Source organism: Microcaecilia unicolor, chromosome 6, assembly GCF_901765095.1.
Source record: "Microcaecilia unicolor chromosome 6, aMicUni1.1, whole genome shotgun sequence".
NCBI classification, from domain to species: Eukaryota; Metazoa; Chordata; class Amphibia; order Gymnophiona; family Siphonopidae; genus Microcaecilia; species Microcaecilia unicolor.
Genome location: NC_044036.1, coordinates 343,286,002 through 343,357,447, shown reverse-complemented (window position 1 = coordinate 343,357,447; position 71,446 = coordinate 343,286,002). Strand labels below are relative to the sequence as shown.

The 71,446-nt window shown below is 46.6% G+C and overlaps 2 protein-coding genes across 5 annotated transcripts; both read right to left on the bottom strand.

Moving 5' to 3' along the window:
- Nucleotides 1–6,028: 6,028 nt before the first annotated feature.
- LOC115473561 (soluble calcium-activated nucleotidase 1-like) lies at nt 6,029–9,090 on the bottom strand. The gene is made up of 3 exons (XM_030208626.1): nt 8,347–9,090; nt 7,495–7,698; nt 6,029–6,501 (listed from the first exon to the last, which is right to left on the bottom strand). The coding sequence occupies exons 1-3, from the start codon at nt 8,969–8,971 to the stop codon at nt 6,131–6,133; spliced, it is 1,200 nt and encodes a 399-aa protein (XP_030064486.1). The 5' UTR covers nt 8,972–9,090; the 3' UTR covers nt 6,029–6,130.
- An 18,348-nt stretch (nt 9,091–27,438) lies between these two features.
- LOC115473560 (soluble calcium-activated nucleotidase 1-like) lies at nt 27,439–61,618 on the bottom strand. Of its 4 annotated transcripts, XM_030208622.1 has the most exons (6): nt 61,542–61,580; nt 53,475–53,572; nt 45,468–45,587; nt 29,772–30,417; nt 29,104–29,307; nt 27,439–27,911 (listed from the first exon to the last, which is right to left on the bottom strand). In XM_030208622.1, the coding sequence occupies exons 4-6, from the start codon at nt 30,397–30,399 to the stop codon at nt 27,541–27,543; spliced, it is 1,203 nt and encodes a 400-aa protein (XP_030064482.1). In that variant the 5' UTR covers nt 30,400–30,417; nt 45,468–45,587; nt 53,475–53,572; nt 61,542–61,580; the 3' UTR covers nt 27,439–27,540. The 4 variants fall into 4 exon arrangements, with proteins under 4 accessions (XP_030064482.1, XP_030064481.1, XP_030064484.1 ...); XM_030208621.1 differs by lacking the exon at nt 53,475–53,572 and having other exon boundaries at nt 61,542–61,618; XM_030208624.1 differs by lacking the exon at nt 53,475–53,572 and having other exon boundaries at nt 45,523–45,587; nt 61,542–61,618.
- Between the last annotated feature and the right edge of the window lie 9,828 nt (nt 61,619–71,446).

The following is a 71,446-nucleotide window of genomic DNA, read 5'->3' as shown; positions in this document are numbered from 1 at the left end:
CTTTTTGAAGGAATTCACTCAAGGTGGTGTACAGTAAGAATAAATAGCAGCCAGGAAGAGAAGGGAGGCAGGAGGCAGACTACCCTCCCTCCTCCAACCCACAAGGTAGGGGGAGGGGAGCGCAGGGGGATAGGAGCAGACACCAGGGACCTCCTGCTGGGGGATAGGACCAGATACCAGGGACCTCTTGCTGGGGGACCAGGGGGGCTGGAAACCCACCGGATCTCCAGCCCCCCTGAACCTGGGTGGGGGGCAGCTGTCCAGCGGACCTCCAGCCCCCCCCCTGTCGCTGGGGGGGGGGGGGGGCACGCTTGGTGGCCCAGGGACTGGTTGCACTGCACATGTTAGGGAGAGCTGGAGACCCACCGGATCTCCAGCCCTCCCTGATCCTGTCACTGGGTGGGGACGACCTCCCGCCCCCCTGTTGCTGGGGGGAGGGCTTGGTCGCCCACTGGCCCTCCCCTCCTCTCCCCGTATGTTCCCACCCGTAACCTCCGCTCTCAGGACAAATCACTCCTATCTGTACCATCTGTACCCTTCTCCACCACCGCTAACTCCAGACTCCGCCCCTTCTGCCTCGCAGCACCTTATGCCTGGAACAGACTTCCTGAGCCCTTATGCCATGCGCCCTCCCTGCCCATCTTCAAGTCCTTACTCAAGGCCCATCTCTTCTCCCTTGCTTTTGGCGCCTAACCACCTTCCCCATTCCTGTTACCTACACTGACTACGTAGTCTGTTACCGTTAGATTGTAAGCTCTCTTGAGCAGGGACTGTCCCTCCCCGTGTTTAAACTTGTACAGCGCTGCGTAACCCTAGCAGCGCTATAGAAATGCTAAGTAGTGGTAGTAGTAATAAATCAAGCATGAGCAACAGACAATTAAAGCAGTAAAAATATTCAAATAACAATACAAAGTACGGCATAGTTACTACTTACAATGTCAACACAATAGGTAATAGTTCTTGGGCTTCAATTTATAGACTGAAAATGTATTTTTATATATTTTTAACAAGCACACGAGCCATTATTGGTGAACACTGATTTCTGTAAATATAGAGGCCCGTTTCCGAAATAAATGAAACGGGCGCTAGCAAGGTTCCACACCCCCCCTCCCTACCTCCCTCCCTCCCTCTCACTCTCGCCTCTGAGTTCCAGCCCCCCTCCCTTCTGATTTCCATGCCCCCCTACCTCCCTCCCTCCCCTTCGAGTTCCAGGACCCCCTCCCTTCCCTCCCCTTCGAGTTCCAGGATGCCCCTACCTCCCTCTCCCTCTCCTCCGAGTTCCAAGCACCCCTCCCCTTCGAGTTCCAGGACCCCCTGCCCCCTCCCCTTTGAGTTCCAGGACTCCCTCCCTCTCTGAGTTCCAGGACTACCTCCCTTCCCTCCCCTTCAAGTTCCAGGACACCCCTCCCCTTCGAGTTCCAGGACGCCCCTCCTCTCTCCTCCGAGTTACAGACCCCCATGCCTCTCTCCCTCTCTGTCCCCTCCGAGTGCAAGCACGACCCGTCCTCCGGCAGCCCCTCACCTTCCTGCGTGCCTAATGTAATTTAAAAATTCTTACCTCGGGGTCCGGCATCAGCAGTGAAGGTGAGCAACGCTTCAGACTGCCTTCCCATGTGTCTCAGCTCTGCCTCTGGTCCCGGCCTTCCAGAAACAGGAAATGAGGGTGGGACCAGAGGCAGAGCTGAGACACATGGGAAGGCAGTCTGAAGCTCCGCTCGCCTTCACTGCAGACACCGGACCCCGAGGTAAGAATTTTTAAATTACAGTCGGCACGCAGGAAGGCGAGGGGCTGCTGGAGGACAGGTCGTGCTTGCAGTCGGAGGGGAGAGAGAGAGAGGGAGGGGAGGCGCGGGGCCGTGGAACTCGGAGGGGAGGGGGGCCTGTAACTCGGAGGGGAGGAGAGGGAGGGAGGGAGGTAGGGGGCATGGAACTCGGAGGGGGCTGGAACTCGGAGGAGAGGAGGAGGAGTGGGGGGGGGCTGCAACTCGGAGGGAGGGGGGCGATTCTCTACTCACCTCCGCTGGCTGGTGCTGGGTTCCCTTCCCTCTCACTGATCCGCCCTCTGATGTCATCGCCAGGGCGGACCAATGGGAAGTGTGTTACAAACCCAGGCATCCAGACGGAGGTGCAAATTATTATATAGGATCCATATTTAAGTCTATGCCTTTCCCAAGTTTAGCCCTGTGTCTCCAACCCCTCCCCCCCTTGCCCCTAGAAAGTGAGCAGGCTACGCCTGTGTCCCCTTGCCTGCATGCACACTCCATGCCTTCCCTCACATATCCTAACTACTGTTCCCTGTCATCTGCCCAATGCATCCACTTCACTCTCCTGGCATCAGTGGAAAGGAGATTGTGTGGTTCACACTTGGGGGGAGAAGGAAGAAGTGAGTGAGAGGGAATGAGTCGAGAACAAGACAAGCAGAAGTCAAGAACAGAATAAGGGAAGAAAGAAAAAAAAAAAAAGAGAGGAAGCAGACAGACAAACAGAATGTCACAGAGAAAGGAGAATGGGAGACATTTGGCAGGGGTGACCTGCTGAAGTCATGGTGCACTGGAGATTCCCATCTATAACGGTACATTGGGATACCAGCCATTCTAATAATAATGCAAAGAGTTTGTGATCCTTCCAGCAGGCAGTATCTGGGTAGTAGTACCACATGTTGCTTGAATGGAACTGTTTTGGTACAGTAACTCCCTCCAAGACTGACCACAATGCGTAGCCCAGGAGGAGATACTAGGCAGTGTATGAGGGGGGAAAAAAAGGGGGAAGTGCCTCCTGAAAAGTGCAGATCCGGGGAGTCGTCCTCTAGACTTGGACAGGTGAGGAAGTTGCCCACCTATATCTGGTGTCCTATTACAGAACAGCATCTCTGGTTGTGCATCTCACCCTTCATTTACTAAAGCTATTTCTAGATGTGACCAACCTGGAGAGTGGAAGAAAAGAAAGGAGAAAGATACCAAATCAGTGCTCGGTTCAAGAGTCTGCCAAAGTCCATGAGGAAGAGGGGAAAAAAGTGCACAAAATTCAAGGAAGAGTATCCAGCACCAGAGGTGTCTGAAGAATCAAGGAACCCAGTGAAGATCCCCCAAGGAGTCCAAAGTGCTCAGGAAGGGAAGGCAGATGTCCCAGAAGCATTTTGGAAATCAGCATTGGAATCTATTTCCACTGACTGTTTACTTTCTAGCAAAATTTGTTTTGGAACACCTTACCTTGTCCAGAGCACCTCCTCCAACTTTCAGAATATACCTTAGCCCTTGGTCTTCACTCCCAGTTCTCAGAGAGCCACCAACTGCTCAGGTTCTCAAGATATTTCTAATGACTATGCTTGAGAGAGTTGCCTACACTGGGAAGTGTTAGGCATGCAAATCTCTCTCAATGCGTATTCATTAGGGATATCCTGAAAACCTGACCCATTGTCAGCTCTTGAGGACTGAAGACCAAGGCCTTAAGCCACAGGCAGCCTGTCCCATTACTGGCCCTGTGCTTGGCAGTAGAGGAATTGAGTGGGAAAGGAAAAACAATGGCCATACCTCCCAAAGGGGGAGGGGGAGGAGCAATGGCATCGTTGGCCATGAGGACAGAGGAGGAGCTGACAGTGACTTGACTGGGGGGGGGGGGGGGAGGGGGGGAGACAGCCTACTTCTATCAGTCTTACAGTAATGTCTTCTATGCAGGCTGTCCAAAAGGTCTTTTGAGGAAGATTCAGACTATTCAGAATACGGCTGCGTGGTTATTTTTTTCTGCATATAAATATGACAGTGCATCTCCTTTGTTACGGGACCTCCACTGGTTGGTTACCAGTGGAGGCTCAAATTCAATTTAAGGTTTGCAGAACAGTTCATAAGATCCTTTATTGGCTAACCCCAGTATATTTGCTTAGTTGTCTCCAAATGGCTATCAAAGACAGAGGCTTCTGAGATAATTTACTTCTCCATTATCCTAATCCTAGTAGACTAAAAACAAGAACCACTTTTTCTGCTAGTCTTATGTATCCGGCCCCTCTGTTATGGAATTCACTTCCTTTACAACTGAGATGGTTATCAATAGAAATCAAACAAAATAAAACATGGAAAAGAAAATAAGATGATACCTTTTTTATTGGACATAACTTAATACATTTCTTGATTAGCTTTCAAAGGTTGCCCTTCTTCGTCAGGTCGGAAATAAGCAAATGTGTTAGCAGATAGTATATATAAGAGAAACATCAAAGCATTACTTTGACTGTCTGACAGCGTGGGAGGGTGGGGGTGGGTAGGAGGTATGCATGGGGACATCAAAGCATTTCATTGATATTCTAACAGGATGGGTGTTGGTAGGTGAGAGGAGGGTAATAAACAGAGAAATAAACAGAGAAATACAGCTTTATGGTTTGTAATGGGTTAGAAAACCCAGATCCTTATTAAGTCCTGTTTGTTGGGTGTCAAAATATTCAATCATTCTTATTTCAAAGGTCTTACGTTCCTGTATTGTTTTAAAATTACCTTTCAGTATTCTTACTGTGAAATCACTGGTGCAGTGTTCTGGTCTTGTAAAGTGTTGGCCCACAGGGGTGGGGGCTTGACTGGCACCGGCTATTTTCATGTGATGTCTGTGCAGATTGAATCTTGTCTTAAGCATCTGGCCTGTTTCTCCAATATAGCATCCTCCGTTACATTTTTTACACTGAATGATATATACCACATTGGAAGATGAGCATGTAAAATAGTCCTTTATGTTGAATATTTTTCCTTTGTGAATGACCGGGCAACCTTCGAAAGCTAATCAAGAAATGTATTAAGTTATGTCCAATAAAAAAGGTATCATCTTATTTTCTTTTCCATGTTTTATTTTGTTTGATTTCTATTGATAACCTTTAAGAGTGGACTAACACGGCTACCACACCTCTCTACTTTACAACTGAGAAAAATTCAGAATTTTCCTTATTTTACTACTACTACTACTTAGCATTTCTATAGCGCTGCCAGGGTTACGCAGCGCTGTACAAGTTTAAACATGGGGAAGGACAGTCCCTGCTCAAGAGAGCTTACAATCTAAGGTAACAAACTATGAGTGGAGGAGTGGCCTAGTGGTTAGGGTGGTGGACTTTGGTCCTGGGGAACTGAGGAACTGAGTTCGATTCCCAGCACAGGCAGCTCCTTGTGACTCTGGGCAAGTCACTTAACCCTCCATTGCCCCATGTAAGCTGCATTGAGCCTGCCATGAGTGGGAAAGCGCGGGGTACAAATGTAACAAAAAATAAAATGTAGTCAGTGTAGGTAACATGAATGGGGAAGGTGGTTAGGCGCAAAAAGCAAGGGAGACGAGATGGGCTTTGAGTAAGGACTTGAAAATGGGCAGGGAGGGCGCATGGCATATGGGCTCGGGAAGTCTGTTCCAGGCATAAGGTGATGCGAGGCAGAAGGGGGCGGAGTCTGGAGTTAGCGGTGGTGGAGAAGGGTACAGATAGGAGTGATTTGTCCTGAGAGCGGAGGTTACGGGTGGGAACATACGGGGAGAGGAGGGTAGAGAGGTAATGGGGGGCTGCAGATTGAGTGCACTTGAAGGTCAGTAGGAGAAGCTTGAACTGTATACGGTAGCGGATCGGGAGCCAGTGAAGTGACTTGAGGAGAGAGGTGATATGAGAGTATCGGTTCACACGGTAGAAAGCATTAAAACCTTTTCTTTGTAAGAAGCTTTTATAATAATAGAAAGTGTTGTTAAATTTCCTTCTATATTATTTAATATTAGTTTAATGGATGTTAATTTACAGGGTTTTTCTGTCTGCACTGGATAGCTGTGGAATATAAGAAGGAATGCAATGAAAGGAGCACCCGAGGAGTGATGGTGGGAGTTTGGATGAGGATGAAGAAATGACGGCAGCGGGTCATGAGGTCCTGGATGAGGTAAGTAATGGTAGTGGCCTGGGCTGGAATAGGGAGATGATAGTTACAGCTGTCACATCTCCTGCACCCCTGCCCCGGCAGCCTGAAAACACAGTGTCCACACCAAGCAACATATTAAAAGTCTAGTCAGGGGCCAGAGCAAAAGGTGAAAGAAAATAAAACCTATTTATTTCATAAAACCCTGCTGTCTGACACCTTCAACATTTTACATTCATTCTGCTTGAAATAAGATTTGTTTTTTGTCCGTTTTAAATAAATTCTATTCCTTCATATTTTACGTTGCCAATCTTAGTTTCCTGTAGCAGAAAACGTCCGTCCAGTGTAAACACCATAATGTACGTGGCCACATTCCCACTAGCCTCCTCTGATTTCAGTGCCACAATAATCTGATCGTCCGTGTTGGGGATAAACTTGAAGGAAGAGAAGCCGTGGGTGGGGTTCACGTCGCCAATGTGGCTGACGGATATGTCTGTGAAATCCTGTGTGCATTGGAGGAGGAGGTTTGTCCCTCTCCGCTCATCATCCTTATCATTGTAGATCTCGTGGCTGGCACGGCGAGGCAGGAAGAACCATCTTTGCAGGATGTCGCTCCAGGCCGCAGATTCATGGACCAGATAACCTGGAAAAGAGCGCACACGACAGTCTTTATTCTCTGAGCAATAAATTATATTTCCGTATCTTCCTGCCATGTATATACTGCTATTCAAGAATGCACTTAACCACCCCGTCCCCGGAGCAACTTTTCCCAGCCACATTTCTAAGATCTTTAGTAATAGAGACCAGCTGATGGTGAAAATCTCCTTTATCTAGGAGGTTAGAAAGACAGCTACAGTCACCCCCTCCTCTAATTCACTGCCCCAAGTGCTTGATTCAGTGTTGCTGTGATTAATAACATGAAAATATACTGAAACCCCAAATGAGAATCTCCACGTCCTCAGGGGACATGAGAAGGAAGAATGTTAAATGGACTGAGGTGAGAGACTCTCTTTCCCTTCCTTGCTTTGCCTGTTTTGGCAAAGGACACCTATTGGCTCATAAATGAATATCCCCACTTGAGCTGGGGGGCGGGGAGGGCAGCTCAGGTCATGCAGGGAATGTCAGTGTGTGATGCAGGAGACCTGTTCCCTGTGTCCCTTCTTGCCACTGCTGAGTGCCAAAGGTGAGCGGAATTTCTGTATCTTTAGTTCACCCCAAAAACTATGATCCTTTCCAGGGACCCCCCCCCCCCCCTCCTTATGAACCCAGGACCCTGCTCTCTTTGGCACAATGCAGGTGCTGAGGTGAGTAGAAGAGACTGACATTTCCCACCCATCCTGGCACAGGGCTCAACTTCCAAACTCATTTGGAAACATGACCTTGACTGAAACAGAGTTGAAACTGTTTCATTAGTTTTAGCTTTAATCTCCTGATTCAATTTTCTACCTCCTAATGGCACTAATCAGTCCCCAAACTAAGTTTACGTTTAAGCAGTGCTTTCTGTACTAATGCCTCTCCTCCACACAGACCTGGTGCACAGTCTCTCTCCTTCAAGGTGTTTCATGACAAGGTAGCGTTGTTAAAAAGCTCCCAGACTCACTAACCCCACGCTCCTGCCCCTCCATGTGCAGCTTACCTGGGGGTTCGATTGATGCAGCAGATCTTAATGCATTGTAGTTGGATACCCAGCTCTTATGGTACACGTCACCCTTTGGGCCGATCACTTTTACCCACTTTGGGTTCTGATTCAGCACTTCTCCAGTTGTGCTGGTCCAGTCCTTGCCCCACCCACCCACGTAGAGCTGCTCATCTTTCACAGCTAGCCACTCAGCTTTAAAACCTGCAGGAAGAAAGGGCATGATGGTTCCTCTTAAGCTGAACTGGGGCAATACCCCCCCCCCCCCCCCCATTCATGCATTAGTGAGCAGAGATTACTGCCTCTTCCATTTACATGTAGTCCCCATAAAGGGATAAGGGCAATACCCTCTCCCTTCATTACATACTGCCAGGAAGCAAAAATCTCCCCCCCCCCCCCCCTCCGTTATGTATAATAGTGGGTGCTCAAATATTACCCTATGCTTATTAATTAAATCCAAAATTAAAATCCAACCAGACTTATCCCTGAGCTCCAAATGCTTCCCCTCTCTCATTCGGAGTCACAGGTTTGCCTGTTCCCCCCCCCCCCCCCATCCATCTTGGCATCACAGGCTCACTTGCACTCCTCCCTTGGTTCATCTCAGTGTCTGCTCCCCATCTCCCTTGGAGTCAAAGGCTTGCCTATTCCCCCTCTCTCCCTTCTCGTTCTCCCTCGGAGTCACAGGCTTGCCCTGCTCCCCTTGCTGTCCTTCTCCGTGTCTCAGGTTCACCTTGTACCCCTCTTGCTGGGGGTCACAGGCTAATGCCACCTGACTTGTACGTAACTTCTCTAGCTGTTTGGATCTGGACTGATTTTACCATAATGTGAATAAAGCATGGATTGAAAGCTCACCTTTAGCCACCGTGCCATCACCATCAGTCAGAGTTACCCAAGGGATGACTCTATTCCTCTCTATCTGATAAACAATCCCTGTCCGGTCATCCACAGTGTACAGTTTGCCATTGAAGACTGCCAACTCTGAAAGCTCCATTCCTCTGTCCTTCTCAGACAAGTGAGACTCCAGCACAATGTCATCTTCGTCCCACTCCACAGTCACCCGGTCCTGGCTATCTGACAACGTCAGGTACCCCATCTTCAAATAACTGAACCATGTATTCTTTTTGGAGCTCCTGGAGTCCTTATCTAGGTCTGCAATCACTGCGATTCGATACTGCACCCCCGCAGTGGTTTTCTGCACAGGGGAGAGCGGGTAAGTGTCATTGTATTGCTCCCCAGAGAGACTGCGCTTCAAGCTGTGGGCATTTGGCTGCACGAGACTTGCTGTAGAAGATCGGTGGAAACAGTAAAGAATGAGCACCAGAGCACTGCACATGAGGGACATGAGAATAGCCTTCCATTGGGGGGAGAAGCGGGGGTCAGCAGCTTTGGCCATGGATGCTAACACAGGAAGACCACCAACCCTGATGCGAAGGGGATGCATAGAATCAACACATTCCAGCAGCTGGGAAGACTCCATAGGGCAGAAGAGAAGAACCTGGCAGAAGAGAACAATTGAGATTCAGATACACTGTAACCGGGCTGCAAAGGAGGCAGAGAAACAAAGTAGCACCACACAAGAGACAAATTAGTTACAGAGAGAGGATCTGTAACTAGTGGCACAGAAGCTACCTACAACATATTATATCAGTGTGAAGCAGGATGTCAACAGGGAACTCACTTGCAGGGTGAATGCACCCGTAGGCAGAATAGGGCGTTCTAGCACAGCAAGAGCTTGAGGGCAGAGCTAGAAATTGCCCCTTCAACCAAAAAGCTGTTCCACTGCTCCAGCCAAGCACAAATATTTTATTTATTGCATTTGTATCCCACATTTTCCCACCTCTTTGCAGGCTCAATGTGGCTTACATTACATCATGAATAGTGAAAATACATTAGAAAATAGATATTTAGTATTGCATAAGGATCTTGGGTAACATGATAATGATAAAGCATGATAGTCATATAACAAGCAAATATTGTAAGGCTATTCTGGATATATGTGGGGGAGTTCACATTTGTTGATCTTTGTGGTATACCTTGTCAAAGAGATGGGTCTTCAGTAGTTTGCGGAAGTTAGTTAGTTCGAAGATCGTTTTTAAGTTGCACGGCAATGCGTTCCATAACTGTGTGCTCAAGTAGGCGAAGTTTGATGCATGCATTAGTTTGTATTTTAGACCTTTGCAGTTGGGGAAGTGCAAGTTAAGGAATGTGCGGGATGATCTTTTAGCATTCCTGGGTAGTAAGTCTATCAGGTCTGACATGTAGGCTGGGGCATCTCCGTGAATGATTTTGTGAACTAGGGGACATATTTTGAACGTGATGCGTTCTTTAAGTGGGAGCCAGTGTAGCTTTTCTCGTAGGGGTTTAGCACTTTCATATTTTGTTTTACCGAATATGAGTCTAGCTGCTGTGTTCTTGGCCGTCTGAAGTTTCTTGGTTATTTGCTCTTTGCAGCTAGCATAGAGTGCGTTGCAATAGTCTAGATGGCTGAATACCATTGATTGTACCAGGTTACAGAAGACGGTCCTTGGGAAGAAAGGTCTTACTCTTTTTAATTTCCACATTGAGTGGAACATCTTCTTGGTTGTGTTTTTCGCGTGATTCTCAAGTGGGAACAAGGGTGCTAGCAAGAAAGTCCAGGAAGGAGTCTATACGGTACTGAGTGTGTTCAAGCACCTACTGCATCCACAAGGTTGCAACCCATGAGCACTAATGCTCCAAAAGGAAAATATAGCTGGACAATATAACATGTTTCAGGTTTTTTTTCTCAGCCATTAAGAAAGACTAGTGCAAGAACTGCTGAAACAGCACGTTGGACAGAATGCCAGACAGTTGCCGAGCTGTAATTTCCCTTTCTCTAATGGAGGGAGAGGGAACAATCTCTTTTTGTTACCTCTAATATCACCAGCGTCTTCTGAAACTTTTCTCACAGAACAGAGAAGTAGATAAAGACCATAAGAGTTGTCCAATTTTCTCATATCAACTACTTACACTCAGTTCTGGGATCACTCTCACCACCGGGGTCCACCGCCCCCACTCTCTCCCCGTTTGCCCTTCTTTATACCCCTCTTCCCCTTCCATGCCCCAACCCCTTTTAGCTCCCTTATTGCAAAGAGCAGTCCACATATCAATTCGGATCAAGAAAAGGCTGTTACAACTTCTTGCATCCAACAACTGAACCAAGAGACTTAACCCAAGCTACACACAACCTTTGACCAGAAATATTGCTTTTTGCCCCAACTACTTTCCTGATCAGCAGAGTGGCATATTTCTTCTCCAACACCATGTAGATGATTTCCTTAGCCCTACCCTGGACAGCAAGGCCCTATGTGCCAGCATGGACCTCCATGCCTGTTAATTCGGGTCACCTGCCCCAATAATGAAATTTCTGGCTCATCCTCAATGAGCCTGAGTCCTTGTAACTTGAGTTACCGCCCACTGTGACAAAGGCCTCCAGTTCCCTAACTGGTCACCAGACTAATAGCCTACTCATCTCTGGGAGGGGAGGGGGGAAGCTGCCTCCAAGAAACAGGAAAAGCCCTGCGCCTTGGAGGGGCTCCCTTTGAATAACCTTCCCCTTCTCTCCCAGGATCCTATATCCCCTCCAGCCAATCACAACCTGCCTTGCTTGGCTTACCATTGAATGGACTAATGGTAAGCCAACAACTGGGAGTCCTTGCTGTATCTACCCTTCCCTCTTACAAATGGATCCTATATCCCCTCCAGCCAATCACAACCTGCCTTGCCTGGCTTACCATTGAATGGACTAATGGTAAGCCAACAACTGGGAGTCCTTGCTGAATCTACCCTTCCCTCTTACAAATCTGTTCCTATCCACTTGTCAGCTTCCTCCACCTCACAACTTGCCCTAGTTGAACAGGCCACAGCCTTCCATTAAAGGCTACCCTCAAGACAAGCTCTCGGGCTCATCACTAATCCCTACTATCCCTCTCTCTCCCTCAGAGATCCTCTGTGGTTGTCTTAAGCTTTCTTGAATTTAGATTAGAGAGCTGCACAGGAATGGGGATAGCAGAAATCCAGCAGGGATCCTGCGGGGATGAACTCGGGAGCTGCGTGGATCCCACGGAAGTGTAGGTAAGTCTAGTCTTGTCTCCCCTCCCCTCCCTACTAGCCCTGGGTGCCTTCTCTGAACATACCTTAGTACATCCTAGTGATCTGGTGGCCTCTTACGGACAGGAAAGACCCCCACTCTTTCCTGCCCGCTGCCACTGTTTCTTTAAAATGGCTGCCAAGACTTCAAGTGAAAGTGTTGTGAGGCCACTGCTTGCAGCCATTTTACAGAAACAGTGGCAGTGAAAGGTATGTTTGGGGAGGGCACCCAGGGCTGAAGGGGAGATGGATGGCTGGTAGTCATGCATGGGGGAGGGGGGTTATGGGTGGGAGGGAGCAAGGAGGCTGTAAAAAGGGAGGGAGGTAGAGAGGGAGGGGGGCTGGAAAAATGTTTGGTAAGGGGATGTATATGGAGAGGGGGGAAGGGAAAAGGGAAGATAGAGCACATGGGATAGAAGGGGATGGAGAGGAGAGGGTCATGCTGCTCATGGATGTTTGCTTTTTTGGAATTTGCATCTTTTTAATTTTTTTATTTTGCAAAGTATGGAAGAAAATATACTTATGTTACGTTTACCGGTATTTATAGAATCTAGCTTTCTTGGAGGGGGGGGGGGGGGTCAAGGTGATTGTGTGGTGAGGTGTAATGCAGTGTGGCAGGGGTGGGCCAGAAGTGGGAATGGAGGAGGTTAGTTGTGGCAGGGATGGGCGGAGACAGATTAGATTCCCACGGAGATGGTTGAGATTTTCTGTCCCCGTGCAACTCTAATTTAGACACAGTCTGTGTCTCCACCACCTCCACCTGGAGGCCAATCAATGGATTCATCACCCTTTCCATTGAGAAGCATTTCCTTAGGTAATTCCTCTAGTTTCTCATCTATCTCAATCCTCTTTCAGACTCTCGGGGGGGGGGGGGGGGGGGCTGGTCTTGAGATTATAGTAAGACGGAACAGAAGTCTCTCCAGAACTGTAAGACTTACCATAAACTTACACCATCAGCTCCAGAGTAGGAGCATTTTGCCCCCTGACCTGATTCACCTTTTCACCTAATTTGATGCTACAACCACTACTGGACTTAACTACAGTAAACAAGATCCAAGTTGAAGAAAACTTAATTTGCAAAGTCAGTGTTCCTGGTACCAATAGAAAGGCCCCAGGCAGTACAACCTCTGAAACAGGCTAAGTGCACTGCAGCCTCTGTCCTGCAACTAATGAAACCATGGGTGGATATGAAGCTCTTCTTCAGTCAGGGTCCTCAAATTGCAAGAAAGCACTGGTTTGGCCTTTTGTTGCTATTAAAGTGGGGAGGGGGAGGGGGAAAGGTTCGGGTCACTCACTGCCTGTCGGGCTCTGGCATGTTAAGGGTCAGTCAGCTCTGGCTGCTTCAGTTTCTTGATGTTCTCCATCTGAGGTTGTAGCTCAGTTGAACAAATTACAAATGGATTTGTCCTTCTGTTGTGAATGAGATGTTTAAAATCAGCTCACAGGAAGATCATGTGATGTGCTGAGAACCATAAGTACATAAGTAATGCCATACTGGGAAAAGACCAAGGGTCCATCGAGCCCAGCATCCTGTCCACGACAGCGGCCAATCCAGGCCAAGGGCACCTGGCAAGCCCCCCAAACGCACAAACACTCTACACGTTATTCCTGGAACTGTGGACTTTTCCCAAGTCCATTCAGTAGCGGTTTATGGACTTGTCCTTTAGGAAACCGTCCAATCTCTTTTTAAACTCTGCTAAGCTAACCGCCTTCACCACTTTGTCCAGCAACGAATTCCAGAGTTTAATTATACGTTGGGTGAAGAAAGATTTTCTCCAATTTGTTTTAAATTTACTACACTGTAGTTTCATCGCATGCCCCCTAGTCCTAGTATGCCTCCTAGTCCTAGACATCGTTCTGTGCTGCTCCGGGGCCCCCATGCTTTATTGGCCCCTTTAATTGTTTTCTGGACTATGATTTTGGGCAGTAGCGCATTTATTAACAGTAGGAGAGTTGAATGGACAGATTTCTGACAAAATCCAGAGCAGCTATGTTTGTAAAGGGCTTAAAAAAAAAAAAAAAGAGACAAGACCCCCGGCAGTGAAGAAAAAATGGCGGAGCTCGTGACTTCTGTAGTTCCCGCATTCACAGAGCTGCCAGCAGTGGTAGGCGAAGCAATCGAGCCGCGTCTGGAGAGATTGTCGGGACAAATTGCTAATTTGGAATCTTTGCTAGCTGAGATGACGAGGAGAACCAGAGACTTAAAGCAGAGGGTCTCTGCTCTGGATGACACAGCAGTGTGGTCTGGCAATGACGGAGTTGGAGCAGAAGGTGAAAGAGCATGTTGAGAAGCTTGGCGACTTGGCGAATCGCTTCCAGAGGGGGAATCTGCATCTTCAGTCTGTACCCTCCCTGTTGGAGCGCTGGCTGTCCACCGAGTTTGCCCTATTGAACAGTGTGGGCCTGCTCTATAGAGAGAGAGTGGGCTGCATTCATGATGGTCGTCGGAGGCCACGTGTAGTGGTCCTTAAAATTCACAATTATACTCACAAAGTGGATATTCTGCGTGGATACAAACAATACAGTACGATGGGGTGCCTGTTAAAAATCTTCCAAGATTATTCAGTAGCTTTGCAGGAGAGGAGGTGGCGTTTCAGTTCCATTTGTTCTGCGCTGTACAAGAAAAATATTTGCTTTATGCTTCTGTATCCTGCCATCCTTAAAGTGCATTTTAATGGTAATTAGGTGTCTTATGACACAGTCAGTGCTGACCAGGATTGCTTACACAAGTTCCACGAGTCCTCAGGGGATGGCGTGTAAATAAGAGACTGCTTCAATGACTGTCTGTGAGATGTTTTATGTTTAAGATTATTACTTCTCTGTTAGTATTACTATGTATAATAAAAACCCTGTTGAATCCTGCTCAGGGATATTCCCCCCGTTACCTATCTGTATTTTAGAGCCTTACATCTCTCCATGTGATTCAGACTGTGTGAGAGGGAGCCGGTGGGGAACAGGGACCCCATGCGTCTATACAGATCGTCTCACTACTGTGCAGTTGTGTGGTGGTACGGTATCGGATATGCAGGTGAGTTTCTGGAGATGGGATAGGGGAGCGTGAGGGGAGTAGGATTGGGTAGGGAAGGGAGAATGATAGTTTTGGGGGTCATAAGTACATTAGTACATAAGTGTTGCCATACTGGGACAGGCCGAAGGTCCATCAAGCCCAGCATCCCATTTCCAGCAACGGCCAATCCAGTTCACAAGTACTTGGCAAGATCCCAAAACAGTAAATGCTGGCAGTGTTGGTATTTGGGGAGGGGATGTGTTTTGGGGTCAGCAACTGAAGCAGGAATCGTTTTATCTGATGGACCAACCTATGAGAGGTTGTGTAGTCGATTTAGATTGGGAACTGGGGTCAGGGCTGGGCACCTCGGTTTTGGCTTAGAGCTATCTGCATTCTTGTTTTTCCAGAGGCAAGGATGAGTGTTAACCATATTCATTTGACACCTTGGAACCTTGGTGGCATCACATCCCCGGTAAAAAGTTTGTAAAATTCTTTCCATGTTGAAGCATCAGAGGGCCAATGTCGCCTGCTTGCAGGAGACCCAGCTCACTGATGACGAGGAACATGAAAAACTAAGGCCAGTGGCGTAGGAAGGGGGGGCGGGAGGGGCGGTCCGCTCCAGGTGCACACGCTCGGGGGGTGCCGGCCCCGCTGATTCCCTGCTTCCTCTGCCCCGGAACAGGTTACTTACTGTTCCGGGGCAGAGAGAGCAGGGAACCAGCGGGGTCGACGCAGCTCCGAGTGATGTGCACTCGGGGCGGATCGGCCCTCCCGCAGGTAAGAATGCAGTCCAGGGGGGGAGGGGTTGCAGTCTGGAGGGGGCGTGCGCCGCAGAGGGGGGGGGGTCGCGCCGTGCTGCACCCGGGGGGGGGGGGTGCGCAGCGGCGACCCGCCCCGGGTGCCATTAGCCCTCGCTACGGCACTGACTAAGGCTATCTTGGATGGAGGATGTCTATTAGATATCTCCTTGGTCTCGGGGTGGGGGGAAGAGGGGTTGCAGTGCTTCTTTGTAAGTTTCCTCTGTATAAAGTGGAAGCATTAATGAAAGATGGTGCAGGTACTTAGGTTGTGGTTGCAGGGGCACATCCTAGTGGTGGTCTATGGTTCTACCCCTGAAGAATCCAAATTTTATAGGGATTTATTGAAAGTCTGTCTGCCTTATCAAAATGAGACTTTGTGGTGGGTGATACGAACACTGTGATGGATCGGTCCACTCCACGCAGAGGTGGTATGCGAATAAGAAACAGTGATTGCCATACATTTTCTCAATACAGTTGATGTGTGGCAACGGCTTCATCTGATGGAACGGGATTATACAGTGATACCTCGGTTTTCGTTGATAATCCGTCCGAAAACAATCAATGAAAACCGAAGCAGATGAAAACCAAGGCAATTATTTCCATATGAATCAATGCAATCCAATGAGCAGGAGAACGCGTGGGTTGCCCTTTGTTTTCGCAAAATTAGCAGCGAAAACCGAGGCAACCGAAATCCGAGACAAATTTTTCACTGAAAAAAATCAACGAAAACCGAGGTTTCACTGTACTCACCTCTCCAGGGCTCATGGTACTATGTCTCTATTAGATTATATTTTTTGTGTGGCAGTCCAGTTTTTCTCTGATTCAGTCGGCAATGGTGGGCCCTGGAGAGATGTCTGACTACTCCTGGTTTGGGTGGATGTGACTGTATCTTCTTATGGTCCTTCTTCCCAGGGCTGGCGTTTTCTTACATATCTGGCCCACAATCAGGAGTTTGTTCAATATTTACAGCGTGCTTGGGAGGATTTTGCTGCCACCAATGAGAAACATGTTGCACAGCCTCTGCTATACTGGGACGTGGCTAAGGCAGTTCTGCAGGGTGCTATTATCACATTTATGAGCAGTAGAAATTGCAGACTGGTGGCTGGGGATCGTTAACTTGGTGTTCCAGCTCAAAAAAGCAAGGACGGCCTATATTATGAAATCCTCTATGAAGTACTTTATTGGCTACGCAAACACACCTCTAAATACTAAATACGCTAATGCATGAGCAAACAACTGGAGAGCTTTTACATCAGAAATTATATATGGCAATATGACAGGAAAATTGTTAGCTTACAGTGGGGGAAATAAGTATTTGATCCCTTGCTGTTTTTGTAAGTTTGCCCACTGACAAAGACATGAGCAGCCCATAATTGAAGGGTAGGTTATTGGTAACAGTGAGAGATAGCACATCACAAATTAAATCCGGAAAATCACATTGTGGAAAGTATATGAATTTATTTGCATTCTGCAGAGGGAAATAAGTATTTAATCCCTCTGGCAAACAAGACCTAATACTTGGTGGCAAAACCCTTGTTGGCAAGCACAGCGGTCAGACGTCTTCTGTAGTTGATGATGAGGTTTGCACACATGTCAGGAGGAATTTTGGTCCACTCCTCTTTGCAGATCATCTCTAAATCATTAAGAGTTCTGGGCTGTCGCTTGGCAACTCGCAGCTTCAGCTCCCTCCATAAGTTTTCAATGGGATTAAGGTCTGGTGACTGGCTAGGCCACTCCATGACCCTAATGTGCTTCTTCCTGAGCCACTCCTTTGTTGCCTTGGCTGTATGTTTTGGGTCATTGTCGTGCTGGAAGACCCAGCCACGACCCATTTTTAAGGCCCTGGCGGAGGGAAGGAGGTTGTCACTCAGAATTGTACGGTACATGGCCCCATCCATTCTCCCATTGATGCGGTGAAGTAGTCCTGTGCCCTTAGCAGAGAAACACCCCCAAAACATAACATTTCCACCTCCATGCTTGACAGTGGGGACAGTGTTCTTTGGGTCATAGGCAGCATTTCTCTTCCTCCAAACACGGCGAGTTGAGTTCATGCCAAAGAGCTCAATTTTTGTCTCATCTGACCACAGCACCTTCTCCCAATCACTCTCGGCATCATCCAGGTGTTCACTGGCAAACTTCAGACGGGCCGTCACATGTGCCTTCCGGAGCAGGGGGACCTTGCGGGCACTGCAGGATTGCAATCCGTTATGTCGTAATGTGTTACCAATGGTTTTCGTGGTGACAGTGGTCCCAGCTGCCTTGAGATCATTGACAAGTTCCCCCCTTGTAGTTGTAGGCTGATTTCTAACCTTCCTCATGATCAAGGATACCCCACGAGGTGAGATTTTGCGTGGAGCCCCAGATCTTTGTCGATTGACAGTCATTTTGTACTTCTTCCATTTTCTTACTATGGCACCAACAGTTGTCTCCTTCTCGCCCAGCGTCTTACTGATGGTTTTGTAGCCCATTCCAGCCTTGTGCAGGTGTATGATCTTGTCCCTGACATCCTTAGACAGCTCCTTGCTCTTGGCCATTTTGTAGAGGTTAGAGTCTGACTGATTCACTGAGTCTGTGGACAGGTGTCTTTCATACAGGTGACCATTGCCGACAGCTGTCTGTCATGCAGGTAACGAGTTGATTTGGAGCATCTACCTGGTCTGTAGGGGCCAGATCTCTTACTGGTTGGTGGGGGATCAAATACTTATTTCCCTCTGCAGAATGCAAATAAATTCATATACTTTCCACAATGTGATTTTCCGGATTTAATTTGTGATGTGCTATCTCTCACTGTTACCAATAACCTACCCTTCAATTATGGGCTGCTCATGTCTTTGTCAGTGGGCAAACTTACAAAATCAGCAAGGGATCAAATACTTATTTCCCCCACTGTAAGTACTTAAGACCTGGGGGGGGGGGGGGGGGGAGTGGCTTCCGCACAGTATTAGCTTTAGTAAATGGGTAAGGACGGGTAACCAATTGGGTTGAGGAAATAGTAGCAATTTGTTTTTTCAGATCATTTGTATGCTAAAGGAGATGGAGCAAGCAAGAAGGAGATCTGGAACTCTTTGGAGTGCTCTGGGATGTCACAGTTTCCACCTGGGGCTGCAGACATATTAAACAGGCCTTTAACGATGAGAGAGCTACAAAAATTGGTAAAGTCTTTGAAGTCGCTTACGGAACCCGGGCCTAATGGACACTCGGGGGAATTTTATAAGTTGTTACAAGCCCAAGTGTTAGGGCACTTACTTGCTTATTATGCAGCTGTGGAGGGTCAGGGGTCTTTCCATGCCCCGCTAACACTGCTCTCATTGTGCTTTTACCTAAGCCCAAAAGACCTCGGACATTGTCCGATTCTTGTTGGCCAAGTTCCCTGATAAATGTGGACATCAAAATTTTATCCCAGGTGCTACTACTACTACTACTACTATTTATCATTTCTATAGCGCTACAAGGCATACGCAGCGCTGCACAAACATAGAAGAAAGACAGTCCCTGCTCAAAGAGCTTACAATCTACTAGAAAAAAAAAAAAAGTAATCAAATCAATTAATGTGTACAGGAAGGAGGAGAGGAGGGTAGGTGGAGGCGAGTGGTTACAAGTGGTTACGAGTCAAAAGCAATGTTAAAGAGGTGGGCTTTCAGATTTAAAGGTGGCCAAGGATGGGGCAAGACGTAGGGGCTCAGGAATTTTATTCCAGGCATAGGGTGCAGCGAGACAGAAGGCGCGAAGTCTGGAGTTGGCAGTAGTGGAGAAGGGAAACAGATAAGAAGGATTTATCCATGGAGCGGAGTGCACGGGAAGAGGTGTAGGGAAGGACGAGTGTGGAGAGATACTGGGGAGTAGCAGAGTGAATACATTTATAGGTTAGTTGAAGAAGTTTGAACAGGATGCGAAAACGGATAGGGAGCCAGTGAAGGGTCTTGAGGAGAGGGGTAGTATGAGTAAAGCGACCCTGGCGGAAGATGAGACAGGCAGCAGAGTTTTGAACCGACTGGAGAGGGGAGAGGTGACTAAGTGGGAGGCCAGCAAGAAGCAGATTGCAGTAGTCTAAACGAGAGGTGACAAGGGTGTGGATGAGGGTTTTGGTAGAGTGCTCGGAAAGAAAGGGGCGGATTTTACAGATGTTGTAAAGAAAGAAACGACAGGTCTTGGCAATCTGCTGGCAGATAGGCTCTCAAACTATTTGGTACATGTGGTGGAATTGGAACAAGTAGCTTTTGTGAAGAACTGGCAGTCGGTGACCAATGTGAGACAGATACTGCAGACTATGTGTCAGCAGACTAACGAACCCTCCCTGTTGGTCAGTCTGGATGCAGAGAAAGCCTTTGGCAAGATTCGTTGGCCTTTTCTGTTTTCAGTCTTGGAATATCTGAGCATCTAGGGTTGGTTTTTGCATGCTATTCAGGCCCAATATGAGAAGCCCAGGGCACAGTTGCTGGTGAATGGGGTGCGCCCCGAGGGGCATACAGCAGAGGTATTCGCTTTCTCCATTGCTGTTTGTCTCTGGCCACAGGGGTGGCCCAATGCAATCTGCCGCCGGAGACAGGGATGAGATAGCGCCCTGCCCCCCCCCCCCCCAGTTCCAACAGTGTAGAACTGCCATCCCCCCTTCCTTCCTCCCTCAACCAACTAGAAACACATCCGAATCATCGCGAACGTACCTAACTCTGCACTACCCAAGCTGCAAAGGACTCAAATACAAGTCAACGTACGCATCCAGTTTTTCCTACATAAGCATACAACTGTGGAACGCATTAACAAAAGCCCTGAAAACTACGTATGAGCACCTACACTTCCGGAGAACACTAAAAACTTACCTGTTTAAAAAGGCATACCCTACTAATTCAACATAAATGCCTAATCTCTGCAACACGAGAAAACTAAAATACGTAATGGACATAACACAACTCTTCCGCTGTACGATTCCCTAGTGTGGCTGTGCCACATGAACTTTATCTTACCACAACATTACTTTGTATTTGTTCACACCGGAGTCTGCAAACGCCTCTCCAGCACTATGTAAGCCACATTGAGCCTACAAATAGGTGGGAAAATGTGGGATACAAATAAATAAACTCCCCTCACCAAGCCTGCCTTTCTGTTTTGCTGTTATTTTCAAAAGTCGTCGGGGGGCAGTAATTCCCATACATTGTCCAGCTGCCAGCACTGGTGTCTCCTCTGTACTGCGGCCGCATCCAAGGAAACAACATCAGAGAGGTGGCCTGCAGTACAGAGGAGATGCTGGTGCTGACGGCAGGGTAGCATATGGGGAGGGGAGTTGAGGAAGGAAGGAGGGGAAAGATGCTGCTCCATAAAGAGTGCCTCCTGAGGCCCCCCCCCCCCCCCGTCTCAGTTGGCCTAATGGTAGGGCCACCACTGTTTGGCCACACCACAGGGTGTGTCTATGCAGGGGCAGTAGGTAAAGGTCCTGGCTTATGCTGATGATTTGATGGCAATATTAGCAGACCCGCAGGCTGCACTACTCCACCTGTTGGAGCTCATCTCATAATCTGGCCAGCTGTCTGGGCTTGTACTGAATCTGGCTAAGTCTAGCGCACTTCCTGTTGTGCGGAGCCAGTGGTGGGGTCACTTCACTGGCTTCCGATCAGATACCACATACAGTTCAAGCTTCTCCTTCTTATCTACAAATGCACTCAGTCTGCAGCACCTCATTACCTCTCTACCCTCATCTCCCCTTATGTTCCCGCCCGAAACCTCCGCTCACAGGACAATTCCAGGCTCCGCCCATTCTGCCTCACATCACCTTACGCATGGAATAAACTTCCTGAACCCCTACGCCAAGCCCCCTCCTTACCCATCTTCAAATCATCGCTCAAAGCCCACCTCTTCAATATTGCTTTCGGCATCTAACCTTTATACCTTTCATGTAATCGAGAATGCCCCAAATGGACTACCCCTACTTGACTGACTCTACATTTGTCCATTAGATTGTAAGCTCTTTGAGCAGGGATTGTCCTTCTGTGTTAAAATTGTACAGCGCTGCGTAACCCTGGTAGCACTTTAGAAATGTTAAGTAGTGGTAAGTAGTAGTGCCCCCCTTGTCCTGAGTCACTGATTATATCAGATATTTGGGGGTCTGGATCACAGACGATTTGTCCCAGTTATATGGGACAAAGTGCAGCCCTTGTACAAACAAAACTGTCTGGAGGCCTACCTTCTGTCATTAATAGGACATAATTCACTTGTTTAATATGATTCTGGCTCTACAATTGTTGTATTTGTTTCCAGACTTCGCGCCTTCTGTCTCACTGCACCCTACACCTGGAATAAACTTCCTGAGCCCCTACGTCTTGCCCCATCCTTGGCCACCTTTAAATCTAGACTGAAAGCCCACCTCTTTAACATTGCTTTTGACTCGTAACCACTGGCCTCCACCTACCCTCCTCTCTTCCTTCCCGTTCACATTAATTGATTTGATTTGCTTACTTTATTTATTTTTTGTCTATTAGATTGTAAGCTCTTTGAGCAGGGACTGTCTTTCTTCTATGTTTGTGCAGCGTTGCATACGCCTTGTAGCGCTATAGAAATGCTAAATAGTAGTAGTAGTAGTGTTTCAAATGTTACCACTTTATTTACACAGATGAGATGAACAGTCTTTGCATGAGTGTCTGCAACAGTATTTGTTGACTGGTACATGGGCACACTTGCCCATTTCGATCTTGTAGACATCTGTGCAAAAGGGGGGTTTGGGAATTGTCTAAAATACGGTACTTGTCTATAGCTTGTAGGATGAGACACATTCACGATTGGTTTCGGGGCACTCACTAGTTTACTATAACTGATTTGGAGATTGGACAATTATATCCAGCCCATATCAGTCTTACTTGCATTCACTGGGAAACGTGGATTCCCAAGTCTTGCGAAATAATTGTATTTTGACAACTGGTGAAGAGCAACATGGAAGGGGGGGTATGTCGTAGGCACCAATTCTACACCAAGTACGTTCCTGTACTCGCGCTGCCGAACGCCTCTGGCTGAAATCCCGTACCCTTGCCGACTTCGTTCATTTCAAATTCATGCTGACCTCCTTCCGATCTGCCCTTTCACTTGCCAAACAGGACTACTACATCCAGCTGACCAACTCTCTTGGCTCTAACCCTCGCCTTCTCTTTGCCATGCTGAACTCCCTCCTTAAAGTGCCTTCGCCTCCTACTCCCCCTTCGCTTTCTCCTCAGACTCTAGCCGAGTACTTTCATGACAAGGTTCAAAAGATTAACCTTGAATTTTCAATCAAACCACCTCCGCCCTCCCCTCCCCTAGTCCATTCCCCCAACCCTCCAACCCCTCCCTCCTTTTCCACCTTCTCTGATGTCACTGATGAGGAAACTGCACATCTTCTTTCCTCGTCCAAACGTACCACCTGCCCCTCTGATCCCATTCCCACTCACCTACTTAACACTATCTCCTCCACTGTCATCCCTTTTATCCATCATATCCTCAATCTTTCGCTTTCCACTTCGATTGTTCCTGATGCCTTCAAACATGCTGTAGTCACACCGCTCCTTAAAAAACCTTCACTGGACCCTACCTGCCCCTCTAGCTATCGGCCCATCTCCCTCCTCCCTTTCCTCTCCAAGATACTTGAACGTGCTGTTCACTGCCGCTGCCTCGACTTCCTTTCATCTCGAGCTATTCTTGACCCGCTCCAATCTGGCTTTCGCTCTCTTCACTCGACTGAAACGGCACTTGCCAAAGTCTCCAATGACCTGTTACTGGCCAAATCTAAAGGTCTCTACTCTATTCTCATCCTCCTTGACATATCTGCTGCTTTTGATACTATTGATCACACCTTACTCCTTGATACATTATCCTCTCTTGGATTCCGGGGCCCTGTTCTTTCCTGGTTCTCTTCCTATCTCTCCCGACGTACTCTTAGCGTACACTCTGGTGGTTCCTCCTCCACATCTATCCCGCTAACAGTTGGTGTACCCCAAGGATCTGTCCTAGGACCTCTCCTCTTCTCCGTCTATACCTCTTCCCTTGGTGCTCTGATCTCATCCCATGGCTTTCAATACCACCTTTACGCTGATGATACCCAGATCTACCTCTCCGCACCGGATATCTCAGCTGAAATCCAGACCAAAGTATCGGCCTGCCTGTCTGACATCGCTGCCTGGATGTCTCGCCGCCACCTGAAACTAAACATGACCAAAACCGAGCTTCTCCTCTTTCCCCCTAAACCTGCCTCTCCTCCCCCCCTGTTCTCTATTTCAGTAGATAACACTCTCATCCTCCCTGTCCCGTCTGCGCGCAACCTTGGAGTCATCTTTGACTCCGTTCTCTCCTTCTCTGCTCATATTCAGCAGATTGCCAAAATCTGTCGTTTCTTTCTCTATAATATTAACAAAATTCGCCCTTTCCTCTCCGAGGATGCTACCAAAACCCTTACCCACACCCTTATCATCTCTCGCCTAGACTACTGCAATTTGCTTCTCGCTGGTCTCCCGCTCAGCCATCTATCTCCCCTTCAATCTGCCCAAAACTCTGCTGCGTGTCTTATATTCCGCCAGTCGCTATACTCACGTTAGCCCTCTCCTCAAGTCGTTTCACTGGCTCCCTATCCGCTTCCGCATACGGTTCAAACTTCTTTTGACCTACAAGTGCATCCACTCCGCAGCTCCTCAGTACCTTTCCGCTCTCATCTCTCCCTACACTCCTCCCCGTGAACTCCGTTCGCTGGGTAAATGTCTCCTGTCGTCCCCCTTTTCCCCCACTGCTAACTCCCGGCTCCATTCCTTCTATCTCGCTGCTCCCTATGCCTGGAATAGACTCCCTGAGCCAGTACGTCAGGCTCAGTCTCTGGCTGTCTTCAAGTCTAGGCTTAAAGCCCACCTCTTTGCTACTGCTTTTGACTCCTAACCATGACTCTCTTACTCAACACCCTCACTTATCACCCCTACCACTGCAATTTCCCCACCCCTAGCTGTCTGTTCATCTGTCCAATTTAGATTGTAAGCTCTGTTGAGCAGGGACTGTCTTTTCATGTTCATTTGTACAGCGCTGTGTAAGTCTAGTAGCGTTACAGAAATGTTTAATAGTAGTAGTACTGTTTGGACTACGTGTAGGGTTAGCTTCTTGGTTCGTTGTTTGGACTATGCGTAGGGTTATTTTACCTCTACGTTTGAGTTTGGTTTGGTGTACTTTGGAGGTCTTAATGGCAGCATAGTATGACATGTGCCAAAGTTAAAATGCCTCTACCTTTTCATAATAAATGTTTACATGATACTCAGAGATGAAATATAATAAATTTGCAACCACAACTGTACTTTTTCAAGTACACTATTGAAGGCGTTTGTGCTGGGTATAAGGAAAGGCCCTATGAATGCTCTTTCTTGGGAGTTACAATACAAATTTGTCCTACACTTATTTGTATCTCCTTAGAGGGTGCATCTTGTGGGCTTTGCAGCTTCAGATTCTTAGGTTCTAAGTATTCAGTCCATAATGCATTTCTTGGGCACATGTTTTCGTCTTATCCAACTGTCCATTCTTTTCTGGAAGCAGCTGTTTGCACGGATTTTGACATACGGTTTCAGGGGTTGCTGACTCCATTGGGTGGGATTTTAGTTTTGTACAAAGGTGAGTGTTATGATTCTCTGCGGTGACCAGGGTGGATGTTCTGATGTTTAGAATTTTGGTTTTATACCGTTACTGCTCTTGATGTCTTTTTTCATGACTTTGTGGGTACTGTCGAAATCAGCTCGCAATGCTCTATTTGAGAAGATGAGTCTGTTTTCTACAGTATAATTGTGGATGAGACAACAGATGTTACCACAAAGAAGCAAGTTTCACATTGCTTTTGCATTGCCAAAGAGGATAGGTCTACAAAGGCATTTTTAATGACCTTTATGAAACTGATGCTTATGTAATATCACAAAGAGGATACTAAACATAGTAACATATGTAAGAAGGTACCACAGTTCTGACTTCATTCCTCACACTGTTTGCTTCGATGAATCTGATGCCATCATTTGAACATACTCAATACAACCTCATCAATCAGATCTTATTGGGACATTCACCAAGAAGAATACAACATTCCAGTCAAACACCATCATGAAAGCAAGAGCCTTAGTATTCAGAAAGGCCCACCCTTGCTAGGTGCAGAGTCTCCTTGACACAGGGGATGCTGGGTCCAGTCTTGTCACGCTCCTGAAGAATTCTACAGGAAAAACTTTTACTATGCAATCAATGATACACAAGTGGTTTTCCTTCCATGCTGCCGACAGATAAGCAGTACGGAAAACTTTGCCAGTGGAGTAACTGAAGGTACATCAGTTGCAGTGACATGGATTCATCTCAATTACAGCTTAGCTGTCAAATGCTGTTGGTTAACAGGAGGAAGCAGACAGCTCAGCTCTTCAGGATGGGAATTTAGCTTCTGAGAAGAGCAAAGGGAGGTATCTCCAGCAGCTAGTACCAGCGTTCCTGTTTCACCATTCACATCCAAAAGTTGCTCTGGTGCTATCATGACATAAGACCTTTCTGCAGATAAGCATGGGTTAAGCCAAGTGTACTTAGACAACTGTGAGTTTAGGAGACACATTTTAACATTATAGCAAAATGAATTCATGCAGGTTGTTCGAAACACAGAAAACACATCAGAATGGGAGAATTCTGGTATTGGAGACTGACTGCATTTCTTCTCACTGCAGATCCCTGGTATTTAGCTTGTCCGTGTATATTCTGGATCTTGGGCCTTCAATTTATGGAGTGAAAATGTTTTTTTATATATATATTTTTAACAAGCACATGAGCCATTATTGGTGAACAGTGATTTCTATAAATATAGATAATACGTATTTAAGTCTGTGCCTTTCCAAAGTTTAACCCTGTATCTCCAACCCCCCCCTTTCCCCGTGCCCCCCCCTTTTAATAGCAACAAAAGTTCTTCAAGATATTTCTAATGACTATGCATGACAGATTTGCATACACTGGGAGGTGTTAGGCATGCAAATCCCTCATGCATATTCATTAGGGATATCTTGAAAACCTGACCCATTGGCAGCTCTTGAGGACTAGGAGTGAAGACCAAGGCCTTAAGCCATGGAGAATCCCTCCCCCACCCCCCAATCAGGGAATCTATGCCACGTTTTGCTAAGTATCCATGGGTCAAAGGCCTGGAAGTAAGTGTATGATAAGTACCCAAAACACTGGCCCTGAAGACAGAGGAGGAATTTACCTGACCGGGGGAGGGTGGGGGCAGGAGGGAGAGCCAACTTCTATCAGTCTTCAAATACAGTAATGTCATCTATGCAGGCTGCCAAAAAGATATTTTGAGGAAGATTCAGACTATTCAGAATTTTTTCTGCATACAAATATGATCAATGTATCTCCTTTGTGACGGGACCTTCACTGGTCATTGGTGGAGGCTCGAATTCAATCTAAGGTTTGCAGAACACTCCATAAGATCCTTTTAGGGCTAACTCCAGTATATTTGCTTACTTGTCTCCAAATGGCTACCAAAGACAGAGGCTTCTGAGATAATTTACTTCTCCATTATCCTAATCCTAGTAGACTAAAAACTAGAACCACTTTTTCTGCTAGTCTTATGTATCCGGCCCCTCTGTTATGGAATTCACTTCCTTTACGATTGAGAAAAATTCAGAATTTTCCTTATTTTCAGAAAGCATTAAAACCTTTTCTTTGTAAGAAGCTTTTATAATAATAGAAAGTGTTGTTAAATTTCCTTCTATATTATTTGATATTAGTTTAATGGATGTTAATTTACAGGGTTTTTCTGTCTGCACTGGATAGCTGTGGAATATAAGAAGGAATGCAATGAAAGGAGCACCCGAGGAGTGATGGTGGGAGTTTGGATGAGGATGAAGAAACAACGGCAGCGGGTCACGAGGTCCTGGATGAGGTAAGTAATGGTAGTGGCCTGGGCTGGAATAGGGAGATGAGAGTTACAGCTGTCACATCTCCTGCACCCCTGCCCCGGCAGCCTGAAAACACAGTGTCCACACCAAGCAACATATTAAAAGTCTAGTCAGGGGCCAGAGCAAAAGGTGAAAGAAAATAAAACCTATTTATTTCATAAAACCCTGCTGTCTGACACCTTCAACATTTTACATTCATTCTGCTTGAAATAAGATTTGTTTTTTGTCCGTTTTAAATAAATTCTATTCCTTCATATTTTACGTTGCCAATCTTAGTCTCCTGTAGCAGAAAATGTCCGTCCAGTGTAAACACCATAATGTACGTGGCCACATTCCCACTAGCCTCCTCTGATTTCAGTGCCACAATAATCTGATCGTCCGTGTTGGGGATGAACTTGAAGGAAGAGAAGCCGTGGGTGGGGTTCACGTCGCCAATGTGGCTGACGGATATGTCTGTGAAATCGTGTGTGCATTGGAGGAGGAGATTTGTCCCTCTCCGCTCATCGTCCTTTTCATTGTAGGTCTGGTGACTGGCACGGCGAGGCAGGAAGAACCATCTTTGCAGGTTGTCGCTCCAGGCTGCAGACTCATGGATCAGATAACCTGGAAAAGAGCGTACACGACAGTCTTTATTCTCTGAGCGATAAAATATATTTCCGTATCTTCCTGCCATGTATATACTGCTATTCAAGAATGCACTTAACCACCCCGCCCCCAGAGCAACTTTTCCCAGCCACATTTCTAAGATCTTTAATAATAGAGACCAGCTGATGGAGAAAATCTCCTTTATCTAGGAGGTTAGAAAGACAGCTACATTCACCCCCTCCTCTAATTCACTGCCCCAAGTGCTTGATTCGGTGTTGCTGTGATTAATGATATGAAAATATACTGAAACCCCAAATGAGACTCTCCACGTCCTCAGTGGACACATGAGAAGGAAGAATGTTAAATGGACTGAGGTGAGAGACTCTCTTTCCCTTCCTTGCTTTGCCAGTTTTGGCAAAGGACACCTATTGGCTCATAAATGACTATTCCTGCTTGAGCTGGGGGGGGGGGGGGGCAGCTCAGGTCATGCAGGGAATGTCAGTGTGTGATGCAGGAGAACTGTCCCCTGTGTCCCTTCTTGCCACTGCTGAGTGCCAAAGGTGAGCGGAATTTCTGTATCTTTAGTTCACCCCAAAAACTATGATCCTTTCCAGGGACCCCCCCCCCCCTCCTTATGAACCCAGAACCCTGCTCTCTTTGGCACAATGCAGGTGCTGAGGTGAGTAGAAGAGACTGACATTTCCCACCCATCCTGGCAAAGGGCTCAACTTCCAGACTCATTTGGAAACATGACCTTGACTGAAACAGAGGTGAAACTGTTTCATTACTTTTAGCTTTAATCTCCTGATTCAATTTTCTACCTCCTAATGGCACTAATCAGTCCCCAAACTAAGTTTACGTTTAAGCAGTGCTTTCTGTACTAATGCCTCTCCTCCACACAGACCTGGTGCACAGTCTCTCTCCTTCAAGGTGTTTCATGACAAGGTAGCGTTGTTAAAAAGCCCCCAGACTCACTATTTGTAACACTCAGAAACCTCAATGCAATATCATAATGTATTCCTTTTCACCATGTATGTATGCACCTTAATGCATTACCATTTGTAACTCTGTACCCGTAAATGGCGATCGCCATCACGGCATAATGTAAGCCACATTGAGTCTGCAAATTGGTGGGAAAATGCGGGATACAAATGCAACAAATAAATAAATAAATAACCCCAAGCTCCTGCCCCTCCCATGTGCCGCTTACCTGGGGGTTCGATTGATGCGGCAGATCTTAATGCATTGTAGTTGGATACCCAGCTCTTATGGTACACGTCACCCTTTGGGCCGACCACTTTTACCCATTGTGGGTTCTCGTTCAGCACTTCTCCAGTTGTGCTGGTCCACTGCTTGCCCAATCCCCCCACGTAGAGCTGCTCATCTTTCACAGCTAGCCACTCAGCTTTAAAACCTGCAGGAAGAAAGAGCATGATGATTCCTCATAAGCTCAACTGGGGCGGCAGTACCCCCCCCCCCCCCCCACCCCATTCATGCACTAGTGAGCAGAGATTACTGCCTCTTCCATTTACATGTAGTCACTGAGAAAATTACAATGCCCCCCCCCTCCCCATTATAGATGACCAGGAAGGAAAAATCTTCCCCTTCCCCCACCCATTTTGAATAATTGTAGGTGCTCAAAATGACCCTAAAAAGTCAAATACATATGAATTAAATCAAGAATTGGAGTCCTAAGCTTGATTCCTCCCCCACCCCCCCTGCTCTCCCTCGGAGTCCTAGTCTCGCCTTGTACCCCCTTTCGCTTGGGTTACAGGCTGATGCCACCTGACCTGTACATTACCCCTCTAGCTAATGGTTTCCTTTTGGATCTGGACTGATCTTGCCATAATGTGAAGAAGGCATGGATTGAACGCTCACCTTTTCCCACTGTGCCATCACCATCAGTCAGAATTACCCAAGGGATGACTCTATTCTGCTCGATCTGATAAACCACCCCTGTCCGGTCATCCACAGAGTACAGTTTGCCATTGAAGACTACCAACTCTGAAAGCTCCATTCCTCTGTCCTTCTCAGCCAAGTGAGACTCCAGCACAATGTCATCTTTGTCCCACTCCACAGTCACTCGGTCCCAGCCATCTGACAACATCAGGTACCCCATCTTCAAATAACTGAACCATGTACTTGTCTTGGTGCTTCTGGAGTCCGTATCTAGGTCTGCAATGATTCCGATTCGATACCGCACTCCCTCAGCGGTTTTCTGCACAGAGGAGAGCGGGTAAGTGTCATTGTATCGCTCCCCAGAGAGTCTACTGAGCTTCAAGATGTGGGCGTTTGGCTGTGTGACTCTTGCTGTAGAAGAACGGTGGAAACAGTAAAGGAGAAGCACCAGACCGATGCACATGAGGGACATAAGAATAGCCTTCCAGCGGGGGCGGAAACGGGGGTCAGCAGCTTTGGTCATGGATGCTAACACAGGAAGACCACCAACACTGATGCGAAGGGGATGCATAGAATCAACACATTCCAGCAGCTCGGAAGACTTCATAGGGCAGAAGAGAAGAACCTGGCAGAGAGAACAATTGAGATTCAGATACACTGTAACCGGGCTGCAAAGGAGGCAGAGAAACAAAGTAGCACCACACAAGAGACAGACAGATCTCAGTCACCAGAAGACACAGGAGCAGAAACAAATTAGTTACAAAGAGAGGAGGGACTGTCACACATGAGGCAGCTATGCAGGAAACAGGAGGGGGAGAGAGAGAGAGCGCTCAATAGTCCATACTGTTTGGCAGGACCTCATCACCACCTGTGGGGTGATTGATATTCTCACTTATTTTGTTCGCTAGCTGAGCTGATTCAGCCGATGGATTTTCAGTTCTACATCTACACAGATGTGTAGCTACTCATACCCACCCGCAGCCTTGAATAAACTGATGATCTGTTTAACAGTAGTTCAACAAACTCTGCCTGAACCCAGGTATAAATGAGCTTCTTTAGGCTCCTAACGAAAGTTGGCCCATCACTTGATGTCAAAATCTCTTTTGAGAGATAAACGTCCCCTTAAATCACGTCAGGAGCCTTGGGATACAGCTAGAATGAACACTTACACTGACTGCCCAAATCCAAGCAACCTTCAAGAGCTGCTTCTATCATTTGTGACAACTACGCCATCTCTCTCCATATGTTGAGACGCCAAGTCTTGTCACAGTGGATCACGTGATAACAATATCAAGACTGGATTACTGTAATGAACTCTCTATTGCTCTGACTACGAAGGGTCTGCACCAGCTCCAATTAATTCAGAATGCAGCAGAAAGACTGACAGACGGTTGTAGGTGACATGACCACATCACACCATTTCTGCAAAAAACAACTTCACTGGCTACCAGTACAATACAGAGTTACATTTAAAACTATATCTGATCTTCAAGACCCTTAAAGGAAATGACCCTTGTTTTAATGTACCCTCTCTAGATCTCCGGGAGACCCGTGCCCATGGAGATGAAGAGTGGGTTTCAGAAGGCTCATTTTAAGTCTGTTACCCAGGACCTCGGCTTTCTGACTCCTGGTGTCTAAGTGTATCTTAGGGCATCTATTCTCCCACATAATGCACTAAGGAGTAGGAGCCTTCTCGCTTATGTGAACACTATTTGTGTAGAGGTATTCAGAGAAACAGATATGCAGTCAAGAAATTTAGGCACAGACTAGGAGAGTAAGTGTTAGAAATGATCTTTATTCTCACCAATTGGAACTTCAATCAATCTGGCACACTCATCAGTCAGAATCTCAGGTGGACCGACCGTAGTTCTGCCCTCTGGGTAGAGTTGGGGAAAATTCCAAACTCCGCCCAGATCTGCAGATCTTAAATACTCTCTTCTGCCCATTAAATTCAATGGGCACACAATTTTTTCATATGTGAATCATACTTTCTGACAGTTTGCTCAATCGCATATTGGATGCCCCCTCCTCCCTCCTTTCACCTATTTCTTCATAACTGTAACTTCCTGAGTTGTAAACAACTCAGGAGATACAGAGAAAGACGCCATCTTTCCAAAACCAGACTCCATTTTATGAACCTACCTTCTTACTATTTTAGCCATTAATTCCTCCATCTTGGCCCATACACTGTATATGAATGTCACACTAGATCCTAATAAGGCTTGCCAACCGGTCCTGCTTCCGCAGGCACTCAGCTGCAAGGCCATCATCAGATTTTCAGGCCTAGTCAGTGTTTTACAGCAGCTTAGGCTACAGAGCTCGGCCCATCACTATTCCAGTGGAGGGGTCTCAAGTTGTAACACATATTAACACCCTGAATACTTGAAAAGGATGACCCCTCTACACACCTGCAAGGACACTAAGGTCCTCCCAAACAGTATCCCTAACCACACCTTCTCTAGAAGACATTACAGGATGCAATACCCACAAGCAAGCCTTCTCCAGAGTAGCCCCTACACTTTGGAATGCACTGCCTGAAAGGCTCCGCTTAACATAAGACCATCTCTTCAACCAGGCCTTTAATGGAAGAAGTAACTAACTAGCTAGTCACACACATGAGGACCAACACCAGCTGCATATACTGTACCAGGATTTGCTTATCCTCGCCTACCCTAGTTGAGATCGTTCTCATCCCTTGTGTATTATACTAACTAGCTAGTCATAAGAACATAAGAATAACCATGCTGGCTGAGAAAAATGGTCCATCTAGCCCAATATCCGGTTTCCCATAGTGGCAACCCAATTAGCAGCAACATTCCATGTTACAAATCCCAGGGCAAGCACTGGCTTCCCCCATGTCCATCTTAGTAACAGACTGGCCTCTACCTCCAGGACCTTGTCCAAAACTTTTTTTTTTAAACCCAGCTATGCTAACCACTAGAAACATAGAAACATGACAGCAGATAAAGGCCATATGACCCATCATGTCTGCCCATCCTCTGTAACCCCTAATTCTTCCTGTTCCTAAGCGATCCCACATGCTTATCCCATGCCTTTTTAAATTCTGGAACAGTCCTCAACTCCACCACCTCCACCGGGAGGCCATTCCACGCCTCCATCACCCTTTCTGTGAAATAATACTTCCTTAGGTTACTCCTAAGCCTATTCTCTCTTTGTCATATGCCCCCTCATTCCAGAGCTCTCCATCATTTGAAAAAGGCTCTCTTCCTGTACATAAATGCTCTTGAGATATTTAAACGTTTCTATCATGTCTCCTCTCTCCCTCCTCTCTTCCAGCGTGTACATGTTGAGGTTCATAAGCCTGTCCCTATAATTTTTGCATTCAAGACCGCTTACTAATTTCGTAGCCGCCCTCTGGACCGACTCCATCCTGTTTAAATCTTTCCGTAGGTACGGTCTCCAGAACTGCACGCAATACTCCAAATGAGGCCTCACCAGAGACTTACACAATGGCAATATCACCTCCTTTTTCCTGCTGGTCATGCCTCTCTTTATGCACCCAAGCATCCTTCTGGCTTTGGCCGTCGCTTTTTCTACCTGTTTGAAAGCTTTAAGGTCTGTCTCCTACCATTCAACCAACATTTATAAAAACTGTTACTATAGCCATCTAAACCTGGTGGTTTCCCATTGGGCAAGTTTTTAATTGCCCAGAGTATCTCATCAACTGTAACAGCTTGATCATAGAAAACACAGAGTGAAGTGAATAAACAGAGAAGGGACTGATAATCGAGGAACTGCTCAGCCGAAGTAAGCAGAGCTGAGCCAAGCTTAACAAAGTGAAACGGCATGAACCGCCGACCTCAGATTGAAGTCCATTGCATGGGAAAGAGAATTGAGAGAAGGAGGCAATTAACAACCCGTTAGTGCACAGGCTGGATTTCAATTATGAATATGAGTTAGTTTGAACCACTCAGAATGCAGAGAGGTGCATGGCATGAATGTATGTGATTGAAGCAGTGAGGACAAGGGAGTTTTAAGGATTTATAAATTTGTGAAGAAATAATGAATTAATAAAGAATTGTTAAATGTATTTTATTTATTTATTGCATTTGTATCCCACATTTTCCCACCTCTTTGCAGGCTCAATGTGGCTTACAATATATCATGGATACTGGAAATAGAAAAGGATATACATTTGTTTTAACAGAAGGATTTTGGGTTACATGGTCATGAAGTACAAGATAGTGGCATAACAGAAGACATTATCAGACATTAGAAATACAAGATAGTGGTGTAGCAGAGACATTGTAAAACATTAGACGCGTTACGACGTTTCTGGGTGTATTTGGAGATTTTACATATTTTGTTCTTTGTGGTATATCTTTTCAAAGAGATGAGTCTTTAGTAGTTTACGGAAGTTAGTCAATTCACAGGTCGCTTTCAAATAGCGTGGTAGCGCGTTCCAGAGTTGCGTGCAATATCAAAAGTAGTCAAAGTTACTAGGAACAGTTAATATATTTATTGTAACTTATTGAGGTAATTTGGATCAACTGTAACAGGGGATGACGTTGTATCCTGTTCTGCGGGCGATTGAACAGGCAGATCCACCCCCTTCTAAGAAGGAATGAATATCTGCTAATGATGGTGTCTCCTCCGGCGTAGAAAGTTGACAAGTTAAGAATTCCCCCTGAATATCAGCCATCTGAGTACAGAGTTGTCCAGTGTTATTCACCTGGGAGCTAATAGCATTACGTTGTGCCATCCGCTTCAATTTGTGTGCAAGAAGCTGGCTCACCCTATTGTTAAATTCATAATATTCTTGTTGTGTGAGCTGCAGTTGTTCTTGTAGAATATCAAGTTTCAAATCAGAAAGCTTCACATGAGCTTTATGTAATGCCGCTAATTATGTGAGGCTAGCCTGATTTTTATTTAGGCCGCCTAGATATTGAATAAGTTGCCTAAGGTCATGTTCTTGTCGTTTGGTAGATTTATGAATATGAGCTTGTAGAGAAATTGTTTTTCCCCTCAGGACTGCTTTTATACTTTCCCACAACATAGCCGGAGATATCTCGGGAGTATCATTAAAGCTAAGAGGAGAGGTAGGAAACCCGTCACCGAAAAGTGAGTGTGATCAGGGCATGTACGCATATGGATGGAAGCCACCTGTGTTCGGGAGTAGACCAAATACTCTCCCAGCCACATGTCTATACGAGAATGAGAATCATGTACTGCAGAACAGTTAGAGGCTCATTTTCAAAGCACTTAGCCTCCCAAAGTGCTTTGAAAATATGCCTCATAGTATAATCCCTTTCTGTCCCATGTGTGGCCCTCCATAAATCAACTAGACCCCAATGATTAACAAAATTCTGAAACTTTTCCCTATCGGCTACAGCATATGAAACTGTATTAGCCATATTATCAATTGCAGGGTCCAGGTTAGATTGAAATCTCCCATCAACGGACTGCCCCAAGTGGTCAAATTCACCCAAGATCACCCGACCTTTAAGAAGCGGCTCAAGACCTTCCTTTTCGGTAGAGCATATGCCGTAAGCCCTCCTCCCTCCTGTTGTTCCTCTTTCCCTTCTCTGCCACTAATTACTGTATTTTGTATTAATGTTGTTTACTAGACTACTGTACGCCATATTGAGCCTGCCCACGGGTGGGAATAACGTGGGATATAAATGCCATAAATAAATAAATAAATAAACAATAAATGATAGCTGTTGATAAAAGTCACACTGTGCTTGATCTGGAGGCCCACCTAAATCTATGACTTAGCACAATATACCGACCCTGTTTATCTAGAGTCCATTTCTGCACAGTCCACGGATGTCCCTTTTCAAGAGGACACCTACACCTGCAGTCTTAGGGCGCACACGATTTGAGGTCAGATAAACTTGTGGGCAGGAAAGATTACTGAGTAAATACTCATATTTTGTAAGCAAATGAGTCTCTTGTATAAATATACTAGTAAAAAAGGCCCGTTTCTGAGAAATGAAAAGGGCGCTAGCAAGGTTTTCCTCAGAGTGTGTGTGTTTGAGAGAGTGTGTGTGAGATTGACTGTGTGAGAGACAGGGAATGTGCGAGAGAGTGTGTGTGTGTGTGACAGAGAGAGTGTGACTGGGTGCGAGTGTGTCTGTGACAGTGATAGTGTATGTATGAGAATCAGAGTGTGTGCCAGGGGCCCATCACTCCCTCCTCCCTCCCAGTTCCAGGGTCTACCTCCCCCCTCCCTGTGCACCCCAGCTGACCTTGTTAATCACCCAGGGCAACCACTCCAGGTGCCTGAGAAAACAACTGTGGCAGGAGTTAATTGCTTTACTTGCAACTCTCTTTTCCTTTGTGTACTTGCTAAACCGGATATCTATGCAACCTCAAGTTTCCGGCTGGAGGCTTCAATTAGAACGTTGGAGGTGCCTTTTACATAGAGAGATATCAAACCCCCAAGCATGTCGCCTCCTTAAATAACAATTTATGTTTGGTAGGTGTATTAAGACCGCGTATGTTTAATGACATACAAGTTATTAATGACATTATTCTATTTCAAAAAAGGATGAACGCCATAAGATTTGTAATTGCTATACTGTCACCAGCTCCAGAGAGCACAATGTCTCCCGATAACCTTGCAACCTTATTCTCTCCCTCCACTTAAACCCTTCAACACCCCCAACCTCCCTCCCACCCTCCCCCATTCCAAACAACCAAAATGTGGTTCTTAAATGGTCTCGCTAAATAAAAGAGAGCGGCCACCAGTAATGTACCCTATATCAAACAGTATCAAAACCCTGTATGGTCATAAGCATCGTGTATAATCCCAGCCTTTCAGTTCATAAAAAGAACCTACGTATTGAATGAATATTTAACTATCCTTCATGACAATTGAACCAGCAGATCCCAAAGCACAAAAAAATTAAGGAGAGAAGAAATATCTCCACAATGATATGGTTCTCCTTATATTCGCTGGAAAACAAAGTCAAGTGTCCTCCTGAGGTGGTAGTTGCACCCCAGATTGTTGCCTAGTGAAGCGGCCTTTACCACGTGTGACTCTTCTCCACCTTGGGCGTGATGAGTGTTCACCCACAGCCTTGATATTAAGAGCCTGGCCTCGTGATGTAGACGACGGAGGGTCCCCCCTGTGGCCTCGTGTAGACGACGGAGGGTCCCCCCTGTGGCCTCGTGTAGACGACGGAGGGTCCCCCTGTGGCCTCATGTAGATGACAGAGGGTCCCCCTGTGGCCTCGTGTAGACAACGGAGGGTCCCCCTCTGGCCTGACGTAGACGACAGTGTCCCCCTCTGGCCTCGTGATGTAGACAGCGGAGGGTCCCCCTCTGGCCTCGTGAGGTAGACGGCGGAGGGTCCCCCTCTGGCCTCGTGATGTAGACGGCGGAGGGTCCCCCTCTGGCCTCGTGAGGTAGACGGCGGAGGGTCCCCCTCTGGCCTCGTGAGGTAGACGGCGGAGGGTCCCCCTCTGGCCTCGTGAGGTAGACGGCGGAGGGTCCCCCTCTGGCCTCCTGATGTAGACGACAGAGGGCCAACCTCTGGCAAGAGCACTTGGGCTTCCTCTAACATGCATATGCGCTATAGCTTTCCCTCCAGGTAGAAGGAAAGAGCGAAGGGATGCTGTCAATGATACTTTTTCACAAAGATGTTTAGTGAAAAGCTTAAGCTCTGATCACCACTTTAATGTTATTGCTGCCAAATTCTGGTATAACTATATTAGGAAAGTATCCCAGTGTAGCAGAGCACAGCTACGGGCCTTAGCCAAAACCTGTTCCTTTACATGCCATAAAATAGGCTACAATGTCCCATGGTACATTAGCTCTCGGGTGCGTAGCCACTCTGTGAGCCTGTTCTAATTTTATAATTTCCAGTGGTGCCACTTGTTCCTCCGAGGATAAAAGCATGATCGCTATCTGCTGGGTCACGAGCTCACAGTTAATATATTCAGCTTACTCAAGCGCCCCCCCCCCCCCCCCCCCCCCAATATGTATGTTAGCTCTACAGCCACGATTCTCTAAATCTTCGACTTTATCTAATAGGAGAGTTTGAAGATTCTGGTGCTCCGCCATAGTTGTTTCTAGCGATACTAGGGTCTCCTGTTGCTGTTTTATGCAGCAGCCCAATTCTACAATTTCTCCACATAAATCAGTGGTTAGTGCCATGAGTTCCTCTCAAACCCCTTTAATATCAGTTTGGATTTCCTGCACCAACTCCTGAAATTCAAAGGGGGGGATTTTCCTTGGCCTCTTGCACCCCATGCTGTATCTGTATGACAGCTTGTTCTGCCACGCTGCCTGAAGGGCCCGAAGGAGCCGACATCCTATGTGCTTGAGCCTGCGAGCGAAAAGACTTATGCGGCGCCTGTTGCATTTCAACGCTACCTGATGTTTTGTGGAGCCTAAGCAAAAGGTTAAAGGTTAGTACGTCGTGAAATCTTCTAATTTGGCTGGGATTAAGTTTATTATAGTGAAGAGGTATGCAGAGTCTCTTGTTCAGGCAGCCATTTCAGGATGCGACGTCAACGCTCTCTCCTTCTTCCGTTTTGTGAAGGATTTTCTTTTAGCTCTAATAGCTTCCGTCACTTCGCTTTTTAACCAAGCCGGCCGTCGTTTGGTTTTCCTGCCTTCTTTTTTAATACACAGAATATATTTGGCCTGGGATTCCAGAATGGCATTTTTGAACAGCATCGACGTCGGATGTAAATTTTTGACCTTTGCAGCTGCTTCTCTAAGTTTCTTTTGTTTTTTTTCACCATTCTTCTCATTTTATCATAGTCTTCTTTTTGAAAGTTAAATACTAACGTATTGGATTTCCTGTGTGTACTTACTCCAGAGGTGATATCAAATCCCTGGAGGATCTGGATTTCAGCTTTTTACCTAAGAGTCTAAATTTGGCTTCCAGAACCTGCCTCCCACATTTTACTATGTCACTGGTTTTCATATATACAGTGGGGGAAATAAGTATTTGATCCCTTGCTGATTTTGTAAGTTTGCCCACTGACAAAGACATGAGCAGCCCATAATTGAAGGGTAGGTTATTGGTAACAGTGAGAGATAGCACATCACAAATTAAATCCGGAAAATCACATTGTGGAAAGTATATGAATTTATTTGCATTCTGCAGAGGGAAATAAGTATTTGATCCCCCACCAACCAGTAAGAGATCTGGCCCCTACAGACCAGGTAGATGCTCCAAATCAACTCGTTACCTGCATGACAGACAGCTGTCGGCAATGGTCACCTGTATGAAAGACACCTGTCCACAGACTCAGTGAATCAGTCAGACTCTAACCTCTACAAAATGGCCAAGAGCAAGGAGCTGTCTAAGGATGTCAGGGACAAGATCATACACCTGCACAAGGCTGGAATGGGCTACAAAACCATCAGTAAGACGCTGGGCGAGAAGGAGACAACTGTTGGTGCCATAGTAAGAAAATGGAAGAAGTACAAAATGACTGTCAATCGACAAAGATCTGGGGCTCCACGCAAAATCTCACCTCGTGGGGTATCCTTGATCATGAGGAAGGTTAGAAATCAGCCTACAACTACAAGGGGGGAACTTGTCAATGATCTCAAGGCAGCTGGGACCACTGTCACCACGAAAACCATTGGTAACACATTACGACATAACGGATTGCAATCCTGCAGTGCCCGCAAGGTCCCCCTGCTCCGGAAGGCACATGTGACGGCCCGTCTGAAGTTTGCCAGTGAACACCTGGATGATGCCGAGAGTGATTGGGAGAAGGTGCTGTGGTCAGATGAGACAAAAATTGAGCTCTTTGGCATGAACTCAACTCGCCGTGTTTGGAGGAAGAGAAATGCTGCCTATGACCCAAAGAACACCGTCCCCACTGTCAAGCATGGAGGTGGAAATGTTATGTTTTAGGGGTGTTTCTCTGCTAAGGGCACAGGACTACTTCACCGCATCAATGGGAGAATGGATGGGGCCATGTACCGTACAATTCTGAGTGACAACCTCCTTCCCTCCGCCAGGGCCTTAAAAATGGGTCGTGGCTGGGTCTTCCAGCACGACAATGACCCAAAACATACAGCCAAGGCAACAAAGGAGTGGCTCAGGAAGAAGCACATTAGGGTCATGGAGTGGCCTAGCCAGTCACCAGACCTTAATCCCATTGAAAACTTATGGAGGGAGCTGAAGCTGCGAGTTGCCAAGCGACAGCCCAGAACTCTTAATGATTTAGAGATGATCTGCAAAGAGGAGTGGACCAAAATTCCTCCTGACGTGTGCAAACCTCATCATCAACTACAGAAGACGTCTGACCGCTGTGCTTGCCAACAAGGGTTTTGCCACCAAGTATTAGGTCTTGTTTGCCAGAGGGATTAAATACTTATTTCCCTCTGCAGAATGCAAATAAATTCATATACTTTCCACAATGTGATTTTCCGGATTTAATTTGTGATGTGCTATCTCTCACTGTTACCAATAACCTACCCTTCAATTATGGGCTGCTCATGTCTTTGTCAGTGGGCAAACTTACAAAATCAGCAAGGGATCAAATACTTATTTCCCCCACTGTATCAATACAGCCAGCTGTTACTCAGCATTATCTAAAAATCCTATCTAGGTGACGCAAGAGGTCCGCCATTTTTGCACCAAGCAGGCAGCTATCTACATGCCTAATGACCAAATAAATAACCACAACAGCTGTCCTAACCCTTCCCTCCTGGGCAAAAGATCCTGGAGACACATCCTCAGTGCGAGAGGATAGTACCATCCCCTGCTGGGCAGGTCCTGGCTACAGGATTACTTCCTACTTCACCAGGGTGATGATCTCCTTTTAGGAGACTTCGCTCCTCTAAGGTAGCACAGGGGCTGCTAGACCGGAGGTGGGACTTCTCTACAATGTCCCTGTGGGCCTCCTCTATGCACCTGTTTGTCTCCCTCAGCTCCTCCAAGTCTGCTACTCTAGCCTCAAGAGGACAGACTCTTTCTTTGAGAGCTAGGAGCTCTTTGCATCGAGCACACACATATAACCTCTCACCAACTGGGACATAACCATACATATATGACACTCGATGCAAAAGACTGGATAGCACCTCTCTTGCTGCTGGACTGCCGTCTGCATCTTAGTATTATTGTATCGTTTAATTAAAACTTAAGGTACTAAGGATATTAGATTAATATAAAGAGCCTTAAGATTATATTTATTTATTTGTGGCATTTATACCCCGCTCTTTCCCGCTCAATAGCAGGTTCAGTGCAGCTTACAAAGTATGGTACAAAGTATCACAGAGATAATACAGGGATGGAAACAATGTATCAAAGAGATGACATAATTACTTAGATTAGGTTCAGTATGGTACGATGTATCGCAGAGATGATACAAAGTATGGAACAAAGTGTCGCAGGGACGGCATAATTTCATAGAGTGGGACAGTAGTAAGAGATGTGTTGATGGGATTGGAGTGTGGGTGATATAGTGGTGTGAAGTTATGTTTGAGAATTAGGACGGGTCATAGGCTTGTTTGAAGAGGTAAGTCTTCAGCAGTTTTCGGAAGGGTAGATGCTCAGTGGTTTTTCGGATGTGTCGAGGTATGGCGTTCCAGAGTTGGCTGCCTATTACAGAGAAGTTGGATGCGTAGTAGGTTTTGTATTTAAGGCCTTTGCAGTTAGGGAGATGAAGATTGAGATATGGTCTAGAAGTACTGGTCCAGTTTCTGGCTGGAAGATTGATCAGGTTGGACATGTAGCTTGGGGATTCGCCATTGAGGATCTTGTGGATCATTGTGTGGGCTTTGAAGTGTATTAGTTCCTTGATTGGGAGCTAGTGAAGTTTTTCATGAAGTGGTGTTGCGCTTTCGAATCGTGATTTGCCAAAAATGAGTCTATCTGCTGTGTTTTGGGCGGTTTGGAGTTTTTTCATGATTTGGGCTTGGCATCGGATGAAGATGCTGTTACAGTAGTCGGCATGGGAGAGCACTGTGGATTGTACTAGATTGCGGAAAGTTTTCTGTGGAAGGTATGGCTTCACTCTTTTCAGTATCCACATCATGTTGAACATCTTTTTCGTCATGGCTTTTGCATGAGTTTCTAAAGTTAGGTGTTTGTCTAATGTTACTCCTAGGATTTTTAGATTATCAGATATTGGGATTGTAACGTTGGGGGTGGTCAGGGTGGTTGGGAGCTGAGTAGTGTGTTGTGATGAAAGGATGAGGCACTGAGTTTTTTCTTTATTCAATTTCATCTTGAAAGCGTTGGCCCAGGATGCTAGAGTATTCATGGCAGTGAATATTTTCTCCGAGATTTCTGAAAGAGTGGATTTGAAAGGGATGAATATTGTGACGTCATCAGCGTAGATGAAGGGATTTAGGCCTGATTTGGATAGGGATTTGGCGAGAGGGATCATCATGAGGTTGAAGAGGATCGGAGATGGGGTGATCCTTGGGGGACTCCGCATTTTGAGGACCATGTGGGCAATATTGATGAGGTTGATTTGACCTGATAGGATCTGGTGGTGATAAAGCTTTCTATCCAGTTAATGATGTTTCCGCCGATCCCTAGTTTGTCCAGTAATTTTGTAAGGATGTCATGGTCTACCATGTCGAATGCGCTGGACAGGTCAAACTGCAGAAGAAGTATTTTGTTGCTGATTGAGATTTCATGTTTGAACTTGGATACCAAGGTGAGTAGCACTGTTTCTGTGCTGTGCGCAGGTCAAAAACCTGATTGTGTGGTACACTGTGTGATTTATTTAATGTTTGCTTCTCAGAAAGTGATTAAAATTGTAATGAAAACTCCCCTCTTGTTATCCTAATTAGAATAATTGCCTATAAGTTAAGACTATAAATGAAGAGATGTGCTAGGGGTGAGTGTGAGCTGTAGAGAGGACTAATAGCGACTACACATACTGTACCAGAATTTGATTATCCTCTCCTAACCCAGCTGAGATCATATTTATCCCTTGTGTATTATACTAATTAGCTAGTCACACACAGAAGGACTAACGCCAGCTGCACATTAACAAGACTTGCTAATCCTCTCCTGCTTTAGCTGAGATCATTCTCATTCCTTGTGTATTATACTATCTAGTCACACACACTGGGAGTTAACACTGGTTGCCAGGTATTTGTGACCTGGATTGGCCACTGTTGGAAACAGGATGCCGGGCTTCATGGACCTTTGGTCTGTCCCAGTATGGCAACACTTATATACTTAGGATTCTGAATGGAATCTTGCTACTCTTTGGGGTTCTATATGGAATGTTGCCACTCTTGGATTCTAGAATCTTGTTATTCTTTGAGGTTCTGGAATGTTGCTACTGTTTGGGTTTCTGCCAGGTATTTGTGACCTGGATTGGCCACTGTTGGAAACAGGATGCCGGGCTTCATGGACCTTTGGTCTGTCCCAGTATGGCAACACTTATATACTTAGGATTCTGAATGGAATCTTGCTACTCTTTGGGGTTCCTACATGGAATGTTGCTACACTTTGAAATTCTGCATGGAATCTAATAGCGGAGGAGTGGCCTAGTGGTTAGGGTGGTGGACTTTGGTCCTGGGGAACTGAGTTGATTCCCACTTCAGGCACAGGCAGCTCCTTGTGACTCTGGGCAAGTCACTTAACCCTCCATTGCCCCATGTAAGCCGCATTGAGCCTGCCGTGAGTGGGAAAGCGCGGGGTACAAATGTAACAAAAATAAAATAAATAAATCTTGTTATTCTTTAGAATTCTAGAATCTTGCTACTCTCTGGGGTTCTACATGGAATGTTGCTACACTTTGAAATTCTGCATGGAATCTTGTTATAACTACTACTACTACTATTTAGCATTTCTATAGCGCTAAAAGGCATACGCAGCGCTGCACAAACATAGAAGAAAGACAGTCCCTGCTCAAAGAGCTTACAATCTAATAGACAAAAAATAAATAAAGTAAGCAAATCAAATCAATTAATGTGAACGGGAAGGAAGAGAGGAGGGTAGAATTCTAGAATCATGCTACGCTCTGGGGTTCTACATGGAATGTTGCTACACTTTGAAATTCTGCATGGAATCTTGCTATTCTTTAGAATTCTAGAATCTTGCTGCTCTTTGGGGTTCTACACGGGATGTGCTACTATTTGGGTTTCTGACGGGTACTTGTGACCTGGTTTGGCCACTGTTGGAAACAGGATGCCGGGCTTGATGGACCTTTGGTCTGTCCCAGTATGGCAATAGTTATGTACTTATGCACATACTGTAGCAGGACTTGCTGAGATCATTTTCATGCACCTTTTCTGACTTCGTGTGCAATTTTTCCTGGTTAGTTACCCTTATTTCTATCAAACTCTTGGTACTCTATCTTCCACCTCTGCCTACTCCTTGTGCTGTCTTATATTTTAGTGTGTTGCCATTGTAAGTAGCATACTATGTTATTTGAATGCATTTTTTTGCTGTAATTATCTACTGCCTATGTTTGGTTTATTCTTGCTGTACACCGATTTAGGTGAATTTCTTCAAAAAGGTGGTAAATAAATAAATGAGCACCATGATGGATATTCAAGGGCCATGACTGAGTCAGATACATACTAAAGAGTGGAGAGAAGCTAATTACCAACTCTAAACCAAGACAAACTGGCTTTCCAGTAACCGACCTTCAGGTGACTTGTAGAGTGGCATTATTTCTGAAATAATCGCTGTACAAGCTCTGGACGCAAACTAGAAACAGTCTATTGAGAGAGGCTGACCTGCAACCATCAGGCAGCACAAACTCATTACATGCAGCAAATCCCACACAGCCCCAGCGTGCAGAAAAGCAACTCACCACAGATCAAAATCACACTGGAAAAGAACTTAGGGTAGAAAGCAACAACATGTCTGGACCAGATACTACAGGAAAGACCCTAAAGGACAGGGGGAAAAAAAAAAAAGAGGTAACTTTCTGATCTGAAATTTTTGCTCAAAATGATTAGGTAAGAGGCACTCAGATGCCATGATGTGGTGAAACCAAAGTATGTATGTAGCGTGGTAACACAGGAAATGATTTTATTTATTTGCTGCGTTTGTATCCGACATTTTCCCACCTCTTTGCAGGCTCAATGTGGCTTACATTGTGCCGCAATGATGACAGATAACGACTGGTCCACTTTGTCTAGTTCCACACACATACTGCTGTCTGGAACCCAAATCCCTAGCTCCAATCACTGACTTTTAGAACGTTAACTGCCGCTCTGGGAAGTCTTTTTTGGAAGCGCAATGTAGTCATGTCACTGCTGCCTTAAACGGTGACCGTCGCTGTTTTTCTTGAACTATTATTTCAGTTACTGGTTTTGTCTCCACCACCTCCTCTGGAAGGGCAAGCCAAAGCATCCACCACTCTTCCAGAAAAAAACTGAACCTTCACATTATGATCTCTGTTCTACAACTTCCTTTCGGGCATTCACATGTCTCCATCATGTCTCCCTGTCCCTCCTCTCTAGGATACACACAGTTCGGCCTCAAGTCTTATATCAAATGACTTCCGATGCAGACTCTCCATCATTTTGGGATTTGCTTCTCAAGACCACCTCTAACCTATCTATACTGCTTAGCAGTCATGACCTCCAGAGTGGGTCAGACACTGCTGTAGGTGGATTACTGTTTGGGGGGCATAAGATGTACATATGAAGGGAGTGGGGTAGGGGGATTACTGTTAATATGCAGGAAGCACAGACAGTCCCAGATAATGTCTCTCAGGAATTGACAAATAAACTTTTCTTTAAAAAAAGTCCACATACCAAGAAAACCTTTCCAGCTGTGCTTTCCGAAACTCCGGCAGCTGTGGTCTCCTACCTTCCCATGGCCGGAGCGGCCTCTCCATTCATCACTGTGCTGCTCCTGAAGACTCCTGGGTTACTCTGTGAAATGCAAAGTTGAAAAGCTTAACTTCCTCCTGCTGCTGTCTTAACAGTTCAATCTTTGGGCGGAAAGGAGAAACTGGTTAAACAGCAACTAAGGCTCCGCCTGAACCAGGAAACTGGAATGCCAGTGAGGACACATCACCTGCAAAGGTGACACATTTATTACTGGCTGAACTTGCTTCTCTTCAGAGTGCTAACAAGGGTGTCTTGGTGTACAGGGTAAAGGAGACAGGTTGTGTCTCCATCTGGACAAAAAAATGAAGGTAACGGAGCTTTGGGCGGAAGAGGAACCTCCCCATTTCAGTTAGACACATGTAAAAATATAGCAATACACATAATTTACAACAATCAACAGACAAAGCTTTAGGTAACAGCAAATAAATCCCCTCCTCAAGATGTGTCACATTTAAAGGATGGTTCAAGTGATCCCAGCTGCATGTTTAGGGGGAAGTTCAGCACTCAGCAAGAGTAAAAGTAGAACTCCCCCATCTTTCCCTGCAACCATGTGAGACAATCACAAGAGATATGGAAGCAGCCCCAACCCTGTTAACCAGACCAAGGTAATCTGTCACATGACAACTTCTCAAAGGACTCTGATGGGCCCAAACTAACAAATTCTCACCTGCTCAGCTTTCTACGTCTGCCCCACCTTTAATGATTCTATTTCACTGCTTCACATGCCTCCAACAGCTCTGCTCTCCCCCCCCCCCCCCCCCGCTCCAACATACACCCCCTCCAGCAGCCTTGCACTACCCACAACACATTCCCCCCTCCAGCAGCCCTACTCTCCCCTCCCCCAACAGGCCTGCCCTGCCCTGCCCTCCCCCACCACCCCTCCCCCCGGCAGCCCTGCTCTCCCCAACACAATCCCCCCCTCCAGCAGCCTTGCTTTCTCCCCCCAACACAATCCCCACTCCGGAAGCCCTGCTTTCAACCCCCCACCCGACACTATCACCCTGGAAGCCCTGCTTGCCCTTCCCCCCACACCTCTGGCAGCTCTGCTCTCCCCAACACAATCCCCCCCTCCAGCAGCCTTGCTTTCTCCCCCCAACACAATCCCCCCTCCGGAAGCCCTGCTTTCAACCCCCCCCCCCCGACACTATCACCCTGGAAGTACTACTACTACTACTTAGCATTTCTATAGCGCTGCCAGGGTTACGTAGCACTGTACAAGTTGGAAGCCCTGCTTGCCCTTCCCTCCACACCTCTGGCAGCTCTGCTCCCCTCAACACATCCCCTCCAGCAGCCCTGCTCCCTCCTCCCCCAAACCCCTCCATCCAGCAGCTCTGCTCTCCCCTCCTCCTCAACATACTCCCTCTTCTGGCAGCCCTGCAGTCCCCCTCATAACACAAACCTCCAGCAGCCCTGCTCTCTCCTCCCCCCACACTTCTCGCTCTGGCAGCCCTGCCCTCCCCCCCAGCATACACCACCAGCAGCCCTGCTGTCCCCTCACTCCCACTCCCCCCTCCGGTAGCGCTGCTCTCCCCTCCAGAACACACCTCCAGCAGCCCTGCTGCTCCAGTAGCCCAGACCCCCCCCTTCTGGTAGCCCTGCTCTCCTCTTCCCCCCCACCCCTCCAGTGGCCCTGCTCTCTGCCCTAACACACTGCACCCTCTGGCAGCCCTGCTCTCCTTCCCCCACCACACCCACTCTGGCAGCGTTGCTTTTCCCTCTCCCTCCAGCAGCCCTGCTCTCCCCTCCCCCCACACTCCCTCCACTGGCAGCCCTGCTCTCCCCCCCATGCACCTCCCTCCGGGCAGCCCTGCTCTCACCCTGGGCAGGTACGGCACAGTACTCGCACCCTCAATCTGCTCATTGGCCAGGTGAGTGAATGAATTACTTTACTCATTCAAGTCGGTCAAGAGAGGAGGAAGGAGTCCCTCACCCAGTAGCTCATGTATCAAAGAAATAGAGCAGGAAAACTGCGCAGGAACAGTACCCTTCTTCTGCCAAGCCTTATGTTCATATCTCCCACCACGTGCATCTCTTACTATAGTTTAAAGCACAGTACAGGGTGGAAGGCCAAACTTTCCATACACTCTTTTCAAACGGGTAGATAAAGAGCATCAAACAGCGGCCGAGGGAGCTGTGAATGACGTTTCCACCTTCCACTCTGGCTACAGTGAGGAATGGGAGGGAATTTGATGCATTTCAAAAAATGTTCCACATTTGTAACTGGTCAGAAAATCCCCACCCAGTATGAACATCGACAAGACTTCAGACCAGGGTACTGCAAACCCTTTCCGTGTACTCTGATTTATAAACAGGTATCTTTATCAACTTTCATTCTGTTACATTCATTTTTCTCCCTCTTTGGTGTGCATAGGACTATGTACAACTACGCTTTCAACTCTTGAAGTCCTCCATCCCCAGGGAGGCATTCTGAAGAAGTTAACACTGTAGGGATCCAAGTACAGAAAAAAATGGGGCTAGAGTGGAGCAGTAGCCTAGTGGTTACTGCAGCGGACTTTGATCCTGGGGAACTGGGTTCCATTCCCACTGCAGCTCCTTCTGACTCTGGGCAAGTCACTTAACCCTCCATTGCCCCTGGTACAAAATAAGTACCTGAATATATGTAAACCGCTTTGAATGTAGTTGCAAAAACCTCAGAAAGGCAGGATATCAAGTCCCATTTCCCTTCCCCCCTTTCCCTTATGACATCACAATATCAGAAGTGAGCCAAGTATCAGGCAATCAAGCCATTGTGACATCACTGATGAGGTTGGCTCTTATTGGTGGAATGAGTGGAGGAGTAGCCTAGTGGTTACTGCAGCGGACTTTGATCCTGGGGAACTGGGTTCCATTCCCACTGCAGCTCCTTCTGACTCTGGGCAAGTCACTTAACCCTCCATTGCCCCTGGTACAAAATAAGTACCTGAATATATGTAAACCGCTTTGAATGTAGTTGCAAAAACCTCAGAAAGGCAGGATATCAAGTCCCATTTCCCTTCCCCCCTTTCCCTTATGACATCACAATATCAGAAGTGAGCCAAGTATCAGGCAATCAAGCCATTATGACATCACTGATGAGGTTGGCTCTTATTGGTGGAATGAGTGGAGGAGTAGCCTAGTGGTTACTGCAGCGGACTTTGATCCTGGGGAACTGGGTTCCATTCCCACTGCAGCTCCTTCTGACTCTGGGCAAGTCACTTAACCCTCCATTGCCCCTGGTACAAAATAAGTACCTGAATATATGTAAACCGCTTTGAATGTAGTTGCAAAAACCTCAGAAAGGCAGGATATCAAGTCCCATTTCCCTTCCCCCCTTTCCCTTATGACATCACAATATCAGAAGTGAGCCAAGTATCAGGCAATCAAGCCATTGTGACATCACTGATGAGGTTGGCTCTTATTGGTGGAATGAGTGGAGGAGTAGCCTAGTGGTTAGTGCAGTGGACTTTGATCCTGGGGAACTGAGTTCAATTCCCACTGCAGCTCCTTCTGACTCTGGGCAAGTCACTTAACCCTCCATTGCTCCTGGTACAAAATAAGTACCTGAATATATGTAAACCGCTTTGAATGTAGTTGCAAAAACCTCAGAAAGGCGGTATATCAAGTCCCATTTCCCTTTCCCCCTTATGACATCACAATATCAGAAGTGAGCCAAGTATCGAGCAATCAAGCCATTGTGACATCACTGATGAGGTTGGCTCTTATAGGTGGAATAAGTGGAGGAGTAGCCTAGTGGTTAGTGCAGTGGACTTTGATCCTGGGGAACTGAGTTCAATTCCCACTGCAGCTCCTTCTGACTCTGGGCAATTCACTTAACCCTCCATTGCCCCTGTAAACCGTTTTGCAAAAACCACAGAAAGGGCGGTATCTCAAGTCCCATTTCCCCCTCCCTTCCCTTCCACTCCTGCTGCCGGGCTTTCCCTGCCCTGCTGCTACCACCCTCTTAAAGTGGTCAGTGGGTTAAATCACATTGGAGGGGGCCTGTGCTTTTCCAAGTACACCCCTGCCCTCTATGATTCCCAAGTAGTGGAAGTATAAAATAACTTTCTGATTACTAGGTCAAGATGCCCCAGTCTAAAGCACGGTCCATCCGGTCTGCCCAACAAGATAAACTCATATGTGCTACTTTTTGTGTATACTTGACCTTGATTTGCATCTGCCGTTTTCAGGGCACAGACCGTAGAAGTCTGCCCAGCACTAACCCCGCCTCCCACCACCCAATCTCCGCTAAGCTTCTGAGGATCCGTTTCTTCTGAACAGGATTCCTTTATGTTTATCCCTTTTCCATCAGGTTTGGTCCACTCCACAAGTCTCTCACAGCTACATAAGTACATAAGTATTGCCATACTGGGAAAGACCAAAGGTCCATCGAGCCCAGCATCCTGTTTCCAACAGTGGCCAATCCAGGTTACAAATACCTGGCAAGATCCCAAAAAAGTACAAAACATTCTATACTGCTTATCCCAGAAATAGTGGGTTTTCCCCAAGTCCATTTAATAACGGTCTATGGACTTTTTCTTTAGGAAGCTGTCCAAACCTTTTTTAAACTACTACTACTACGGTAAGCTAACCACCTTTACCACATTCTCTGGCAACGAATTGCAGAGTTTAATTACATGCTGAGTGAAGAAAAATTTTCTACATTGTAGCTTCATCGCATGACCCCTAGTCCTAGTATTTTTGGAAAGCGTAAACAGACGCTGCACATCTACCCGTTCAACTCCACTCATTATTTTATAGACCTCTATCATATCTCCCCTCAGCCAATTTCCTCTGGAGTCTTTCATGAGGTACTTTGTCAAATGTTTTTTGAAAACAACGGGCAGGACATGTCAGCACTCAACTATTCAATTTGGAGCAACGGTATATTTTCCAGTGGAATACCATTGCCCCTAGGGGTTTAAATCTGTGTTAATATATGGCCTAGCTTTAAGGCTACCACTGGAATAGTGATGGCCAAAGCTATGCAGCCTAAAAACAACTGAAAAAGTACTGACTAGGCCAAACAACAAGTAAATGATTTAATATTTGAGAATCTGCAAAAAGCAGGTCTGAACAATGAGTCCTGCCACAAATTGGTACAATTTTTAATTCAAATATAGCACCTGTAATGAAAGATCAGATGAATAAAATGGAGCTTATTAGTTTTGGTATACAATGATACAGAGGTAATACAGAGTTCATGAGAAAGTATGAAAAGTATTGCAGCCGGAAGATGTGAAACTGTTATCTCAACGCTTCCCAAAACATGTTGATAATTAGCAGTAGCTGAGAACGGAAGGAGGTGGGCACATCAGATAGCAGATCGCATGGGAAAGTATGATCTCAGAAAGTGAGAAAGATTAGGAGCAAGGTTTCTCACCATTCACTTCTATGGAGAGGATAGAGTATAAAAGATGGGGGATTTTGGCTTAGTTTGAGAGTCTTCTCCAAAGCTTCTGTCAGACGGCGAAGCTCTGTCCGGTTGTACCCAGAATCTGTCTGCTGAATGTACCTGATTAAAGTCTGATGTACAAATAAAATCCTTATTCGAAATGATGATTTGTGGGCTTAACTTAATGATGAAAGGCTGTAAGTATAAATGCTTCTGCTGTATCAGGCTATCACTCGCTGCATTATATAACTTGTAACCTAAATCCAGTTTGTCATAAGGCTGGTATCTGTTCCTTGCCAGTGCTGAGAGGCGGACTAATGCGGGTCTCTTAGATCTAACGTCTCTTTCAGTGGCAACTCCTCTTAGAACTTCACAACCCCCTGATTGCCCCAGTTCTAGGGCTATTCAGAGATGGAGTCAGATTAAGGTCATTTAAGCCTTCTTGGGGGGGGCTCGGGACCCCTTAATTCAAGACATCTGGAAGTTGAGTGGCTATAATAATGTGTGACGATATGGAAGGGGTGGAGTGTTTAAGGTTATTTAAACTGTGCTTAGTTTATCACGTTATAACGTTTTGACATCATATCCGGTAACCCGGTCTGGAATGGCAGTCCCGAGGGCAAGCAGCAGCGAGTAGTTTCAAAGGTATTAACAATGTTAATTAACAATGTTTTGATTTAATATATTTGTGGATGCTAGAAAGTGATATGTTTATTCACAGAACAGGTGATTTGGTTCTCCTGAAGATCATACCGAAATGCGGTCTTGCATTGAGGACCAGCGGTGGTTAAGGAAGAGATGATGAATGAAAAATTATGTTTATTTCAGCAGCCGTCATTCAGCCCGAAACAGCGTGGTGATTACTGAACAGTCATTGAATTTGGGAGAGGAAGAGTTAGTACTCTTACCCAAGGCTATATCACAATTATCTGCCTTATTTGACTTTTTGGACATTGCTGTATAGTAACATGCGCTAGTGAAACGCCACGTATAGAGTCTGCTGGGGCTCTTTAGCTGAGAAGATTCAGAATTCTGTATAGATTATGGATTTGTATTAGCGATGCTCCATTATTGTATGATGTGATTTGAAAAACAGTAAGGGGCTAAATTGGATGATTGTGAGCTCGTGTTGGGCGGATGCAAGGAGTGCTGTAATAAAAGGGTTTGTATTGTATAATAGCACACACAAATAAAATCTTTTTTAAAAAGTTGTAAAAACAATAAAGCACGAAGTGCAGTGCTCAATAATCTGACCGAGCCATGAGATAGAAGGAGAGAGAGGCTAAAAATTTAAGGAATGGGAGGGGTTAGTGGAGTATGCATAGTTAGAGTAGACCGCCTCAGAAATGGGGGAAAGTGCCAGAGGAATCCGGACACGTTAACCTACACTCTGATAAGTATACTGAGGGGAGAGGGATGCCATGAAGTTAAAAGTTGGTTTAAGAGGATGGAGGGAGGTGGGGGTGGGAGGAAGGGGAAATAGTTTTGAAAAAAGGTAAGATATTATGTAAATTGAAGGGTTACATGCCATAATAGCTTGGAAAAGTTTTGTTTGAAGAAAAACATTCAGAAGTCTCGTCGGTAAACATTGTTGGGACTTAAATGAGGTAATAAAATACAGAGCAATCACGAGAGACAATTATTGGAGTTTAATATGGAAGTTTATGGGTTAAGATAGAATTATCTGTTATCAGACTTTTATTGTATAACAAAGAATTGCAAATAATGCATCTTCATTCATAACAATAGTTAAAACATAAAAGGTAAATATAGAATAGGTTCTGGGGGGAGGGGGGGATAAATGTATTTCAAAATGGGATGGCTGTACGCAATGTTGCATGGTTGAAGTGCTGTTCCACTGAGTTTTGTATAATTATTTTGAGAATGTTATGTTTAGGTGGATTGGTACCTTTGGAGATGTCATCAATAATGACAAATAGAGGGGAAAGAGGGAGGGTTAGGGGAGAGGGGAGAAACTGTCAAAAAGATTGATGATGGACTTTATCATTGTATTTCTATTTTGAAAGTTTGCTAGTGGCATTAACGTTTCTGCCAGATATTGGATGTAGTTATCTTTGTCATCAATAAAAATGTTGAAATAAAAAAAAAAAAGTTGTAAAAACAGTATATGTTTGCAAGGAGTGCCTCAAAGGTTGATATCCTATATAATAAAACTCAGCCTCAACGTTCTGAGGACACTGACGTCACTGTCAGTTCCTCCGGGCACTTCCTTCCGGTTCGACGGGTTCGTGGTGGTGAAGCCACCGAAATCACTGTGCGTCAAACGTGATGACGTCGAGGGCGGAGCAATGGCGCCAGTGGCTTCACAACCAATGACTCAGCACATTGAAGGTGGCGTTGGCGTGCTTTGACGAGGTCCGCAACAATGGCGGTCAGTGCCTTCACAACGCCGAAGGGGTGAGCGGGGGGGGTTCGGGAGGAAAACCTTGCTAGCGCCCGTTTCATTTGCGCCTGAAACGGACATGTTTTACTAGTTTTGAATATAATTGTACTCCGGGTATAGGATATTTTCCCCTGTGGCATTGTATTTTCCATACCTGCCAAGCATATAGGTTAAAAGTCAAGATGAAGATGTGATGACCAGCACTGGACCCCTGTTATTCCCTATTTCATCTTAGGCTATCACAGCTACACACTAAAGAAAACCAACATATGGTAAAAAATTACATTGTGTAAATGACATCAATAAATGCGTTAATCAATGGTTACATCGTGGAAAGTTTTTGGGAAAACAGTGGAAACTATTATAAAGCATAAAATCACTGGTTTAATGGGACGGAGTCAGTGCGGGTTCAGCCAAGGGAAGTCTTGCCTCACCAATTTGTTTCATTTCTTTGAAGAAGTGAATAAACATGTGGCTTTGATATCAGCTCTGGAATAAGTACACACAGGAAATTCAATACCTTAGCATTTAACTTTTAAAAAGGAGACTATGATAAAATGAGAAGAATGGTGGGGGGGGGGGGGGGGGGGGGAACCTTAGAGGAGCAGCTGCGAAGGTCAAAACTTTACATCAGGCACAGATGATGTAGTGTATCTAGATTTTCAGAAAGCGTTTGAGAAAGTTCCCCATGAGAGACTCCTGAGAAAATTAAAGAGTCATGGGATAGGAGGCGATGTTCTGTTCACGTTCATTATATTTGATTAACCGTCCAGAGAATAAAAAAAAAATCTATCAAGGCAGAGTACATATAAACAAGTATATCAAAAATTCACATCGTCTGAAAAGAATGCCAACAGCAGGAAAGGATAGAAAAGAAAAAGCACTGTCTGCTTACCATATAAGTCAGAGAAACTTGGCGAAGGGACCGAGATGGAATATATGGAACCAAATACTGAGCCAGGAATTCCAGAGAACCCAGCGCACTAAGGGCTCCTTTTAATTAAGCTGCGCAGGAAATGTTATGAACACCATTCAAATTCCTATGGGATTTGTCGCATTTGCTGCGGGGGAAAATCACTAGCACGGCTCAGTAAAAGGAGCCCCAAGAGAAGTACTTTGAATAACATAGTAGATGACGGCAGAAAAAGACCTGCACGGTCCATCCAGTCTGCCCAAGAAGATAAATTCATATGTGCTACTTTTTTTATTTGTACTGTCCTCTTCAGTGCACAGACCGTATAAGTCTGGCCAGCCCTATCCCTGCCTCCCAACCACCAGCTCTGGCGCAGACCCTATAAGTCTGCCCAGCACTATCTCCGCCTTCCAACCACCAACCCTGCCTCCCAACCACCAGCTCTGGCACAGACCGTATAAGTCTGCCCAGCACTATCCCCACCTCCCAACCACCAACCCCGCCTCCCAACCACCAGCTCTGGCACAGACCGTATAAGTCTGCCCAGCACTATCCCCGCCTCCCAACCACCAGCTCTGGCACAGACCGTATAAGTCTGCCCAGCACTATCCCTGCCACCCACCACCGGCTCTGGCACAGACCGTATAAGTCTGCCCACACTAGCCCCGCCTCCCAACCACCAGCTCTGCCACCCATTCTAGGCTAAGCTCCTGAGGATCCAAAGAGTAATTGGTGACCAATGCTCAGCATGTAAAAAACAAATGGTGACATGATCATGTCTTCTCCCCCCTCCCTCCCCCCAGCAAATTCAATTCACTGCAGTATTCTGCACTAGTTGCAAACGCTTAAGTTCTCTTTGACAAGTATCTTTGACTAGGGGAATTACAGTAATCTAGATGAGCTGTAAAGGACTAAAATACAAGCTGATGCATGCCACTACCTTCTCCTACACGAGCACGCAGATATGGAATGCTCTACCCACAGACCTGAAATCAATTGTCGAAACAAATAACTTTCGCAAATCTCTGAAGACACACTTCTTCAACAAGGCCTACAACGAGAGCCAACAGCTTCACTAATTCACTTTCCCAACCCAACCAGTTAGGAAAATCCACTTCTAGTATCACCCGCCTAATCACTTCCTCTTTCTTCCCTACTTAATCTCTACACACTACTAACTGTATCTGATATTCTGGAATGACAAAGCCACATTGAGCCTGCAAATAGGTGGGATAATGTGGGATACAAATGCAACAAATAATAATAATGAGTGAGTACCAATGCATACAAGATAAGTCAAAGAGCTCCTGTCTCTAACAAATGCTGTATTGAGCAAATCTGTTGCAATTTAAGGAAACACTGGCGAACCACTGGTGCAATGTGGGCAAGAAAAAACAGCCCAGAATCCAACAAAACCCCTAAAACTCTAAGTTCAGCACTAACCTGAATCTGAGCACCACAGATGCTGGGGGTAACAAATTGTTAGTTCCCATAGAAAAACACTGCCTTTGTTTTAAACATATTCAGTTGCAGCCTATTAAGGGAAAGGGGACTTGATATACTGCCTTTCTGAGGTTTTTTGCAACTACATTCAAAGTGGTTTACATAGTATATACAGGTACTTATTTTGTACCAGGGGCCACGAAGGGTTAAGTGACTTGCCCAGAGTCACAAGGAGCTGCAGTGGGAATCAAACTCAGTTCCCCAGGATCAAAGTCCACTGCACTAACCACTAGGCTACTCCTCCACTCATTCCACCAATAAGAGCCAACCTCATCAGTGATGTCACAATGGTTTAAAGTCCATTGCACTAACCACTAGGCTACTCCTCCACTCGTTCCACCAATAAGAGCCAACCTCATCAGTGATGTCACAATGGCTTGATTGCCCGATACTTGGCTCACTTCTGATATTGTGATGTCATAAGGGAAAGGGAACTGGGACTTGATATACCGCCTTTCTGTGGTTTTTGCAACTATATTCAAAGCGGTTTACATAGTATATACAGTACTTGTTTTGTATCTGGGGCAATGGAGGGTTAAGTGACTTGTCTAGGGTCACAAGGGACTGCGGTGGGAATTGAACCCAGTTCCCCAGGATGAACGTCCGCTGCACTAACCACTAGGCTACTCCTCCACTCATTCCACCAATAAGAGCCAACCTCATCAGTGATGTCACAATGGCTTGATTGCCCGATACTTGGCTCACTTCTGATATTGTGATGTCATAAGGGAAAGGGAACTGGGACTTGATATACCGCCTTTCTGAGGATTTTGCAACTACATTCAAAGCGGTTTACATATATTCAGGTACTTATTTTGTACCAGGGGCAATGGAGGGTTAAGTGACTTGCCCAGAGTCACAAGGGGCTGCGGTAGGAATTGAACCCAGTTCCCCAGGATGAACGTCCGCTGCACTAACCACTAGGCTACTCCTCCACTCCAATATTAAGCAATTGTAGAGAGATGAGAATACAAAAGAGAGTGCCTCAGTAGCACTGCAATCAAAAGTAGCCAAAATTTCAATATCAACACATTCTTATATACCGCCACCTTCCCCAATTGGGTCCAGTGCGGTATACATCATTAAAAAAAGCCTAAAAAATACACAATCTAAAAAAAAGAATACAGAGCAAAAATACATCTTAGCCGAGATTGGGTGGCAGAGCCGGTGGTGGGAGACGGAGATGGTGCTGGGCAGACTTATATGGTCTGTGCCAGAGCCGGTGGTGGGAGGCGGGGCTGGTGGTTGGGGGGCGGGGATAGTGCTGGGCAAACTTATACGGTCTATGCCCTGAAAAAGACAGGTACAAATCAAGGTAAGGTATACACAAAAAGTGGCACATATGAGTTTATCTTGTTGGGCAGACTGGATGGACCATGCAGGTCTTTTTCTGCCGTCATCTACTATGTTACTATATGTAAGTATAAAATAAACTACAAACATCTTTAAGTCAAGCAAACACAAAAGGTCTTGATCTTCTTATGAAAGAATAAATAATTAACCTCTGTTCTGATGTTAATAGGAAGAACTTTCCAATAAGGAATCATAACATTGGAAAAAATAGTCTTAGCTATCGTATGAAATTGAACTCTCTTTAAAGGAACTGGACATAATATGAACAGATTATGTATTCCCACAGAAAACCTGCCTACAGGCCTACAGCTCAAATCAGTAATCAGTGTACTTTTTCTAACGAAAAGTTGCTGGTACTCAAATGCCAGGCCAGAGGTTGGGTGATCACTGAGGGACCCACCCCACAATAGCCAGGCCCCCTGCAACCAGCCACAGAATCTATGACAAGACAGAATTGTTGTGTAGAGCCTGAGCTCTTTCATTAAAACTTGGGGACCATGGGTCAATTTTAGCAGACAATGGAAAAGGTGCCGGTACCCCCAAGTACCCCCTCAAAAAAGCCCTGTCAGTAATTAAAGATGAAAGACCATAAATGGCCTGAAAAAAGTAAACAAACCAATTTGAAGAATACTCTCTGTTGTACCAAAAGCCAACGTAACTGGGTTCTATAAGATGAAACATTATCAAACTTAAGGTTAAAAATCAATCTACGTTTGGGAAGCTTGCCAGGTGTCCTTGACCTGGATTGACCGCTGTCGTGGACAGGATGCTGGGCTCGATGGACCCTTGGTCTTTTCCCAGTGTGGCATTACTTATGTACTTATGTCCTCTACTTGGCTCACTTTTATTACATAGAGCAGTGATTTAACCTATTGTGATGTCATAGTGGCTCATTCCACCAATAAGAGCCAACCTCATTAGTGATGTCACAATGGCTTGATTGTATAGAATGTTTGTACGTTTGGGAAGCTTGCCAGGTGCCCTTGGCCTGGATTGGCCGCTGTCGTGGACAGGATGCTGGGCTCGATGGACCCTTGTTTTTTTCCCAGTGTGGCATTATGTATGTACTTATGTAATCTAATGGCACTATTTTGGATGAGTTGCAATTTTACTACTACTACTAATCATTTCTATAGCACTACTAGACGTATGCACTGCCGTACACATTATACACAGGTATACTTTCTCTAAGGGGCTCACAATCTAACTTTTTGTACCTGGGGTAATGGAGGGTTAAATGACTTGTCCAGGGTCACAAGGGGCTGCAGTGGGAATTGAACCCTGTTCCCCAGGATCAAAGCCCGCTGCGCTAACCATTAGGCTACTCCTCCACTCCAATTTTCTCAATAACAGGCAGATTCAAGTATAGCACATTACAGTAATCTAATGTGCTATAATTGAACATCATCTGCGTAAATATAGGCCGGGTATCAGTCCCAGAGATTGAGTCAGTCCTGCCAATGGCGGTGCAAGCAAAGATCCCTGTGGCACCTCACTAGGAAGGGAAAAAACCAGAGGAATACTCTATATTCCAAAACACATGGTAAGACCTGTCACTGAGATATGATTTAAGCCAATTTAGCACTTAACCTGAAATCCCTATACTATGCAACCTGCCAAGAATTAAATGATGATCCACTAGATCGACAGCAACAGAGAGATCCAATGGCAGGAGTAACACAACCTAGTATGGATGTTAGTAACCAACACCAGTAACGCAGTTTCAGTATTATGGAAGGGACAAAACCCTGTTTGGTTAGGACACAAGACAGCATTCTGTTCAATAAAGGAAGTCAGGTGATCCGCCACCAACCTTTCTGCAATCTTCAAAACAAATGGAAGATGCGCTATGCGCATGGAATTCGAAACATCGCACCCTAATCGGAGATCCTTTAGATGGGGGGGCCTAATGACCAACCAGCTTCCAAGCAGTGGGCATATAATACTGGATTAGGAATTAGTTATTGGATGAAAAACAGAGGGTAGGGTTAAATGGCCATTTTTCTCAATGGAGAAGGGTGAATGCCGCAGGGGTTTGTACTAGGGCCGGTGCTACTTAACATATTTATAAATAACTAGTAAAAAAAAGGCCCATTTCTGACACAAATGAAACGGGCGCTAGCAAGGTTTTCCTCGGAGTGTGTATGTTTGAGAGAGTGTGTGTGAGAGTGACTGTGTGAGAGAGAGAGAGTGAATGTGTGTGTGTGACAGAGAGAGAGTGAGACTGGGTGCGAGTGTGTCTGTGAGCGAGAGTGTGTGTGCCAGGGCCCCCCCCTCCTTCCCAGTTCCAGGGTCCCCCCTCCCTCTGAGTTCCAGAGTCGTCTCCCCCTCCCTCCGAGTTCCAGGATTGTTGCCCCCCTCCCTCCCTCCCTCCGAGTTCCAGGGTCGTCCCCTCCCTGCCTCCCTCTGAGTTCCAGGGTCCCCTCCCTCCCCTGCATTCATCCATATGCAGGCAACGTCCTCTGTGCCCTGCCCCCTCCATCCATCCATGTGCAGCATTTCTCCCCTGCCCCCTCCCTCCGAGTTCCAGGCCCCCCTCCCCCCTCCGAGTTCCAGTGTCCCCCTCCCTCTGTCCCTCCCTCCCAGTTCCATGGAACTGGGAGGGAGGGGGGACGGAGAATGTTGGAGGACTGACGTCAGCAGGTGGTTACAATCCCAGTGACACACATTGGAACGCTGGAGGAGACCGTTGGAGGAGTGATGTCAGCAGGTGGTTACGATCCCAGTGACACACATTGGAATGTTGGAGGAGCAAATTATTATTTTAGATCTGGAAATTGAAGGACAAGTGAGGTGACTAAATTTGCAGATGACACAAAACTATTCAAAACACATGCGGATTGTGAAAAATTGCAGGAAGACCTTAGGAAATTGGAAGACTGAGCATCCAAATTTAATGTGGACAAATGCAAAGTGATACATATTGGGAAGAATAATCCCAATCATAGTTACCTTATCTTAGGTCCACCTTGTGGGTCAGCGGTCAAGGTGTTGTGTAGATAATACGCTGAAATCGTCGCTCAGTGTGTGGTGGCAGCCAAAAAGACAAACACAGAATGCCAGGAATTATTAGGAAAGGGATGGTAAATAAGACCAAGAATATAATGTCTCTGTATCGCTGCACGGTGCAACATCATCTTGAGTATTGTGTTCAGTTCTGGTTGCCGTATCTCAAAAAAGATATAGGAGAATTACAAAAGGTTGAAAGAAAAGCGAACAAAATGATAAAGGGGCTGGAATTCCTTTCATATGAGGAAAGGCTAAAGAGGTTAGGGCTCCTCAACTTTGAAAAGAGACGGCTGAGAGGGGTTTATAATTGAGGTCTACAAAATCTTGAGTGGTGTAGACCAAGTAGAAGTGAATCGATCTTTTACTCTTTCAAAATGGTACAAAGACTAGGGAACACTCAATTAAATTAGACAGAAATTTAATAGTTTGTTATTGAGATAGTCATGGGGAAAAGCCACTGTTTGCCCCAGGATTGGTAGCATGAAATGTTGGTACTAATTGGGTTTCTGCCAGGTAGTTGTGACCCGGATTAGGATGCTGGGCTAGATGGACCATTGGTTTCACCCAGAATGGCTATTGTTATGTTCTTGTATTCTATTAGCACAGTAAGTTAAAGTTAAATAATTAAAGAAAATTAATATCACCAATACATAGTGCTACAAAGTATTTCAGCTGATGTGCAACTCTCTGTTGAGGACCGAGCCAGACATTCCAGCAGGGGTGCACAACCTCTGCCCTCAGAGGCCACAGCTCAGTTGGGTGTTCAGGATTTTGACAATCAATATCCATGAAATCTATGTGCAGGCGCTACCTGTATTGTAAGAAAGAGCAGGCTACATCCCTGCCACAGCCTCTGGATTAATTCATACCTTTTCAATAATGGTTTCAGGTAAATTATCTATTTATTTATTTTAAATACTTGTAACCTGCCTATACACTAAGCAATTTCCATTAACCCCCCCCCCCCCCACATATCAAAATACCAATAATAGAGATAAATCTTCCTCCTTCAGGTTATTTTCCTGCCAGTCTGGTGCTTTTATCTGTCCAATACAAAAAGAAGCAAAAGAGACCCCCCCATCCCCCCAAATGTTTCAGCCCTTTTTAGGTGAAATCTTGTGGTGGGGGGGGGGGGGAGGGTTAACAGAACCAAGAAGCCCTTCCACATATAATGGGATATTAAATCAGACCCAGTATGAACCATCCAACTGGACAGGGCGGAGCAGTGCCGCCCCCTCCCCCTCCCCCAGTCCCGTGGAAAAAGAACCAAGTTTCCAAAATGATTGGGGGAGGGGGGCTAAACCCAATGGAAATGACCCCCCCCCCCTCCCCGGGCAAAACCAATGCTCCGGAGAAGGCGCAGGTCACCCACCGGGGGGGGGGGGGGACCCCGTCCGTCCCTCCCCCTGTCTTTTCCGCTACGTCCCACCTTCAAACTCTCACCTCAGAAGCGCCGCCATCGATCCCACCAACTCTACTTCCTTCTCCGGCGTCCGCCCCGCCCCCTCTGACGCTTCTTTCCTGCGCCGCCTTCCGCACTGCCACAAACAGGAAGTGGCGTTGCAGGGGGCGGGAGCAGGCGGTGACCTCAAATGTGCTGGACTAAGGGAAGGGTTCAGACGTGTGAGGAGGGGTGTTGGATGACTGGGACTTGGAGAATGAGGGGGAGGTACGAGATTGGGACGGGGGGGGGGGGTTGACTGAGGGAGAGGTGCTGGACTGGGTTTGAAAATGAGGGGGAGGTGCTGGACTGGGACTGGGACTGGGACTGGGGGGGGGGGGGGGTTGAGAGTGAGATGCAAATGCTAGAATGGGACTGGGGAGTTTGAGAGTGAGGCAGGGGGAGGTGCTGGTGTGGGAATGAGGGGGAGGTGCTGGACTGGGACGGAGGGGTTGAGAGTGAGATGCAAATGCTAGAATAGGACTGGGGAGTTTGAGAGTGAGGCAGGGGGAGGTGCTGGACTGGGACTGGGACTGGGACTGGGGGGGGGGTTGAGAGTGAGATGCAAATGCTAGAATGGGACTGGGGAGTTTGAGAGTGAGGCAGGGGGAGGTGCTGGTGTGGGAATGTGGGGGAGGTGCTGGACTGGGACTGGGGGGGTTGAGAGTGAGATGCAAATGCTAGAATGGGACTGGGGAGTTTGAGAGTGAGGCAGGGGGAGGTGCTGGTGTGGGAATGAGGGGGAGGTGCTGGACTGGGACGGAGGGGTTGAGAGTGAGATGCAAATGCTAGAATAGGACTGGGGAGTTTGAGAGTGAGGCAGGGGGAGGTGCTGGACTGGGAATGGGGGGTTGAGACTATTACTACTACTTCTACTTATTTCTATAGAGCTACTAGACGTACCCAGCGCTGTACACTTGAACATGAAGAGACAGTCCCTGAGGAGTGGCAAGTCAAATGCAAAGTGCTGATAAGGAAGGCAAAGAAAGACTTTGAAAAGAAGATTATGTTGGAGGCAAAAACATAGAATAATAACTTTTGTAGGTACATGTATATTAGAAGCAAGAAGCTGGCAAAAGAATCAGTTGGACCACTAGATGACCGAGGGATAAAAGAAAGATGTAATGGTGCAATTTGACAAATTGAAGAGTAGCAAATTGCATTGACCGGATGGTGTTCATCCCAGAGTACTGATAGGATTGAAAAATGAACTTGCAGAACTATTGTTAGTAATATGTAATTTATCTTTAAAATCAAGCATGGTACCAGAAGATTTGAGGGTGACCAATGTAATGCCGATTTTAAAAAAAGGTTCCAGAGGTGATCCTTGTCACACTATTTCGTGGCCTTCAGATCCTTAGATATTATCACTTTACGATCCCTCTCAGCCTCTCACCGCCTAACATATACATCTCCCTTGGATTTCTACTCCCTAAGTGCATCACTTTGCCCTTCTTTGCATTGACTTTTAATTGCCAAACCTTAGACCGTTCTTCCAACTTTTGCAGATCCTTTTTCATGTTTTCCACTCCCTCCGGGGTGTTAACTCTGTTACAAATCTTGGTATTATCTGCAAAAAGGCAAACCTTACCTTCTAACCCTTTGGCAATGTCATGCACAAATATATTGACAAAATCAGCCCCGGCACCGATCCTTGAGGCACTCCACCACTCACCTTTCCCTCCGCTGAGTGAATTCCATTAACCACCACCCTCTGGCCTCTGTCAACCAGTTCCTAATCCAGTTCACCACTTTGGGTCCTGACTTCAGCCTGTCAAGTTTATTCAAGAGGCTCATGAGGAACCGTGTCAAAGGAATGGAAAACAAAACTCAGAATGCTATAATGCTTTAGTATTGCTCAATGATGTGACCGTACCTCGAATACTGTGTGCAGTTCTGGTCACCGCATCTCAAAAAAGATATAGTGGAATTAGAAAAGGTACAGAGAAGTGCGATGAAAATGATAACGGGGATGGCTTTGTTGGGGGAGGGGGGAAGGTTGGCTGGTGGAATGGACTTTCGGTGGGTGGGGCAACTTTTGGTTAACACCAAAAATGCAGGTATTTTCGGCCCAAACCCGGATTATGGGGTTGGTTTTGATGTCAAATCCAAAACCGAATTTGGGTTGGCCTCTAGTGGGGCTTTCATTTGGGTATGTAACTTAGAGAATACTTTAAGTTACACACGTAAATGTTGCATTTAGATGCCATTGTTTACATCGGGCATAAATACTAACATCTAAATGTAGGTGCATAGATGCAACTTACACGAGTATTCTTAGAATGGCAAGGACAAATGAAACTCAGGTATAAAGTATCCCATACCATGTAAAATGAGTTTATCTTGTTGGGCAGACTGGATGGACTGTGCAGTCTTTATCTGCCATCATTTACTATGTTACTCTTTGGGGTTCTACATGGAATGTTGCTACTAATTGGGATTCCGGAATCTTGTAACTCTTTAGGATTCCAGAATCTTCAGAACTTTTAGTACAAGAACAGTGCTGGGCAGACTTCTTACCATGTAAATTAAGTTTATCTTGTTGGGCAGACTGGATGGACCATTCAGGTCTTTATCTGACGTCATCATTTACTATGTAACAGCAATAACGCACGTTCTAGAATAGGTCACTACCAGCTTAATTTGGTCGCTAAGGGGGGATTCATCATTAGGGCTTTAAGTTGCACTAAACGGCCCTAACTCCACTTTTCAAAAATGAGCACGGTGCTATTTAAGTCACTGTCCGTTAGGCAGTAATGAGATGCAAGATATGGAAATGCATGTTTTGCATCTTATTACTATGCAAATGCCCTAACCCAACTTGCGGTGATATACTAGGGACTCAGAACCTTGGTAAAATAAACCCAGCTTGTAGCTTGAGGTTGTTTTACTGTCTGGGAGCATCGGGCTGCTGTTATGCTCCCGGACCACTAGAAGAGGGTCCCCCTGAGTAGAAGCCCCCCCCCCCCTAATATGTTGCTAGTCCAGAGTGGGAATCTTTGGGCAGGAGCCTTCAAAATTGCTATGTATCTGTATGTGTGTAACATAGTCAATGACGGCAGATAAAGACCTGAACGGTCCATCCAGTGTGTGTGTGATATATACTCGTTTATGTATTTATCAGTATTAAAAGATTTAGATGTTGCTGTGGGGCTCATTTTCAACAGAAAAACGTCCAAAAAGTGGCATAAATCTGTATTTGGATGTTCTCACAAAAACATCCAAATTGGTATTTTCAAAATCAATTTTTAGATGTTTTTCTATTAAATCTATCAGAAGTGCGTTCAGTTCCCAAGGGGACATGTCAGGGGTGTGTTAAGGGCGGGTTCAGGGTGTTCCTAACAGTGGCGTACCAAGGGGGGGGGTCCGCCCCGGGTGCACGCCGCTGGGGGGTGCCGCGGTGCGTGCCTGCTCTGAGTTCGCTGACTTCTTCGCACGCTCGCTGCAGCTCCCTCTGCCCTGGAACATGTTACTTCCTGTTCCGGGTCAGAGGGAGCTGCAGCGAACGTGCGAAGTCAGGGACCCTCTGAGCAGGCACGCGCTGCGGCACCCCCCCCCCCCCCAGCGGCATTAACCCGGGGGGGGGGTCCGCGCTGCATTGGGGGGGGGGTGCTGCACCCAGGGGGGGGGGTGCTGCACCCAGGGGGGGGGGCCGCGCTGCATCGGGGGGGGGGGGGGGCTGCACCTGGGGGGAGGGGGGGCGCCCCCCCGGGTGTCCGCCCCCCCGGGTGTCCGCCCCCCCAGGAACGCCACTGGTTCCTAACACTTGGACGTTTTTTAGCCATAACAAAACAAAACCGTCCAGGACTTAAAGCTAAGACATTTTGAGCTAGACATGTTTTTATAATGAATAAGGCACAAAAAAGTGTCCTCGATGACCACATGACTCTGAAGGGAATCAGGATGACCTCCCTTTACTCCCCAAGTGGTCACTAACACCCTTCCACCCCACAAAAAACGTGATTAATAACCTTACCAGCCTCAGATGTAATACTCAGGTCCATTAGAGCAGCATGTAGGTCCCTGGAATAGTCTAGTGGTGAGTGCAGTGCACCGCAGACAGGTGGACCCAGACCCATACCTCTTCCTACCTGTTACACTTGTGGTGGAAACTGTGAAGCCTCCAAAACTCACCAGAAACCCACTTATAGGTGCCCCCTTCACCCATAAGGGCTATTGTAGTGGTGTATAATTGGGGGTAGTGGGTTCTAGGGGGCTCAGCAAACACAGTAAGGGAGCAACAGTGAAATGTGTATCTGGATGCATTTATTTTGAAATCCACGGCAGTGCCCCACTGCTCTCCTGGGATGTCCGTGCGGCCAGTCTACTAAGAATGCTGGCTCCTCCTACATCCCAATAGCTCGGTTTTGTTCATTGTTCACTTGGACATTTTTTTTTAAATCAAAAATGGATCAAAAAGATAAACGCACAGAGCACAAAAACATCTAGCAAGTGGTCATTTTCAAAAAAGAAAAAAAAAAAAGAGGTTTTGCTCTTTCAAATATTGCTATTCCTATTCGAATTTGAGACGTTTAGAGCAAAATGTCCAAAGCTGGATTTAAACATCATATCAAAAATGCCCCTCTATGTATCTCTTTGTATATGTGCGTGAGATTGAAGGGGGGCAGACTCAGGAAAGATGTCAGGAAGTATTTTTTCACGGAGAGGGTGGTGGACGCTTGGAATGCCCTCCCGCGGGAGGTGGTGGAGATGAAAACAGTAACGGAGTTCAAACATGCGTGGGATATGCTTAAAGGAATCCTGTGCAGAAGGAATGGATCCTCAGAAGCTTAGATAAAATTGGGTGGCGGAGCAGGTGGGGGAAAGAGGGGTTGGTGGTTGGGAGGCTAGGATAGGGGAGGGCAGACTTATACGGTCTGTACCAGAGCCGGTGATGGGAGGCGGGACTGGTGGTTGGGAGGCGGGAAATACTGCTGGGCAGACTTATATGGTCTGTGCCCTGAAAAGGACAGGTACAAATTCAAGGTAAGGTATACACATATGAGTTTGTCTTGGGCAGACTGGATGGACCATGCAGGTCTTTTTCTGCCGTCATCTACTATGTTACTATGTTACTCATTTATGTATTTATGAACAATAAAGATTTACAAATTGCTGTTTATGTATGTGTGACCGTATATTTTCATTCAGTGCTTTTATGTGCATTCAAGATTTATAGATTACTATGGGGCCCATTTTCAAAATATAAAAACGTCCAAAAATTGGCATAAATCTGCATTTGGGTGTTTTTCTCACAAAAAGTCCAAATTGGTATTTTCAAAGCCAGTTTTTCTATGAAGTCCATTCAGATCACAAGGGTGTGTGTCAGAGGTATGTTTATTTTAGTTACATTTGTACCCTGTGCTTTCCCACTCATGGCAGGCTCAATGCGGCTTACATGGGGCAATGGAGGGTTAAGTGACTTGCCCAGAGTCACAAGGAGCTGCCTGTGCCTGAAGTGAGAATCGAACTCAGTTTCTCAGTTCCCCAGGACCAAAGTCCACCACCCTAACCACTTGGCCACTCCTCCACCCGGCATCTGGGTGTACCTAATAGGATGATTTTCTGCCATAATGGAATGAAACAAAAACATCCAGGGCTATAAGTTGGACATTTTGGTCTAGACCTGTTTTATTATTATTATTTATTGCATTTGTATCCCACATTTTCCCACCTTTTTGCGGACTCAGTGTGGCTTACAATATGATATGAATAGTGGAAATACAATTTGTTACAACTTGGTTATGGATTACATTGTGCAGAGTTATGCGAGACAATCGAAGTATCATTGAGGTGCCCTTGATGACCAGATGACCACTGCAGGAATAAAGGAATGATACCCCTTTATTCCTGCACTGGTCACTGACTCCCTCCCATCCCGCAAAGATATAAATGAAACAGTACATACCAGCCTCCATGACAGCTTTAGATGTTATGGCCAGTCCTATTAGAGCAGCAAGCAGGTCCCTGGAGTAGCCTAGTGGTCAGTTCAGCACACTGTAGAGAAGGTGATCCCCATAATCCTTACACTTGTGGTGGAAAGTGATATCTCCCCCCCAAAACCTACTGTACCCCCATATAGGTGACACCTGCAGCCAGGTGGATAGTTGGATACAGTAGTTTTTTTGTGGGTTTTGAAGGGCTCACCTTACAATATAAGGGGGTAATGGTGAGAGGTGTACCTAGGACCTTTTTTTTGTGAAGTCCACTGTAGTGCCCCACTACCCTGCTGGGATGCCTGTGTGGCTAGTTTACTGGGAAAGCTGGCTCCTCCTATGTCCCAATGGCTTGATTTTGTGCATTTTCACTTGGACATTTTTTTTTTCTTTTGGAGAATGATCCAAAAAGACATACTAAGCACAACACTATCTAGGAAATGGTCACTGTGAAGAAATAGTGTGTTTTAAGCCTGTAAAATGTATTGGATATTTTCTTGCATTAATTATGCCTTGATGTGTATTTCTCCTATTTGGCCAGCAAGTGCTGTTTCTCTGCAGTAAAGCTATTACGGGGAATGAATGTTATTTTCTTTAGTTTAACACAAATGAGAAGCAAGATGCAGTATATTTTTGAAATGTTGGGTTCTGGGCTCTGATTGGCCTGGAGTTTGAAGCTAACTGGCAGTTACTGGATTTGAGTTCAGTCTTAGCCAGGAGGAAAAGAGAGACAGATCTCTTTGCTGAGGCTTGGTGAATTATGTTTCCATATCATCAAGCTGATCAATCCATAGACTGGTGGGTTGTGTCCATCTACCAGCAGGTGGAGATAGAGAGCAAACTTTTGCCTCCCTATATGTGGTCATGTGCTGCCGGAAACTCCTCAGTATGTTCTCTATCTCAGCAGGTGGTGGTCACACACAGCAGCAGCTCTGGCTAGGCCTCCAAGCCTAATCCTTAGGTTTTGTTGAGGCCTGGGGTTGAGGGCTCTTTTGAGCAAGTGCAAACCTGGTGGTGCCAGGTCCCTCCTTTTCTCCCCCCTCCCGCTGGCTCCGTTTAAAAAAAAAAAAAAAAAAAAAAATTTTAAACGTCTTTAAAGGCGTTTAATTCGACGTTTCTTTAAACGTTCATTGCAGCTACTCACTGGGACACCAGTTCGTTACAGCTCGGAGCGGCAAGCAGGTAATTTTACCTTTTTATAGCGGGCAGGGGGTTCCCCGATTCTTCTCCTCGTGGCATATGGCGTCGGAGGGCGAGGGCGCAAAGGGTCGCTCCCCGGATCGCTGGAGCGCTTCTAGAGGGGATGCGGGGGTTTTACAACCTGATTCGCCCTTGATGGGTGACAGTTTAGTGACCGATGAATGTCCCGGTTTGTTCCTCCGGCGTGGCGGTTTTTCCCGCCATAAACGCCCATCCCCCGCTCCTCGCCTCCGCCATCTTGGCCGGCCACGCGGCTCGGACGGCTTCTTCGTGGGCCGCCCTTGAGGTTGGAGACATTAATGCCATGAACGCCCTTAATTTGGGCGACGGCACAAAGCGGCTAAAGTTAAGCGCCGTTCTTCCCGCGCGGCTCCTTCGCGGAGTTTCGCGCCGGACGCCATTTTGGATGCGCAGCATGTCTCTCCCCCGCTATTGCGAGCGCCGGTTGAGAGTGCGTCTAGGGCTGTTGCCCAGGCTGCGGAAGTGCACAGTCTGGGGGGTTTCTCCCCCGAGTTTGTTTTGCTGCTGCATCAGGCTTTCCTCATGCAAAACGCTGCCCCTGCTCCCTCTTCTGATAAAGAGGTTGAGGTTCCCAGAGGTAAACGCCCTCGGGTTGATTTCCAGGCCTTGGAGGACTTTGTCTCCTCCGATGTAGATGAGGGCAGCGTGTCTGAGGTCTCCCAACGGTCCTTTGCGGATTCCTTGGAGGAGATAGATCCCCGCTCGGATGGAGCGGATGACCCCTCTGCAGCGCGGCTTTTTAGCCCAGAGGATTTGCCCAACCTGTTGTTACAGGCCATGGACACTTTGAAGATTTCCTCTCCGGAGGACGTCTCTCCCTCAGCCCCTGTTGGCTCTGCCATTATGCTGGGGACGAAGCGCCCGCCTAGATCCTTCCACGTGCATGATGCCATGCACACCTTAATTGCGGCTCAATGGGATGTCCCGGAAACGAGCCTTAAAGTGGCTAGGGCTATGTCCCGCCTCTATCCTTTGGCTGTGAGTGAACGTGAGGCCTATCTGTGGCCTACCGTGGATTCTTTAATCACTGCGGTGACTAAGAAAACGGCGTTGCCGGTGGAAGGTGGCACGGCCCTAAAGGACGCCCAAGACAGAAGATTGGAGGCGGCCTTAAGGTCGTCCTTTGAGGCAGCTGCGTTAAATTTGCAGGCCTCAGTTTGCGGCTCCTATGTGGCCAGGGCGTGCCTGACTATGGTGCAGCGGGCTTCCCCCTCGGATCTTTCCTTGAGGGCTGATTGGCCGGCCCTGGAATCGGGCTTAGCCTATTTGGCAGACTTGCTGTATGATGTCTTGAGAGCCTCAGCTAAGGGCATGGCTCAGACAGTCTCTGCGCGGCGGTGGCTTTGGCTGAAACATTGGTCGGCTGACCACGCCTCTAAATCCCGCCTGGCTAGATTGCCTTTTAAAGGCAAGCTGCTCTTTGGGGTCGAGCTGGACAAAATCGTGACCGATCTCGGCACGTCTAAGGGCAAGAAATTACCAGAGGTCAGGGCTCGGGCTAGTACTCGTCCCGGTACCTCCAGAGGACGGTTGCTGGAAGCCCGTCGGTACCGCCCGGGCAAGTCGGGTTCCTCTGCCCCCTCTTCCTTCAAGAGGAATTTCTCCCCCAAGCAGCATTCCTTTCGCAGAGATCGCCGTCCCGGAGGTGCTCCCTCCGGTCCTCCCCCAGGGTCTCGTACCCAATGACGGGGCCTTGGTCCACGCCCCAGTGCAGATTGGAGGACGGCTGTCCTCGTTTCTGGGCGAGTGGACCACTATAACTTCAGACGCGTGGGTGCTGGAAGTCATCAGAGACGGCTACAAGCTAGAGTTCTGCCAACCCTTAAGAGACGGGTTTGTACTCTCTCCCTGCAAGTCTCCGGTCAAGCTGTGGCAGTGCAGCAGACCTTGGACAACCTGATCCGCCTGGGTGCGGTCGTTCCGGTGCCAAAAAATCAGATTGGCAAGGGACGTTACTCCATTTACTTTGTGGTTCCAAAGAAAGGAGGTTCTGTCCGGCCTATCCTCGACCTCAAAGGGGTCAATCGGGCCTGGAAAGTGAGGCACTTTCGCATGGAGACTCTCCGCTCTGTTATAGCGGCAGTGAAGGCAGGAGAGTTCTTGGCTTCCTTGGACATCAAGGAAGCGTACCTGCATATTCCCATCTGGCCTCCTCTCCAACGCTTTCTGCGTTTTACAGTCCTGAGACGACACTTCCAGTTCAGAGCCCTCCCTTTCGGGTTGGCTACTGCTCCGCGGACCTTTTCCAAAGTAATGGGGGTCATAGCGGCCTTCCTGCTAAAGGAAGGAGTACAAGTCCATCCTTATCTGGACGACTGGTTGATCCGAGCCCCCTCTTATGCAGAGTGCGGCAAAGCTATGGACCGGGTAGTTGCTCTGGTGAGCTCCCTGGGATGGATCATCAACTGGAAGAAGAGCCAGCTGCGCCCGACTCGGTCCCTGGAGTATCTGGGAGTTCGATTCGACACCCAAGTGGGCAGAGTGTTCCTGCCAGACAATCGGATTGTCAAGCTTCAGGCTCAGGTGGACTAGTTCCTAGTAGCCTCTCCTATTCGGGCTTGGGACTACGTGCAGCTGTTGGGCTCTATGACGGCCACGATGGAAGTAGTGCCCTGGGCCAGGGCTCATATGAGACCACTACAGCTATCTCTGCTGCTGCGCTGGACTCCGATGTCGGAGGATTATGCTGTGCGCCTTCCCGTGGACCCAGCAGTGCGCAAGGCGCTGAGCTGGTGGACGCAGACAGACAA

Excerpts from the sequence above, each read along its gene's own strand:
- LOC115473561 (XM_030208626.1), bottom strand. The coding sequence starts at position 8,971 with ATGGAGTCTTCCCAGCTGCTGGAATGTGTTGATTCTATGCATCCCCTT. Across the intron at positions 7,699-8,346 it reads TGATGGCACGGTGGCTAAAG|GTTTTAAAGCTGAGTGGCTA; the intron begins GTGAGCTTTCAA and ends TTCTTCCTGCAG. Across the intron at positions 6,502-7,494 it reads TGCATCAATCGAACCCCCAG|GTTATCTGGTCCATGAATCT; the intron begins GTAAGCTGCACA and ends GCTCTTTTCCAG.
- LOC115473560 (XM_030208621.1), bottom strand. The coding sequence starts at position 30,399 with ATGAAGTCTTCCGAGCTGCTGGAATGTGTTGATTCTATGCATCCCCTT. Across the intron at positions 29,308-29,771 it reads TGATGGCACAGTGGGAAAAG|GTTTTAAAGCTGAGTGGCTA; the intron begins GTGAGCGTTCAA and ends TTCTTCCTGCAG. Across the intron at positions 27,912-29,103 it reads CGCATCAATCGAACCCCCAG|GTTATCTGATCCATGAGTCT; the intron begins GTAAGCGGCACA and ends GCTCTTTTCCAG.